At 38.0% G+C, this 72,089-nt stretch overlaps 1 protein-coding gene across 2 annotated transcripts; it reads left to right on the forward strand.

Moving 5' to 3' along the window:
• Positions 1-6,989: 6,989 nt before the first annotated feature.
• RNPC3 (RNA binding region (RNP1, RRM) containing 3) lies at positions 6,990-35,240 on the forward strand. Of its 2 annotated transcripts, none has more exons than XM_075558831.1 (15): positions 6,990-7,393; positions 9,105-9,152; positions 12,066-12,181; positions 13,760-13,843; positions 14,891-15,002; positions 16,168-16,236; positions 17,090-17,232; positions 21,639-21,764; positions 23,888-24,024; positions 26,840-27,001; positions 27,968-28,062; positions 28,146-28,204; positions 31,468-31,600; positions 32,497-32,568; positions 33,634-35,240. In XM_075558831.1, the coding sequence occupies exons 1-14, from the start codon at positions 7,205-7,207 to the stop codon at positions 32,554-32,556; spliced, it is 1,533 nt and encodes a 510-aa protein (XP_075414946.1). In that variant the 5' UTR covers positions 6,990-7,204; the 3' UTR covers positions 32,557-32,568; positions 33,634-35,240. The 2 variants fall into 2 exon arrangements, with proteins under 2 accessions (XP_075414946.1, XP_075414945.1); XM_075558830.1 differs by having other exon boundaries at positions 6,991-7,393; positions 35,045-35,240.
• The last annotated feature ends 36,849 nt before the right edge of the window (positions 35,241-72,089 follow it).

Here is a 72,089-nt window from a genome sequence, read left to right on the forward strand (position 1 = left end):
TGAGCAGAGCACATCTATCTATATTCAAAGACGGGAGTGATGCAAGCACATTGTATCTCCCTCTTATCTCTTAAGTCAAGTTGGATATGAGAGGTAAGTCAGAGGTAAGAACTTATTGAAGTTTAAAGTTGACAGTTCAAATGCACGTGGATTGTGGGTAACTGAAAATGACCCCCAAATTATGGAATCAACCTGAGCTGTTGTCGAGGGAAGGATGAGAGCGGGTTAATTGAGCACAGCTGGAAGCAATTAAGTGAAGAGAAAATAAAATTCTGTTATGTTGCTATCCCAATGAGTTGTGATATCTCAATTGCAGTAGATAAGGTCCATTAAACCCATCTTGATAGCCCATGTGGCAATTCTTGACTGATAGTAGGCAGTTGGTAGATAATAAAGTGAATTGATTCATACACTCATTAACTGAACAAATATTTATAGACTGCCTAACTACGTACTACGCCTTTAATTAGCCACAGGGGACACAGTGAAAAGCCTGCAAATGAAACTTTGTAACAACAGGCTTACTCCAATCCTAGTTTATTCAACTACTCTTCCCTGTCCAAGTCCTTAATTTCCAAAAGGAAGATATCTATTTGCATGTTTTAGTCCAGTTTATCTTTACTACTAAATTATTAAGGGATAAAGACCAAAGATTAGCTTGTCCTTCGTTTCTTACTTTCTAAACATGGGCATGGCCCAGAGATCTACATTAAGCCCTCTCCTCTTAATCTCTCATCTTTTGTATTTTAAATGCTATTTATGTTGATGCCACATATATATCCAGTGCCGATCTTTCCCAGAGTGTCATTTTCCACATCCAATTGCCCCCTTGACACTTGGATACTGTGTGTTGCTGTTGTTTTCAGTTGCCATTGAGTCTTTTCCAAATTGTGGTGATGCATGCGTGCAAAAGGGAAAGCTCATTTTCCAGGCTGTGATATTTCAGAAACCGATAGCCAGGCCTCTATTCAAAGAATCTCTGAGTAGCTCTGAACAGAGAATCTTCTGTCTTATAGTCAAGTGCCTAATTGTCTGCACCATCGTGGAACTTCTTGACTACCAAATTACCCCAGGATGCTGAATTGTGTACAACCAAATATATTGTAAATCCTAAACCCATTCTAACCCTAACCTACAGAAAGGAGCCTTAATAGTACAATTGGGAAGCATCGGGCTGCTACCTACATCATTGGCATTTAAAATCTGCCAGCTGCTCTTTGGGAGAAGGATACGGCTATCTTTCCTATAAAGATTTACAGTCAGTCCCAGAAACCCTGAAATAAGGTTCTACTCTGTCCTGCAGGGTCTCTATGGATCTAAATGGGTTGATACTGGTGGATGTGGTTTGGGTCTTATAGACATAACCCTATGTTGGAATAGAGATTTTGTTACAATGTAAATCAGACTATAGTGTAGGATGAGTCTTTAAACGGATTGCTTTTATGATCTAAAAGGCACAGAGGGAAGGTCTCAGATAGGCTGAGATAGACGCCACTGCCTGTGAAGAAAAAGCTGAGAAACAAAAGCTGAAAATAGACACCAAAGACTTGGTGACCTGTATTCTGATTTTAAGTCTCACAGACTATGGGAAAATAAATTTCCGTTCATTGAGGCAATCCATTTGTATGTCTGTTATATTAGCACTCCTCATTGCTATCAAGTTGATTTCAACTTGACCCTACAGGTCAGCGCAGCCCCGTGTTTCTGAGATGGCGACTCCTTATGGAAATTGAAAGCCTTGCCTTTCTCCTGAGGAGCGGCTGGTGGTTTCCAACTGCTGACCTTGAAGTTAGAAGCCTAACAGGTAAACCCGACATCACTAGGCTCCTAATATCCACACTAAGAAACAACAGCAACAAAATTGTATCTCGAATCTAATATGCGCTCCCCCCACCATCCCTAATCCAGCTCTCCTTTAGTAAGGATTCTTGTGCTTATTAAATGATGCCATTACACCCCCTAGATGGTGGATAGTTTTCAGTTTAAGCCAAAATTTGGCTTGATTTCTCTTCTACTACTTCTCTGTGGTACAATGGATTAAATATAATCAAAGCTCTTCTAGGAATAGCCTTTGTATCTCCTACTGGACAACTGAGTGGAGCATACAAAAATGGTGTACAGTACTTATGTTAGACAGGGGTCTCTAGAGAGACAAAACCAGATAGCTAATAATTTTATATATATGTATGTATGTATGCATATACAGATAGATATATAACACAAGAAATGAACAGTTAAATTGTATACAGATAGATATGTACATAACACAAGAAATGAACAATTAAATTAATAAGCAGTACAAACGGCTCAGTGCAACTCACTCACGTGAGAGATGTGTGAGACACTGGCAGTCCTTCAAGTCTTGAGGGCCACAAGGTAGTCCTCTGTAGGGAGATTCAGGCTATCCCAGCACAGGTAGCAAACAGCAAGGCAGGTCACCAACTGTCAGTCCCCAGCCCAAGAGATGTAAATTCCAATTGTGTGGCAAAGTAAGTCTTGAAGGAACCTCAAATTACAGTGACACAGTCCACAGGTTAGGTGTCCCACAGGTAGTGTAGCTTGCAAACTGAGGCACAGAACAAGCAAGGCAGCCGCACACTAATCCGATGATCAAAGAGCGAGAAACAAGAATCTCTCCGCCCTTCAATTAATCCCACATGTGTTTGTAGGTCAGGCTGACACAATAAACTAACTACCTCAGTATTAGAGCTTTAACTCTGAATACCTGGTTTGCAGAAGACTACACATGACAGTGAAAGTCCAAAATTCATTAGCAGGGTTCCCACATGGAATCAGCCTCAGGCGAATCCACTCTGACCATTTAAGAAGGTTGTGAACCACCTTGCTATCAGATAGAGGAGACGGGAAAGTGGACTAACATAGATGTAGTTAGGTTAAAATGTAACACCCTTTCATTATTTCTCCCCATTTACCCATCTCAATTTTGTTTTGGTTTTTATTATTTTCTGTTATCTCTTCACCTGAGGATTCTCTATGTCTTCTTATTGGTTTTGTTTGTTAGTTTTTATTTTTCTTTTTTAGAGTTTTTCCCTATATCAACAGTTTTCAAAGTGTGGGTCGCAACCCCTTTGGAGGTAGAATGACCCTTTTACAGGGGTCGCTTGATTCATGACAGTAGCAACATTACTGTTATGAAGTAGCAACGAAAACAATTTTATAGTTGGGCGGTCACCACAACTTGAGGAACTGTATTAAAGGGTGGCGGCATTACGCAGGTTGAGAACCACTGCTCTATATGATATCAAAGGTAGGTAAATCTATAGAGACAGGAACTGGATTACGAGTTTCTTGGGGTTATGGCGGAATTGGGGGCACAGAAATGTGGCGCTAATGAGAACAAGGAAAAATAAATGTTCTAAAATGGAAAAATATTCTAAAATGGATTGTGGAGATGACAGCCACAGTTTAATATGTTTAAACTGTTGAACAGTATGATATGTGAATTAAATGTCAATAAAATTGCTAAACCAAGGCATTAAAGATGTTACTAGCCAATCAATGGGGTTATTCCATAAATCCATGGCCCTAAGCTTCTAAATGCATAAATAAAGTCCCATGACATTTTTTAAGTGTATGGGACTCTCACAAGGGCATTGGTCAGATTTGCCATTCCACTGGTTATAGCGTGAGTCATCGCCAAAGAGAGTGGAGGATTTCACAGTCTTCAACAAAGAGGAGCCACAAGTGGAGTGAGTCCATTCGGACCCCAATACCTCTTTGCAGAAAATGGTGGAGGCAAGGGGAGTGAGCACAAGGCTGTGAAGCTGAGAGCCTTCAGGCACGGGATTGGCTTGGAAATTAGGATTCCCTCTGGGCAAATATTATGAGGAAGAAAGCATTTGTAACACTTGTAGAGACAAAGGGACCAAGTGACTGAGGAAAAAAATCCTGACCTAAGAACTGCTGTATCCTTGCCATTTCTAACTCTGATGTGTAACCTGTTAGCTTCCCTAAAAAGCTCTTACATGTGAGTATCAAGGAAGTGGAAAGTGGAATGGATGGGTCTCATTTTTCTATCCAGCTCTTAGCAAACAGAGTCCTCATGATTAGACTTTGCATAGTTTCTATTTTTCTGTTTGTTTTGCCCCATGGCCTTCCCTAGTCCCCTTGAAAAGTGTTTCATGAAACTAAAACTGTATTGTTTACTGCTATATCTCTAATCTCTAGCTCAGCAGCAAATATAAAGTATGGGAGAGATCCCCTGGGCCTTCCAACAATTGATTATGAATAATCTCAAATTTGTGAGAACCTCACAGTACAAGGTGAGATGGACATTTCCAATCCTCTTTTCTGGATGAACTTGACTTGTTACACACAGAAATTCAGCAAAATAATGGCTGTGTTTCTAACATAAAAGCTTATAAGGATCTCTCCCTAGAATCTGCTCAATTTGTAACAATGAAAATACATCCTGCTTATAAGGTGACCAGTCATCCCACTTTTGGCAGGGCAGTCCCAATTTTTAACAATTTGTCCCGCGGGGTTTTAAAAAAAGTCCTGAATTTTGGAAAGAATGCCCAACAAGCTAGGGAAAAGCGGGAGAACGGAAAGGGAATATACATAATACATAACACCATTCAAACAGCTGCTGATTTGTTGCCCGTAGATGTGGAAAATACTGTTATTAAAATATATTCTTATTTATATATATACACTGTGCGTGTTGAAATGCTTAAAGAATTTTGTGAAACTGCAGAAGTCGAATATCAGAAAATATTTGGTTACAGTCAAAAGAATTTTGAAAATACATGATCCTTTGAAATCCTACTCTCTATCACAGAATAAATGTCCTAGAATTTTAGAAGACTTTTTTGAAAAAGAATCTTCAAAAATTTGACTAGAGTTTGTACACAATCAAGCAGCTCCTTTTCAAAATGCTATCAAACTTATTGAAGGTGACAAATTTTCGGTAATCAAAGTAGCAAATGAAGTTAGTAATTTAAAATTTCAGTGCCAAGAGCGATTAGAAAATAATTTACTTCCATTAACTATCTGTAATAGTATAAGGCAACTAGAAGAACAAGGTGCAAAAAATCGTGAAGATATGAATCATGTTAAAAAGTTCTATAGTAACTGCATAGATTATTTAGAAGAGTGGACAGTGCATTACAATGATATTGAACATTTTCATTGGGTTACATTAAAACAAAAACTTAATTGGAATGATGTGCAAAATTCATTCGATCATATTACTCAAAATTTGCCATATAGTAATATTTCCAAAAATGATCTTTTTAATGAGATATCATTAAATATATATATATTGATAAGGAAAAGGTTAAATCTTGGGCATCAGCAAAAATCACAATAGAGAACAAATGGTTAGAAATATTTCATCATTTTGAAATAAACCATGTTCCATACAATAATGCACTAAAAATTGTGGAATACGCACTGTCCTTACCAGGAACTAAGGCTGCGACTGAACACGTTTTTTCTACGGTAAATAAAGTGTGGACATCAGAAAAATCAGTTAAGTGTTGATACTGAAAGCCATTTTATGTGTGAAATATAATTGAATAAATTCTTTTTTTTAATAAATCTTTTTATTGGGGATCATACAACTTATCACAATACATACATACATCAATTGAGTAAAGCACTCTTATACATTCGTTGTCCTCGTCATTCTCAAAATTCGCCTTCCACTTGGGTTCCTGGAATCAGCTCATTTTCCTTTTTTTCCCCTCCCCCTCCCTACTCCCTCCCACTCCCTCACAAACCCTTAATAGTTTATAAATTATTATCTTATCTTACACTGCCCGGCATCTCCCCTCACCCATCTTCCCGTTACCCATCCCCCAGAGAGGAGGTTACACGTAGATCCCTGAGATGGGTTCTCCCTTTCTACAACCCCTTCCCTCCCGGTGTCGCCACTCCCACTGCTGGTATTGAGGGGTTCATCCGTCCTAGATTCCCTGTGTTTCCAGATCCCTATTGCACTGATGTGCATCCTCTGGTCTAACCAGGTCCGCAAGGCAGAATTGGGATCATGGTAATTGGGGGAGAGGAAGCGTTCAAGAACAAGAGGGGGTTCTGAGTTTCATTGTTGCTACACTGAAATCTGAGTGATTCATCTCCTCCCCACTACCCCTCTGCAAGGGATGTCCAGCTGTCTACAGATGGGCACTGGGTCCCCATCACGCGCTCCTCCTCATTCACGGTGATGTGACTTACCCCCACCCCCTTGCCTTTGTGATTTGAAACCTGGTCCCCTCTGCCCATGTTGGTGTGCTGCTTCCATGCGGGCTTTGTTGCTTCTGGGCTAGATGGCCGCTTGTTTACTTTCAAGCCTTTAAGTCCCTGGACCCTATATCTCTCAATAGCCGGGCACCATCAGCCTTCTTCACCACACGTGCTAATGCACACATTCGTCTTCAGCGTTTATGTGAGAAAGGTGATCATGACCTTTTAAACGACAGCAATCTACTAAAAAAATTCACTCAAATGAGAAATATGGCAAAGAATAAAATAATACTATATATTTTAATGTATTATATTTGTACATTATACTTATGTCGAAATTAAAATATATATATTACAAGACTATTTTTGCGTTCTATGAAAATTTTTGTTGCTCTCTATAGACCAAATTTTTAATCAAGCCTCGCTGGTCAATGGTGTCCCGCTTTACCAATGTTAAAAGCTGGTCACCTTATGCTTATCAGATGTTTACATTTCGATTCATAACAGTACAAAATGACAGTGATGAAGTAGCAATGGGAATAACTTTGTGGTTGGGCGTCACCACAACAGGAGGAACTGGATGGGAGGGTCGCGGCAGAGGGAAGGGTGACAACCAGGTCGCAGCTGCCCCAGCCCGGCCCTGGCGTGCACTTGCGCAGCAGCGCGCGTTCCTCTCCTCGGACACCTTCACCCTTCCTCTCACACGGCTGACGCCCTAGAGCGCGTCTTTGATTGGCCCGTTGGTTAATCCTCACGCCTCTCACAGGCAATTTGAACCTGAACCTGCACCCACGTTGCTCTCCCCAGTAGAGTAACGCCGCACCCTTTCGCCGGCAGGAGCGCGCCCCGCGGCTCAGTTCTCGCGAGAACGCGGCCTTGCCTCGCTTCCGGAGTCCTCAGCGTCCAGTCGGAAGCCCGCCGCAGCCGGCAGCCCGGCGGCCGTTCCCACCGCCGTCGCCGCCGCTCTCCCCGCGGTTTCCCGGCTGCGGGTCGGAAGATGGCGGCTCCCGAGCAGCCGCTGCCGAAGTTGAGAGGGTGCCATTCCCCCTCGCTGGCCTCGCCGCGGGGCGACCGGACGCTTCTGGTGCGGCACCTCCCCGCCGAGCTGAGCGCCGAGGAGAAGGAGGACTTGCTGAAGTACTTCGGGGCGCAGTCGGTCCGCGTCCTGTCAGACAAGGGGCGACTGGTAAGGGCGCGCCCGCAGGGCCCGCGGCCAGGGTGCGGGCCGCCGCGCGCGCGGGCCGAGGGGCGGGCCCGATGGAGGCCGCCCCAGGGTGCCGGGCCGGGCCGCCTTCGCGGGTCGCTTTGGCCGCCTGGGTCCTCCACCTGCCGCCGCGCCGCGGGGAAGGCGAGCGAAGAGCGCCGGGCACGAGAAGGGACGGAAAGGAACAGTTCGTTGTGTTCTTTCTTGGGGGCCTGCCTTGAGACGCTCACAACTCTCTTGAGTTTGGGGATATTTCTTAGACCCCGGAGCTATTAGATTGATGAAACACTTTTGCTTGAAATCCTTGGACAAGTGTTACGTATTTCTCCGGAAGGGACAAATCGCAATAGTACGGTTACGTGAATAAACTGGCGACAGGATTTCTGCCACATTTTTTTAATGGAAATTTCCTAATGGAATCCCTTGGGGGAGCAAAATACGATTATTTGAAGTTTCCTATACAGCAGTTTACACAATGATTTTTCTTTTATGTCAGAAATACATTCGATTGACTTCGTAATGGCCTCTTGTTTTTTCCCTGCAAGATGGTCTGAAAGGGCAAGATGTCAATATTTTTAGTCTCAACTGCGTAGAATCGGTTAGACTTGGACTACTAACTGCATACTCAGCAGTTCAAAATCAGCTGCTTGGCAGAGAAAGCTGAAGCTTTTCACTACCATAGAGTTAGAGTCGCAGAGACACACAGGATCAGTTCTGCTTTGCCCTGTTTGGGTCACTGGAATTGAATGAGGACAGTAAGTGAGGTGACCCTAATTAATGTGCAATCAGATTCGAGAACCACTGAGTTAGGCTAGTTTTTATCAGCGTTAGTCTTGATGCACACAAATACAAATATTCTAGGGAGCTATATTTAAGCAAACCATCCTGCATCAAATTAGATGAAATTAGAATGTGTGCTGTCACTACCCTGGCAAGTATTAGCAAGCCTCACAACTCTAAACAGCGTCACGATTTACTTTTGACATATGCTCCTTTTCTTGTGCTTTTAGAAAAATTTAAAGTTTATATTTAAATATAGATGTCTTCCCTTGGACTTTATTCCAGGACTTTAAAAAAAAGAAACGTACCTGGAGAAATAGTTTCTCTGTTGGTCAGCATTTTTTAAGTGTAAGGAATCATAGGGAAAATTTAGATCTATAGGAATATTATAAATAGAAGATATTGTATGATTTTTAATAAAGATGGTCTTCATTTTATAGTAGAAGTTCTTAAACTTAGCATCTACAAACTATATGAAAACTAAAACAAAATCAACTGAAACCAAACCTTTTTAATCATTAAGTCAATTTTAACTAGTAATGACACTGACACTACAGAACAGAGTAGAATTGCCGCTTTGGGTTTCTGAGATTTTGAATCTTGAAGGGAGTACACGCCTCATCGGGTGGGTTCAAACTGCTGATCTTTGATCAGCAGCTCAATGTGTAGCTCACCGGCCCTTCTCGAGCTGTATGAAAGTGTATATGTGTGTCTACATAGATAAAACTGCATGATGAAATCGGGCCCCAAAAGGTTCTAAACCTTTATGTAATGACGCCGATAACAGGCAAAATAACCTCAGTTTGCTATACTTTCCCCTGATCTCTGCATCAAATCTGTGTCTACTGGTAAAATGTCAGTCTTTTTATTATAATCAGATTAGGTTGGGATTAATTTCTACCTTCTCTTTCAGAAACATACAGCTTTTGCTACTTTCCCTAATGAAAAAGCAGCTATAAAGGTAGGTATGATTTTTTCTTAATTGCTAAGGCAATTAATAATAGATCTAATAATAGATTTGTATTATCTAATACTTTGTTGAAAATTGGGAGATAATGTGAAGTTTTTAAAAGCAAAAAAGGTTTTATTCCAAGAGTTTGCCCTATGGACTATATTTGGTTTTCCATATTGAAAAATTTGTTAGTGCTTGCCTAAGTCTTAGATAATTGGACATAAGAATGGTGTAAATACAAACGAATTACAATGGACTTGTTAGAATGTCTAAAGTATTAAAAGAAAAAAATATTTTTAATCATTTTATTAGGGGCTCATACAAATCTTATCACAATCCATACATACATCAGTTGTATAAAGAACATTTGTACATTTGTTACCCTCATCGTTCCCAAAACATTTGCTATCCACATAAGCCCCTGGCATCAGCTCCTCATTTTCCCTCTCCCTCCCCGCCCCCACCTAAAAAATATATATTTTTAAACCTTAAGATAGGAACAACAAAGATGTTTGTTGAACCAGACCTTTAATAATTATTTGGATTTTAAGAAGAGAGGTGAGTCTTCCAGGTTTAGGGACACAAATGTGAGGCTTGCAGAAGTTTGGAGAATACTGAATGGTTGGGATGGAAATAGGACTTGAGAAATTGATTGAATGCAAATCTTGGTGGGAACAAATGATTGAACTTTGTTTTGTAGGTATTCTAAAGGCATTTTATGCTTTTAAACTCAATAATATATTGCTAGAGCTTTCCAGCAGGGAGAAAGCCAAAGAATGGCCAAGGGAAGAGACACCTTCTAAAAGAGGCTAAAAGAAGATACAAGAAAGAGTAGCTACTAGACACGAGGTGGAGTCTAAGTGTGTAGGGATTGTGTCTCCTATAGATGTTGAGCCCCTTGCATACATTGTTGGATAGTTGGATTTCAGATTGGCATTTCAAATAGATTTTATATTATATAAATGTCAACAATTAAGGGTATTTTACCCGGGGTGAGACAGCGAGTTCTTAACGTGGCAGGAAAATTTTAAGTAATGCATTTTTATGGGATCAGGATTAACCTGGAGCAAAGGAGTGAAATAATGTGATCTATGCAGAAAAGGATCATTTTGGCAGTTGTTTTGAGAGTCGACTGTAGGATGGACAGTAAGGAGAGGAAAAGGGAGGTCTGGTGAAAGGTTATTATGGCAATTCAGGCCAGAAGTGGTGGTTGCTTGGAGCATGGTGACAGCGGTGGAGGTGGCAAGAAGTTGTTAGGTGCTGGATACAATTTGAAGGTGAAAGTAAAAAGTGGCGTGGATCTAGAAGATGAGAAATAGGGGTTTAGGCAGATTCCAGTGCTTTTTGCCTGAGAAACTGGAAGAGTGGAATTACTGTCGACTAAAATGGGAAGGCTCCAAGTGGATCACATTTTGGGAGAAAGGATCAGTGGTTTTAGTTCTGAATTATTGAAATGCATAATAGACATCTGATGAGAGCTATCCACTAGTAGTTTAGATACACGTCTTAGATTTTAGGTTTGGGTTGAAGTTACAGGTTGGTGAGTCATCGGCATCTGATATTTATAAGTTAATTCCAACTTGTAGTGGCTCTAGGACAGTGTACAACTGCTGCTGTGGGTTTCTGAGGCTGTACATCTTATGGGAGCAGACAGTCTCATTTTTCTTTCAGTGAGAGGCTGGTTTCAAATTGCTAGCTTTGTAATAAGCTCAACATGTAACCTACTGTACTGCAGGGGCTCCCATTTAAACATAGTAGACTGTATTAAAAGAGAATGTGTGTAGAAAGAATGAAAAACAGCTTAGGCGCATTCTAACATCAATAGTTTGAGAAGGCAGAAACAAGAGATTAAAAATAGAAACCAATGAAGTATGACATAAATTAAGGAAATATGGCATCTTGAAACCAAGTGAAGAAAATGTATCAAAGAGGAATTGAATCAGGTTAGATGCAGTAAGATGAAGACTGAGAGTTGACCATTGACTTGGCCATGCACAAGCAGTATCAATACAGTGGGGTGTTAGCTTAATTGAAATGGGAAGGAGAATTATGCATAGAAAGTTTAGATAACTCTTAGTCATTTTTTTAATGATGGAAGCATGCTGATATTGTTAAGAATATTCTAGAGAATTACTAGAATCAATTTCTACAATATTTGAGAGAGGTAAGTTTTCATATAGACAAGTCAAGCAATTGGCTTGAGAGAAGCAGGATAAGTAGAAGATGAATATGTGGATATAAATTCAGGTACAAGGGAAATTGAAAATTTGAAATTATCATCTAGTTGCTTCGGTTTTCAAAAAACAAGGGAACAAAGTCTTGTGCTAAAAGAATAACACCCGCCTCTGTCCAAGAATAAATGTCATACATCAGTTCTAACTTTAGCAACCTTTGATAGAGTATCTAAGACTGAATTTTTATGGAAGCAGACAGCCTTATCTTCTTTCTTCCATGGCGCATCTGGTGGGTTTGAACTGCCAGCTTTGAGGTTAACAGTTAAACACAGAGCCTATTGCACGCTTAGGACTAAAAGAATGAGAGTAATGTGGCTTCAAGAAAGTACTTAGAGATTGATGAAGAAAATGGACTGAGAATGTAATATATCATGTGGTATCATTAGAGACTTGCTTTCAGATTTTGGCATGGTTAGGAAGTTCAGGGAAACTAGATAGTTTTGTTATCTTTGGTCGTGTAACTACGATGGATTAGAAAATTGAGGTAGGTGTTGGTTTTGCTGAGTGTTAGAAATCAATCCTTTAATGCATAATAAAAAATTACCTCTCTAGAAGTATCGGTAAGTAAGAAATAGCCAAAGAAGACTGTTAACAATCAAATGTATCAACTACTTTGCATATGGTCTGTAACAAGTGATTTTTATTAGATCATCAAAACCTTTTTTATTCTCTCATTTTCTTTTTGAAGGCACTGACAAGACTCCATCAACTGAAACTTTTAGGTCATACTTTAATTGTTGAATTTGCGAAAGAGCAAGATCAAGTTCACTCTCTATCTCCTTCAAACACGGAAAAAAAGAAAAGGTATTTAGGTAGATTTTCCTAACATTTTAACATCAGTTATATTGTTACTGGATTGTTTTTATATTAAAAAGTAGAGAATTTGAAACAGTCCACGATACAAGTTTCTTTGAATCTAATGTATTTAGAAAGATGCTTTTGATATTGCTTGCAGGTTGCTTCTGACATGTGGTGACTCCATGTACACAGAGTAGACTACTTCATTGGGTGTTCGAGACTGACCTTTCAGAAGCGTAGGCACCTCTGGGTGTGCTGGCACTGTAAACCTTTCCAGACTGTAGCCAAGTACTCAACCAATTGTGCTACCCAGGGACTCCTAATAGGAGCGCTAGTGGTGGAGTGGGTACTTGGCTCGTTAACAGCAGGGTCATCAGTTTTAAACCGCACGCAGCTCCACAGGAGAAAGATGAGACAGTCTACTCTTGTAAATGGTTACCGTCTCAGAAATCCTGCAGGGACTGCCTAACCCTTACCTATGCTATAGAGTCACTATGAGTCAGAACCCACTCAGTGTCAGTGAATGCGAGATTACTAATTGTGCTTTAATTTTAGAAACCTAAGTGCTAGTTTAGTATTGTTATTACTGTATTCTTGGGTTCTGAAGTCAAATATGACTTGTAGTGGCCCTATATGACAAAAGAGAACTATCTCATAGGGAAGCAGTTCTCAACCTGTGGGTCTTGACTCCTTTGGGGGTCGAATGACCCTTTCACGGGGGTCACCTGATTCATAATAGTAACAAAATTACAGTTATGAAGTAGCAATGAAAATAATTTTATGGTTAGGTGGGTCACTATAACATGAGGAACTGTATGACAGGGCTGCGGCCTTAGGAAGGTTGAGAAGCACTGTCATAGGGTTTTTGTGGCTGTAATCCTTAAGAATCAAAATCACCAGGTCATTTGTCCCATTGAACCCTGAAGGGTTCAAGCTATCGACTTTAGCAGTCTAGTGCTTAACTGTTATGCCACCAGGGTTCCTAGACTTATTAGAATTTGATGTGAAGGCCGTCGGGTGAAAAGCATTCATCTGTGCACTGGACTCCCTTTACGTTCAAGTGGAGGGAAGGTGGCTAGAATTGGTTAAACATAGCAGGTTGTCCTGTTTAGTCATGTCCATTAAAATCAAAGATTGATGTTTCAGGGCCAGCTGCCTAGCTTTGACTCTTTGTTAATTGTATTACATTCACAAATTTGCTAACTGGGGTCCAGGGCCATCTACATCATGTGTGAAATGCAAATTTTGGAGCCCTCAGGTTTAGTGAATCAGAAACTTGGAACTAAGGGTAGGAAAGGCCCGAGCAGTCTGCATTTTAACAGACCCTCCAGGTAAATATTTATTTTTTTTGGTTAATAAGAAGTATACTGTCTTCAGAGGATTGTTGTCAATTGTTAATGAAAATGTGGAGTACCTAGTATAGTGTCCAAAAAAGAAGTGTTCCATAGAAGCTCTCTCTTACTTCCCTTGTTCTTTGGTCTTTGCTTGAGAAATGCTTGAGTTTTTTTTATTAGGAGACTTTTTATAATGCCATGTTTGACAAATAAGATCCTGTTTGATCAACTTTGATTTTCTATTTTCTAGATCTGAGGAGTCTGTAGATGATGATAAAGAAAAGAAAGAGCATGATTGTGTAACAATAGAAAACGGAATTGCGCCAAACCATGGGTTAGTGTGTGGGCATGCGCGCATTTGCTTTTGGTTTTGCTCTTCTGTGTGTATATGATGCAAATAAGATACTTGAAGTTACATTTTACCATGTGTCATGTTTAGTTATGGTATTGATTATACCTTTTGAGCTATGAGAACTTAATTGTCACTGTTTGTTGGTCAAAGAAGCATCTACTAAGATGTTCATGATTATAATCTCTGATAAGAACAATTATATTAAATATTTTTCTTTAAGCAACTTATATTTTTGCATTTTCTTAAATAAAAATGTTTCTTTTTGAATGCTTGTATTTGAGTATTTTAAGAACAAAATATATCAAGAGTACTGCATCAGGTAATTTTATGTTAGATATGGATTATCTGAAATGAATTTTTGATGTGAAACAAGTTTTAAAACATTAGAGACTTTAGGGCATATCCTCAATGTATGTCTTTATTATTTGTACATTCTGTAGCTATGAATTCACTTACTTCCTAATATTTGTTTGAAACTCTACAATCAGTATGTGGCAACTCTTTTCATGACTACAGATATGTGCAGAGTGATTGAAGTGAATGAGATGAATTGACACCATGGCTGTAACAGTGGGGTCAAGTACAGGAACAATTGTGAGGATAACGCGGGACAGAGCAGTGTTTCCTTCTGTTTTGCGTAAGGTCACTATGAGTTGGAACTGACCCTGGCACTAACAACAAAAACGACATCGCAAATATCACAGCCTGTGCCTAAGATGAGGGAGAACACGTTCAACCCAGAATTCCATAGAACGTATTCTCTGCCTGTAGACAGACAAGGTCTGCAGGGAATTCCTAGCTGACCAGGTTGAGACCTGGAGGACTGCAAACAAGCATGCAGGTGCTCTGACCAGTAGTTACTGTTTGTCCTAGGAGGAGGAGACCAAGAAATACAACTTCCATCATGTCTGTTCAGAGTATCTTTGGCAATTATATAGATTGGTTATTCAGTACAACAAACCCTTTTCTGTTTGGAAAAAAAAGGCAAAAAATATAATAAGCATTTTTAATGTGCTTTTTATTTTTAAGGCTGACCTTTCCTTTAAATTCATGCCTCAAGTATATGTATCCACCACCTTCGAGCACAATCCTAGCAAACATAGTGAATGCATTAGCAAGTGTGCCTAAGTTCTATGTACAGGTAAGTAGAATAAGACTTATTTCCCTAAATGTAAATCCTTGTATAGTTTGATACATTATTTTCCATGGTAATTCTCATATTTATTTATAATAATAGATTCTAGAAAGGTAATATTGTAAACATAATAAAAATGCTATGACTTTCCATTCAATTACTATTATAAGCTATAGTAATGTTCAATTAACTATTATAAGCTGTAGTAATGATACTAATAAACCACAAGCTAATAAGAAAATATAATTTTTGGTAATTGTTACTTTATACCACACTTTTACATAGAGATTCTTAAGGGAAAAGGCAGTGCTCACCATACCAAATGCATGGTAATAAGTCTACAAAGAACCTTTGAATTATGAAACATAATGTTTACTTTCCTTATTGTACTTCACTTTAATAATTTTACGATAGTTGGGGAAATGAGTATAAGTACTGTATAGCAGACTTTACATTGCAAGGCAAGCAGCCCTGTTGGTGCTGTAATCATTGTAACGCTAAACAAAATTTGGTGATTCAAACCCATCAGCCACTCAGCAGGAGAAAGACAAGGTTCTTTGCTCTATGAATCAGAATCAACTTGATAAAGTGGATTTGTATTGCAAGTTTTAATTCTAATAGTGGGAATAACTCTTGGTAGCATAGACAAGCTTTTTAGGAAGGCTCCTCTTAGGAAACCTTGAGAGTGGTTAAGTACTCACGTGGTAAATAAAGAACTAAAAAAACTCATACTTTCATGGAGTCGGTGCTCATTTAAAAGTGACCCTATAGTGTAGAACTGCTTGTCAGTTTCTGAGACGGAAACTCACTCGACAGAAGTAAAAGGAAAGCCCTGTCTTCTGCAGAGAAGCTGGTGGTATCATACTGGGGCCTTGCAGAGTACGGCCAATTTGTAGCCAGCATGCCAAGCCAACCCACCAGCCGCAGTGCCCATGTGGCAATCTGCTATTGTAAAAAGCACATCTTGGCAATCCTGTGGGGGCAGTTCTCTGTCCATTGTGTCAGAATTGACTTGTCAGCTGTGGGTTTGATAATATTCCGAAATGTCCTGTTTTTAGTTCTGTAGTAAATTACCAATGGTGTTACTGTAGTAAAAAATTCAGTACATGTAAGATATAGATTGAATCTTCAGTTTATACTACATGATTTGAAATATCTTTTTTACTTTAAGGTTCTTCATCTTATGAATAAAATGAATTTGCCCACACCATTTGGACCAATTACTGCACGACCTCCATTGGTAAGAAAGCTCCAAAATAAAGCTTTATTGGGATTCTTGAGGCCAAAATGACAGTTGATTTTCTAGACGTCTATAATAGATGCTGAAAATAGAAACAACCATAAGCTTAATGTGATAATAGTGTAGTAGACAACTGTGAAATGGGAACATCAGAAGATGAAAATGATACTTTTGGCAGTAGAGACCATCATCACTTCTGCCAGTTTTATTGTGCTGTACTTTAATTGAAAACATCTTGCCGTTACATTTAACTATTATCTAGAATTTTCTTGTTTTGGTTTTCTTATAGAGTTTCATTTGAGGGAACAAATAAGGTAATTAATATTTTATTAGAATGTGATATATGAATATAACAATGTATATATAGACTGCTGAACCTATTCTTGATTAATTTTATTATGTAATTATTTTGCTATAATACACTTGAGCCCTGGTGGTGTAGTGGTTACATGATGGGCTGCGATCTGCATGGTCAGCAATTCAACACCACCAGGAGCTCTACAGGAGAAAGACTGTACTTTCCACTCCCATAAGCAATTACAGTCTTGGAAACCTACAGGGGCTCGCTATGAGTCAGCATTGACTAGATAGGGAGTTTGGTTTTTCTTTTTAATAGTAAATAATAGCAATGAGAAATTATTTGGAATGCTTACATTTAAATGAAAGAAAAATTTAAGAGTTTGGCTACTTTTCTAATGTAGATCTTAGTGACTTTATAAATCTTCTTAGTAACTTCTCAAAACTTCCCCAATGCCTACCATGAAAACTTAGTTGGATGCCTTAATAGAAATAGTTTGTGTTTTTATAAAAATTATAAATTGCCATGGTACTTTTGTTTTCTTCTTTGATTTAGTATGAAGACTATATGCCATTACATGCACCTCTTCCACCTACATCTCCTCAGCCACCTGAGGACCCTCCGCTGCCAGATGAGGATGAGGAATTATCTAGTAAAGAATCAGAATATGAAAGCAGTGATGATGAGGACCGTCAGAGGTTTGTAAGATCACATCATGTTGTTGACCTTTGTTAAGTGATTTGTTTAGATTCCTAAAAATATAGGAAATGGACTCTATTGTTCCTTTTAAATAGGGCGTATCCTCAATGTATATCTTTATTATTTGTACATTCTGTATCTATGAATTCGCTTACTCCCTAATATTTGTTTGAAACTCTACAATTGGTATGTGGCAACTCTTTTCATGACTACATATATGTGCAGAGTAATTGAAGTGAATGTGATTAAACAAATTTGGTTTGTATACTCTGATTCAGTGTTCCCGGTAACTCTAGAACAAAACAGTAAATAATGAAAATCAAGTATTATTCCTCATAGTTTGGGATAATGAGAATTTATCCTTTGTTATTAGCATACCACAAAGGTGTTTACCTGTGCTTTATTGACTGTGAAAAGGCATTTATTTGACTGTGGTTCAAAACAAATGACAGAGAATATTGTGAAGATTGAGAATTCCAGAATACGAAATTATGCACTTGTACATAGACCCCAAGAGGTAGCATTTTGGCAGAAAAAGTAATTATTGCATGATTCACAATAAGGAAAGGTATGTGTCAGAGGTTTAGCCTCCTACCATAGTTACTTAATTTGTGTGCTATGCAAATCTGAGAAGCTGGGCTCTGTAAAGGAGAACATGCATCAGGATTAAAGGAAGACGTGTTAATGTGCAGCTGACACAACCTTGCTTGCTGAAAGAGAGGCAGACTTGAAGACTTCTGATGAAGTCTGTAGTTTTCAATATGGATTACACTTCAACATGATAGAAAAATATCATAATTGGACCAACATGCAACGTCATGGTAAATGGAAAAAATGTTGATATTGTCAAGGATTTCATTTTATGTCCACAAACAACATCCATAGTAGCAGCATTCAACAACAACGTATTGGATTGGCAACTCTATTGAAAAAAATCTCTGGACACTGAAAAAGCAAAAATGTTACTTTAAAGACTAAGATATGCCTGACTCAAGCCCCATAGTATTCTCAGTCTCATCAAATTCCTATGAGAACTGGACAATAACGAAGATTGAAAAAGAATTGATTGTTTTGAATTACAGTTCTAAAAAGGACACTGAATATATATCATGACTACCAGAAGAGTAAACAAATCTGTGTGGGAGGGGGGGAAGTACAGCCAGAATGTTTCTTAGATGCAACACTGTCTGTGATAGAATACACACACATACACAAGGGGGTACCACCCCCCAATTAAAAAAAAAGAACAGAAAAAAAACAGTATAAAGCTGCACTGGAAAGAACTTTTTCGTAGCATGCCTTTTTTTCTGGTAGGTGACCATTGAAAACTCACTCGAAGTAAACCCAGTGCCATTGCCTGGGAAGGTTCTCTCTGGTCACAGTGGATTTTTTCATAAAAGATGTTTTTCTCGAGCCTGTTTTGTGATGGCCAATTCAAGAGAACAGAGTGCAGCTGTGAAATTGTATTTCCTGTTCGGGAAAAATGCAGAAACTGTTGTGATGTTGAACACGGCTTATGAGGACAGAGCAACGGGGAAAATTTAAGTGGACCAGTGGTTTTCTCATTTCAAAAAAGAAAATGTCAATTGATGACAAACCTCGTTCTGGATGTCTGTCAACTTCTCAAATGAACAAAAATGTTCACTTGTAGTACATTTGGAATTTTTTCCCGTAGGTCAGACTGTTAATTAACATTTCTCTTCAAAGGTTCTGAAAAGATAGTGTAACAGTGTGCACCAAAAAAGTCCTGACTTGTGGCAGACTGTTTTTGCCACCATGGCAGTGCACCTGCTCATCCAGCCATCTTAGTGTGCCAGTTTGGGACAGCAAGCTGCCTGACTCTCTTGCCCCATGTACCTTACTCACCTGAGCTCACTCCAGGCAACTTCTTTTTGTTTCCATGAATGAAGTGGGACATGAAAGAATAGCAGGAGGCAAAGAAAAAAAATAAGGGAAGGTTTGTAGGAGGCAAAGAAAAAAAAATAAGGGAAGGTCTGTCAGCCCTGCAAATAGCTGAGTTTAAAAAATGTTTCCAGATTGGAATTGCAGATTTGATGTATGTAGTAAGTGTGATAGAGAGTACTTTGAAGGTAGAGGGTAGTTTTGTAAAGAAATTTAAATACATTGCTTTGAAGGAGAAAAAATAAATTCCAGCTTATTTTGGGTACCCCAATACACACACAGGCATGCGTGCGCGCACACTCAGACACATTACAGGAAATCCAATCAACACAACTATTTAAATTTATGTACCAAACACTAAAGCTAGGGATGAGGAAGTTGAAAAATTCTATCAGTGCCTTCAATCAGGAATGAACTACACATGCAATCAAGATACATTGATAATGCTATTGGAATTCAAAAGTGGAAACAGGAAGGAATAGTAGTTGGAATTAGGGTTTTGGTCATGGAAAGGAATCTGGAGATCTCATGGTAGATTTTTACAAGACTAAGACTTGTTCATAGCAAATACCTTTTTTTCAACAACAGAATGGTGAATTTATGCATGGCCGCATTCAGGTAGAACCCACAGAAATCAAATTGATTACCTCTGTGGAAAGAGGCAATGAATAGCATTCAATATCAACAGTTAAACACTTGGCATTTGAAATACCAGTGACATGCCTTCAGCATCACAGCAACACACAAAACACCACAGTACAACAAGCAGACAGAAAAGTGGTTCATCCAGTAACAAATCTGTACATCTCATGATAGAATTTTGTAAGCCCAAGGACTTGTACCAAAGACTTTTTTTTTTCAGTTACACAAAAGGCAATGGACTTCTCCAGATGTAAACCTAATTGACTATATCTGTGGGAAGAGGCTATAGAGAAGCTCAATGTCAGCTAAAACTAGGTAAGGACTGTCTGTGGAAAAGACCATCAAGTATTTGTGTATATGTGAATACAGGTTGAAGCTGAGGAAAATGAAAACTAGTTCACAAAAGCCAAAATATGACCTTGAATCTACCACACCTGATTTTAAGATGTCAAGACAGACTTGCTTCATTGAGCACTAATGACAGAACTGATAAGCTATGGGAGGACATGAAGAACAACATTCATGAAGAAAGCAAAAAGTTATTAAAAAGGACAGGAACGAAAGAAAAGATCAGCAAAGATAGCAGAAGATGCTCTGAAACATTCTTTTTTGGCATTAGTGATTTGATTTTATTTTTTAACAGTTTTATTTGCATGTAGAGAATGGTTTAACACGAGGAAACTATGTCGGGGTTGTATCTTACTTAGCTTGTATATTGAGCAAATAATGAGAGAAGCTGCATTATATGAAGAATAATGTGTCAGAACTAGAGGAAGACTTAATCTGTGATATACGGACAGTTCAACTTTACTGAAAGTGGGGAGGACTTGAAGCACTTGCTAATGAAGATCAAGGATTGTAGTCTTCAGTATGGATGACAATACAATGTAAAGAAGACCAGAATCCTCGCAACTTGGACCAATAAAATGTTATCAAGAAAAGGTAGAAGTTATCGAGGATTTGATCCTATTTGGATCCACAGTCAGTGTTCATGGAAGCAGCAATCAGATCAAAAGATGCATTGCATTGGGTAAATGCCTATATAATGAAGTATAAGCCAACCCGAATATCAGCCAGGACACCTAATTATACCATAAAAACTGTATTAAAAATGTGCTGAAAAACTTGCTTCATACACGAGTATATACTGTAATCTGCACAAAACCTCTTGAAAACACACGTGCACCTTACCCATGCCATGGAATTTTCAGTTACTTCATGTACATGAGAAAATTGGACATTGAATACGGAAGACTGAAGAATTGATCAGTTTGAATTATAGTGCTGCCAAAGAATATTGAAAGTACCAGACTCCAAAAGAACAAACAAATTTGAGCTAACTGATAGTAACATATTTTAAAACTGTGTTTTGAACTAGTTCAAATTACTTTGCTTATAGCAACCATGATGCACAAAAATGCTCTTAAATAAAAAATTTTCAGTCTAGACTCATTATATTATTGGAATATGAATCAGAATAATTTAGTTGTGTACAGTCTTTAGAATAACAATCAGAGAAAACACAACTTTAGATAGCTTTGTTACTGTATCCTCTTCACCCATTTAGCATAAAGTTCAGGTATTTTATATAGGAAACCAATAATTTTATAATAAGATATGTTTATTAAATTGCATAATTGTCATTAAGTAAATTCCTAAATTTTTCAAATAAAGAAGAAACTTTAATGAAGAGATTTAAAACTTGAACATTCATCAAGTGATTACATCTTAATTGATGGCTTAGAAGTTATGCTTTGGCAAACATTTTATAAGCCTAAATACTAATTTAATCTCAATAATATTCATGGTAAATAATATGCTACTAGGTAAGCAGTTTTTTCCCCTTCCCTCCTCAATATAGGATGAACAAATTAATGGAACTAGCAAATCTTCAGCCCAAAAGACCGAAAGCAATAAAGCAGCGCCATGTGAGGAAAAGGCGAAAAATAAAGGATATGTTCAGTAAACCTGCATCTGTTCCACACAGGTAACTTTGTTGTAAATTCTGAAATAAATGCTGTGTCTGAGTACTTTGTCTATTTGTGTAACTCATCATCCCTCTGGGATTTTACTTCATATCCCTCTCCTTGGTTGTCCAAATGCTTCCTGTTTCCAAATTTATAAGCACTTGTAATTCTTTCACTATTGACCAGATTCTAATGAAATCAGTAATCCCAACTTTCCAAATGTTTAGCCCTAGTTTTAAATGACCTTTTCCTTTGTGTTTCCCATCTTTACTTCCTGCTTGTCTCTTTCAGTTCTACAGTCTTTTCCCTACCTTCCCTAAGACACTTGGCTTTATCAGTTCAAACAACAAGCTGGCTTTGCATGCCTGCTTCAGTGATGCGCTGCTGATGGATGGATGCCGCCTTTCTTATTGGGGTCATTCCTTTTTATGATTTCAACTATTGTAGCTGCTCTATATTGCCAGAATTAACCTTTTTCTTGTGAGACACACAGCCACCATTCTCAGCTTTCTGTTTACATATTACAAGTGTCTTGTAGACCTTTTAAATACTCTCTGAAAAAAACTCATTTCATTTCCTCTGTTTCTTCTTCCTCCAGTTTTGATAATGGCATCACCAATGTGCTTATGTGAAATTATATTCATTCCTCCTAACTCCACTTACTGAATGTCAAACATTTTTGTACTTTGAATTCTTATGAAATATAAATTCCTAATTCTTATATTTCACACAGAGCCCACCAGAATACATTTTAAAATATGCATCTCAATATAAGTTGAAATATTTAATAATTATTGGATAACATTTCCTGTGTAATTTGGTATATGCATCCAATCCTTAATGCCATATTAACAGTGGGGAATCAGTAGTCTTATGAATAAGAAACCAAATGCTCAGGTGATTATTACAATAACAATATATTGGCATAAGAAAAAGAAATAAACCATATGAGAAATCTAGGAAGGCTTACGGATTAAAAGATGTGGGAGCTGCCCCTTGAAGGATAAAAGCAAAAACATTAGATAGTAAATGGATTGAATGGATATCCAATATGAAAGGAAAACTATAGAGAAAGTTTTAAAGGTAGAGAAAAGTTTGATAAATAGAAGTATAAATGATGAAAGGTAAAGCTAGATGGATGTAGAGCGATCTGCTTTAGATGTAATGCTGCTATTAGGTGCCATGGTGTCAGTTATTACTCTGAATAACCTTGTGTAATACAGTGATCCACACTGGCCGGTCGAATGTTCCATCTCTTAATCTGTGCTCTGTACAATCGGTGTTGTGTTTGAGACACAAATTCATCTCATTGAGGGCCTTCCTCTTTTCACTCACGCTCTGCTCTCCCAAACATGACGTTGTTCTCCAGTCACTGGTCCTGTCGGCTGACTTATCCAGAGTACAAAAGGCAAATTCTCTGCATCCTGACTTTGAATGGACCATTTGATTATACTTCTGATTATACAATGGAGCATTTGATTATACAATCCTTAGTATTTAATATTTTTCACCAATATCCTAATTCAGAGGCATCAATTCTGCTTCAGTGTTTATTGTTCATTTTCCACTTTTAACGTGCATATGAGATAGTTCCCAAAGTGACATCTTTGCCTCTTCACACATTTAAGAGATTTTCGGAAACAATTAAAAATCTAGACTTGAATTAAATCAGGACTGGGTTTCACTGGAATAGCTACTCATTTAAGTATTCATTAGCAATGTGGAACTATTTCCCACTCTGTTTCACAGCACAGCTGTGTCGTATATAAAGAACATTGCATAAACATGACAAGTTGGCATAAATAAAATGAACTCTTGTACATACTGTTAAATATTCGTGCGGTTTAGAATGAATAGTCCTCAAGGCCTGTTGCCCTTTTCTGAGTGATTTTATGCAAATTAAATCTAACATTTGTGAACCTCATCTCTTTATCTGAAAACTAGAAATTTAATAGTACCCATATTAGTGCTTCGATTAGGACTTACTGAAGTGTTCAGTGTCAATTACTTTTATGTGTTTCATGTAGTACAGTGAGTGCTTTATCATTGTTAGCTTTTTAAATATAAAGTAAACTTAGACTAATATTTTACTCAGAATTTTGTTGTTTGCGATTACAAACCAGTGCTGTTTGTTTTTAAATAGTAATTTGCATCCAGTGCTATTACCCTCAGATGTATTTGACCAACCACAACCTGTAGGTAATAAAAAAATTGAATTCCATATATCTACTGGCCTGCCAGCAACATCTAAGAAAGATTTAGAAATGGAACATAATTATGGTAAGTCTATTCTATTGTTTTTATTATTATTATGTTAACATTGTTTTCCATTAGTTTTTTGTGTTTTTCCCCATTAGAATTTGTTTGGAACATGTTTGTGGATCTTCATTTAAAACATAGAGTACATTCTTTCTCAATATCATTAATTAAGAAACTAAGATAGAGACTAGGTAACAAGATTTTCAAGGAGCCATGGAGGTAGAGTAGATTTAATTATTGGGCTGCTAATAGCTTAACCATGTTCAGTGGTTCAAAACCATCAGCTGCTCCTTGGGAGAAAGATGAGACTTTGTATTCTTGTTAAAGAAATAGTCATGGAAAACCCACATGGGCACTTGTGCCCTGTGTTATTGAGTCACTATGAGTCAGCATCAACTCAATAGGAGTGAGTTTGGTTTGAATTAGCAAGATTGTCATTGTTACTTTTTGCTAGTAATGAACTCCAGGGTGAAATTTACTGTTATTTCTTTTCCCTGATGTTTACAATAAAATATATAATGGAAGAGTTTTTTATATTGGCTTAGTTTGACATTGCTTGTTTTAGGTGTTTTCTGGTGGTTTAATTAGTACAGTTGTCTGGGTTAGGAAGTAACCAAGGTGACTAATGAGTTGTGGATCTCATGTAAATATTTGTTTTTTAATCTAAAAAAGCATGGAAGATTGTTTACCAAAGATAATATATTGAAATTAATAGGATTTTATTTTTCTACTTATCCTAAGACATTGATTTGATATTAGCATTCATTTATTCTTTAAGTCTTTATTTTTAATATCAAAAATGGTAAATAATATACCGTATATACTGGAATATAAGCCGCCTGGAGTATAAGCCGAGGTACCTAATTATTACCTGGAAAACCAGAAAAACTGATTGACTCGAGTATAAGCCTAGGGTGGGAAATGCAGGATGTGAATTAACACAGAGACCAGAGGGGAGAGACAGAGCACAGACACATCCTTACCATTTCAGCTGCCACCTTAAGTGACTACGGGTGCTTCTGCGAATTGGAGCCGTCCATGTCATAGGATGGCTCTGATCGGTTAGATTTGAGTAAACAAACATTCAAAACCCTGCAGTGTCAGCGGGCCTTTGAATGAACAGTGGAGGAACGGCAATCACCCGCGAGATGTTACACCTCGCTGGGGTACTACTGACCCGTGTATAAGCCAAACAAAATATGTGCTGAAAATCTCGACTGATAAATGAGTTATATATATGTGGTACATTAAAAAATAATACTCCAAACACCATTCTTCCCCCCATTATACTACTTAGAGGTTTTCTGTTAATTTTTTGTTATATGTGAATATATATTCTCCCTGACCTTATTATATACATATATAAGCACATTCTATTTTTCTTATTTTTTAACAGTCTTTATTTATCATCTAGTCAGTAACTACTATTGAAAGTAAATTATTATATATAACGTCTTTAGGCTAGCCCACCATAGGTAATCTCAACATAGCCTCTGCTCTTGTCAAGATTAAAGTATGGTCAAGATAGCTTACTAAGTTTGAGCACTTCATAATACCCAACATTCAGTTAAACCAATTTCTGTATAATCATGCTTTAGAAGTTGAGGTTATTTTGATTTTTTTCACAGAAAAAATACTAGAGTATATATCTTGGTACATATATCTTTGAGCACTAGTGTGAATATACAATAGACTTTTAGTAAGTATTGCAGGTGTAGTGAGTGAAGAACTATAAGTGGTTTTAATTCCTGTGTCTGATGGTCAACGAGAGTGCATAGCCTTTTGGAAAGCTTCTGTTCATTTCAAAATATTTTATTTGGAAGTTTTTCTTCATCTTGTAGCTAGTCACCGTTTGACAAAGTTTTTATTTTTTGAAACAGAGTTTATTCAAAGGCTTATTACCTATAAGAAAGGTGGGCATTTTATGTCAATGTCCAGTTCTAAGGTTGAAGTAAAAGTAGTAGATTTATGTTTTATTGACGCCTCATACCCTGGGAGTGCAGTTTGTGTAATAGTTTTTCTACAGTATGAAGAGGTTACTGTAATAATAAGTATAACATATTAGTTACATTTTTTCATAGCCTTTTGCCATCCCAGGATCCCTATTTTGGTAATATAACTAGACTAGTTCTAGTAAATGTTTACTGTATTTTTATACAAAAAGCAAGTATGTTGTACATATTTTGCAAGCTTTGTTACCTCATATGTTAGATTCTTAAGGACGTTATATTCAAGTACATGTACTCTTCCCAATCCTCTCTCAAAACCCAATGTAAAGTCTTGCTGACAATGAAATTTGTGGTTTATGCTGCTATATTAATTTGAATATTTCATTTTTTTAAAATTCTTCTCAATAAAATACTTTTACAATACACAAATAGCTGCTTTTCTCTTTTTCTTGAAAGATCGGTATTGGGGTTGACCTTTTTTCTTTTTTAATGAGTTATTTGTATTCATTCCTGCTAGAAGCGTGTTGTTTTATGATGTGTATACTTTCCAAATATTCTGCGTATCACAGCAACTGGAGTCACTTTACTGTGTAGGCTTGAAGTGATACCTCAAAGCAACCATTGAGCTTTCTAGGTATCATCTGAGTTACGTTTATTCTACAGTGACAGATAAGAATAGTCATGACAAACCATATGGTCTGAAAACCTCAAATACTATTATTGTGGCCTTCACAGAAAAATGCTACAACTATTCTGTAGCATTGAGAAAAACAGCAAAAATTTTAGTACCAGAGATATCTTTAACAATAAAATTATGATTAAAAAAAGTGAAACGCTGTTTTCATTAGGGAGATTTTTAATGGTTAATGTTACTGTTGAATTGATAGATTTACCGGATATTGAGGGCAGTGCATCTAATGTAGGATTTGGGAAAATCTTTCCAACACCTAATATGAACATCACAGAGGAGACTAAAGAAGATTCTGATGATATGCCATCTGAATTTATTTCTAGAAAAGATTTGAAAAAGGGCAAACTTTCAAGAGAAGGTAATTTCATGAACTAATTCAGCATTTACTCTGTTTTAAATTTCTTTAGATAAAAGCACAACACATTCTTTCATGTTATCTTAATTTAAGGTGCATACTGCACGTCTCCAGGTAATATTTTTAATCACCTCGGTAGAACACAGTTACTTTCACTATGCTGTTTCACTTTTTATTTTTATGGGAAATTTTTTTATTTTAATTCCCCAAACTTACATATATATTTTAAATAGATGAAATAGTTGATAGACCATCACAATATTGTGTCTTAAGATGTACATGAAACATTAAATTTTTATTTAATATTTTTAAAGAATGATTTCATGATTAATCATGTCTGCCTCAAGATTTTTTATCTAACATTTTTTTTCAATATTCAAATTTTGCTATATTAATACATTTTAGGAAATTATTTCAGATTTTGGCTGTACGTATATCTAATGGGAAATACACTCCAAGCTAATATTTTTTCAGAGAACATCTAATTGTCAGGAAAATTAGGACATTAAGTGGAAGATTTTATTGGAGGCAGGGATGCTCAGGCTACACTTTAACTGAAATGCTTAATTACTATATATTTTAATACTCCATTCTTTATGATTATAACAGAGGCTGGTAGTTTGAGGCTTTTATTTCCATAAAAGCAATTTACAAATGATTGCTAAATATTAATTTACTCCAATCTCTTTAATATAGTAATCCATTTCAAAGGATTTTTAAAATCAGACAAATTTCATTGTTTTAGATGCCTAAAGATTTTTTTTTAAGTTACACCCCACCCCCTGCGCGCACACACACCCAGTCTCAAACCACACATAATTCACATTTTTACAGGACATTTTTGGTAGGGGGCATAACATCATTGCTAACTTTTATTATTTTAACATTTTAATAATGCTTAATTTGTCTTAATAGTTTTTTAAACATCTTAATTTTATAATCATTTTATGTTTTATTTTCTTAAATAAGAGATGGAAACACATTCGATTTTCAGAAGTTATGAACCTGGTGAACCCAACTGTAGAATTTATGTAAAGAATTTAGCTAAACATGTTCAGGAAAAGGTAAGTTGAAATGTATAAATTGATTTATTGTTTTACTTTTTCTTTTCCTGGTTTTCTTCTTATTATTTTTCTTAATTTTCTAGGACCTTAAATATATTTTTGGAAGATATGTTGACTTTTCATCAGAAACAGAACGCATAATGTAAGTGGTAGTAATAACATCACATTGTGTTTTACTTGTGCATACTACAAATTTACCCTTTAGTTCCTTCCCCCATCCTCCACTATCAGCCACTAACATTTTCCATCAGCCGAGGCACCTAATTTTACCACAAAAAAACTGCATTAAAAATGTGTTGAAAAACTCAGCTTATACGTGAGTATATACGCTAATTAATTTTTAGGACATCCATAACACTAGTTGCCAAACTTTTTGTGTAAATGACCAAAGAATAAAAATTTGATATTTTTCTTTAGGGGGGCCAGCTATGTGATGTCTGTTTTTTTTTTTCATTTTGTTTTTTTTAATAAATCATTTTATTGGGAGCTCTTACAGCTCTTATAAAAATTCATACATCAGTTGTATCAAGCAAATTTGCATATATGTTACCATCCTCATTTTCAAAACATTTTCTTTCTACTTGAGCCCTTGGTATCATTTCCTCTCTTTACCCCCTCCCTTTCCCCGTCCCATTCTCCCACCCTTGTGAACCCTTAATAAATGATAAATTAATAGTATTTTCATGTCTTACATGTGGTGTCCATTTTAATATTAACTCATGTCATTATAATATAGAAGTAACCATAAACAATATGTAGTTGAATAGTAAATTTTATTTCTAGAAATAGACCTGGTGCTCACTTTGGCCCAATATCTACTTTTGAGCAATTGTTCCTGCATCTGTCTACCCCTTCATTTTACTTTTTGTGTTTGAGGGAACCAAATAAAATAAACTGCCAAGTAAATTCCAGCTTAAGTGACCCAGTAGGACAGAGTAGAACTGCCCCATAAAGTTTCCAAGATGGTAAATCTTTACAGAATAGAAAGCCTCCTCTTTTACCCATAGGGTGATTGGTGGGTTCAAACTGCTCACCTTCGGTTAGCAGCCCACCTTGTATCAACTACATTACTAGGACTCGTATGTGTATACACTTATAGACAAGAGGGGTTCAAAAATTTTGTGAAAAAGTTCCTTTATCTTTTTAATTCATTTCCTCACAAAGTTTTTGAAGAACCCTCATGAGTATATGCATTCTTTCCCTTAATTTCCTGTTTTTTCTGTAATTAGAAAATGAGGGAATCATTCAATATCCACTAAATTATGGAAATTAAAATATTAAATTGTTTCCCATAGGACTTTCATGTAATTTTCTTAGAAAGCATCTTTGTATATTTTTGATACTTCTTTTCAATATAATTCTAAGCAAAAGTTTGCATACTAGTGATAAAAACTTTTAGTTATTGGCAGGAACATAGCTTTCTCCCAAAAATCTTGAAAAATGAATACATATGGATTATAAAAACCTGCCAAGGATTCAAATGATTTGTCTCTGTCTCTGACTTTATTCTCTGGTGTGATCTTGAAAAAGTAACTCAGTCACTGTAAGCATTTCCTGTAAAGTGATAATTGTGACAAGATGAACAGTAAGGTCCCTTCCTCCTCTGAAATTCTATACTTGCTTTCTCTGATTCTTGCCAGACCTTTAATTTTTAGTTATGTAGTTATTTTTTTTAAATCATTTTATTGGGGCCTCTTACATCTTTCATACCATTCCATACATCAGTTGTATGAAGGACATATGTTGCCATCATTTTCTAAACATTTATTTTCTGTTTGAGCCCCTGGTATCAGCCCCTCTTTTTTCCTCCTCCCCCTTCCATGTTCATGACCCCTTCATAAATTGTAAATTATCGTTATTTTCATATCTTACACTGACCACTTTCTCCCTTCACCCATGTTTCTATTGTTCATCCCCTTCAGGGGTGGTGGGGTTATGTGTTGATCATTGTGATCACTTCTCCCTTCTTCCCCTCCGCCCCCGACCTTCCCCCAACCTTCCTTGTATCGCTACTCCCATTTCTGTACCTGAAGAGTTTATCTGACCTGGATTCTGCATGTCCTGAGCTCTTACACCTGTGTACATGTTCTGGTCTTGCCAGATCTGAAAAGGCAGGACTGGGTCAGGATACTAGGGGGTGAGGAAGCCTCAAAGAACCAGAGGAATACTGTGTGTTTTATTGGTGCTCTAATGCATCCTGGTTAACTCCTCTCTTCCTTGTGATCCTTCTGTACTGTGATGTTCTCTTGTTTTCAGATGGGTCTGGGGTCTCTGCTCCAACCCCTCTCATTTTCAGCAATACATTTTTTTGTTTGTTTGGGGTCTTCTGGTGCCCATTACCTCATTCCATCAATGCTTCATGATTACACAGGCTGGTGTATTTCTTGTTGGTTCTCTATTAAATGGCCACCTGTTTAACTTCAAGCCTTTAAGACCCCGCCAGAGACTATATCCTTTGGTAGCCGGGCATCATCAGCTTTCTTCACCATATTTGCTTATGCACCAGTTTTGTCTTTGATGTGTGGGGAAGGTGAGCATCACAGAATTCTGGGTTGTTAAAACAAAACACTCTTGCGTTGAGGGAGGCCTGAGCAGAGGCCCAAAGTTTGTCTACTTTCTCAATGTATTGCCTTATAAATATATGTGCATATGCCAGTACCTCTTTTATGAATGAATAAATTTACATAAGTACACACCTATGTTTATACCTCTATCTATAGCTTTGCTTCCTAGATCTTTCCTCTGTTTCCTTTTGCTTTCCTCCTTTCCAACCATCACTCTCTCCCCTCTTCCTCTTAGTAATTCCTCTCAGCTAGATTGCTGTTACTTTATCACCACGGTGATCTTTAATCTGTACACCCTCCTCATTGTTGCTTTAAATTCCCTAGTTGTTCCCCTGCCTATAGCATTGTTTGTTCACCATTCCTTTTCCTCACCTCATCCTCCCCCCAGGTCCCTCTGGAACTATCGGTACCATTGCTTTCTCCTTGGGCTTGCTCTTCATGTCTGTTTTTTTGTTGTTGTTCATGTTTTCAAATAGTATTGAATTTACTGTGAATACTTCAGAAAATTTTTTAAATAGAGCTATAAAACAATAACCTAATAAAATTGTTTTTAGGCTTAGCAGCATTGTAATTTTTAAATTACATAAATGCAAATATAATTCTAAATGATACAAGTAAGCAAATAAATCATTATATTCATACTACCTACCTGTAGAATTGATTTTAGGACCTACCTATTTTATCATAAGATTTTATGAATGCTGACTAATTAATGTTTAGGCAGGATAGTCATTATTAGTCCTTGCAATAACAAAGTTTAAAATTGGTCAACACGCTTCAGTTCGCGTCATCAAAATTATTTGACCGTCTTTGATTTAAATCCCCTCTTTGATGTTTCTAGGTTTGATATCCGCTTAATGAAAGAAGGTCGCATGAAAGGACAAGCTTTCGTTGGACTTCCAAATGAAAAGGCAGCAGCAAAAGCATTGAAAGAAGCTAATGGATACGTTCTTCTTGGAAAACCAATGGTGGTTGTATCCTTTAAAGTCATCAGTTTTAGTCTGCGATTTTAGAATAAGGATAGAACTAAATTCAATATACATTATCACTTAGAAATTTGAACAAATGTCATTCTAACTTGTGATACTGTGGAGCTCACCACATCTGTAGATCCTTAATCTGTGGATTCAACCAACTTCAGGTCAAAAATATGTTTTTAAAAACAATTAAGTTGTCGAAGCAATCTCTCGGAGGTTAAAGAGACCGGGAAGTACTATTAATACAGCATCTGTGTGTTTAGGTTATAGGCAAATAAGAAAATTTTATATGAAGGATATCGAGACATTTCAGTCCCTTGATAGGGACATCCCAAGACATGGAGTATTTCAGTTACATTTAAACACGTACCTAAGCTCAGTCAGGTGGCTGTTAAATTTTTGTTGGAAAGAAAAGGAACTTCAGCAGCATGAAGTTATAGTAAACTTTCAATTTTTGAGCTTCAGGAGATTGTCAGCGTCCAGGGATATGTTTGGAGACATTCCAAAGGAAAGTAATTCATTGTATTTTGTCTTGTATCGTATGATGCTTGCCTTATTTGAGAGTTTTTGCTAAAATATCATTTGTCAACTATCCTGGTTTTTGTTAATATAATTTTCAATGCAGAGAACAGTAGGATAGATGTAAGACTAAGAGATTGAAGATAATGACTTTGCAGGAAACATTATTTATGTTCTTTTAAGGAACTGGAAAAATGACGGAGAGCAGATTGAAAGCACTCATTTTTCAATGAGTGCTTGAGAATAGGAAGCGAAATATAAAAGACTGAGATGAAATTATATTTCTACCCTACGTTAAAAAGTTCTTGGTGTGTTATTTAGGAAAGACTACTTTCATTATTATGAAGGAAACCTTAATTTAAAACACAATCTAGCAGTTTGCTCGATCTGCCAGACCAAAACAAGATTCTAAAGAAAGAAGAAGAAAATGTTAAAAATTAGTAAAGGTAAGTGTGGCTGTAACAATAGAAGGATAAGGCTACTTCTTAAAATAAAATTAAGGGCAGAATGCTAATAAATTGGTAATTCAGCATTGTCCTAAGATCTTTCAAGAATTTCTTTATCCTTATGTGATTAATCACCTTTAAACTTTAGAAATTTTAACTATAGAATTAAGCACCTTTGTATGTAAAAATTATATTCTGGAAATAATTTTTTTAATGATAATGTTACCTTGTCTTTATTCACCCTTTTTTTTAACTTATATTGAAGCGGTAGCTGTGAACTCTGTCATATCCTCGAATCACATGATGAGCTTTGTAGAATCCAACTCTCAGGGCTCCACGCCCAGATCTGAGGTGGGGGCCTAGGACCCCCAAACGTCTAGCTGTATTGTGACTAAGGAGATTCCTCGTGCACTGGACTGTTACTGCTGAAGTTAGACAAGTTGATCACCCCAGCTGGAGCCTGAGAATTTGCATTACTAATGAGTCCCCCCTAATAGTAAGAAATCTTGGCTTAGGGACCACACTTTGAAAACTCCTGATGTACATACTTAAAATTTAACATTTCTATAATTCAGAGTATATCAAGTTAATGATATTAACACATTGTATTAGAAAGTGTACATTTTAGGTTCTGAAATATTTTTTCCTTCAAACAAAATAATTGCAATGCATTCCTAAGTTTGAGAATTAAAAGTGTTGAATTTAAGCATTTAAAATATTAAGCTTTGTGTTACAGTGTTTGATTTGAGTAGCATTGTGAGTGGCTATGTATTCCTTTTGTTTATTTTATTTAAAGTGTGTTCATTGGAAGATCATGATAGAAACGCATCAAAATTATTGGTGTTTTGTTGAAAAAATCATGACTAAGAAAAGATTGCTTAATGTTTATTCCTTCTGAAATTTCCTGAATATTTGAATTTTCTTATAAAGTATTTATACCAATTTCATCAGAAGTTCTATCTTAAGGAATTAAACAATAATTTTGAGTGTGATAAAAATTTTACTTGTAAATCTAATGCTAAAAGTAAGAAAACAATTAAACTGCATTCTGCTGTTCTTCTTTAGAAGCATTCCTGCGTAAATACTGCTGTAATACTGTCATGCAAAGTGTATCCTTTCTTGTTGTATCCTTTTGGGGGCAGTACTTTTTTAGTTTTTCCTAGAAATGTTTTCCTCAGACTTCACCCATGGATCCAGATTGAGCGAGCTTTTATACTTTATTCAAATGAAATATTTCTAAAATTTTACTTCATTTGTGGGTTTTTTTTATTTGTTGGATTTTCTATATGTCCTTGAAGTTACATTATTTTTCCAGAGAAAGTTAGTGAATCAGGTCACCTTATTTACTTGGAGAATGTATGCATTTAGTTTAACACAGAATGTTGTCTCCCTTGTATTTGTTTATCCCCTAAACCTAATAATAATCTTTTCTGTTTTATGACTCAACTGGTTTAGGTATTCTATATGACATGTAAAATTTGATTGGGATTTTTTTCCTTTTTAAATGTATATAATTTTAAAATTTAAACTGATTGTAATTCCAAATCAGAGTAGCTGACCACATACTTGAAGTCTTACTAAAATCTTCTTTTTTACCCTAAAAAGAAAAGATGGAACACAACAAAAGTAGCAAAGGGTAGAAGACATTTTATTGACTCAGGGTAGCTCTTTAAGTGAAAGGAAATAATCCTGTTCTGGTAGGTATATTAATTAGAATAATGATTTCCAGACTGGTTAACTTCCATAATCACATGAAAACCATGGCTCTCAATCTTTTTTGTACAATAATGATCTAGGAAACTCTTTTTAAATACTGATTTTTTTTTTAAGTTTAAAAAATAATATTACAGTTTTTTAGTTAATCTGCTATCCAACCCAAATATTGGAATTTTTGAAACCTCAACATGTGTGTAATTAATGTGCAACCAAGGTTGGCAAAACAGCAGGGAAGAATTTTTATGCATAAAGAAACCTGGAGTCTGGCCTCCAGTCAATAACGTAGAATCCTTGGGGATATCTACAAGTTTACAATTAGAAAAGATTTCTCTCATAATTCATATTATGGTCTAAATACAATTTTGTTATAGTATAAAATGGTGAGATACCCAGTATCAGAGTAGCTTTCTACCTTAAATGGAAAAGCAAGATTTGGAGTCTCTAAATGTTTTTTTTGGTGGGATTCATTCTACTAATTAGAAATTAGCATTGCGCTAATATGAAAACAATTCAAAATTCTCTTATCACCACCTTACGTGTACATAATAGATGTAGACATTGCAGATGTTTGTCTATGAGGGCAGTTAATGTTTTATATTTTAATGTTAATCATAGTTTGACGTATTCAGCTGTTTACTTAATTAAAATTTGTTTTGCTGACATGATTCACTAATTTTCTAGATATGAATGTTTTAGTTTTTAGTTATTTTTAAACAATGAATGGTTTTTTTACTCCTGATGGTCTTTTATGATGTTTTAGGTTTCTTTGAATACCGTGCCTTTCAAGTGCTTTCCAATTTGGAAGAGAAGAAATGGGCTGCCTGAAGGATGGAACTGTGCGTAACAGCTTGTAAAATGTATCTTAAATGTAAATCTATATGTATTTAAATGAGTTGATTGGAGATCAATTAAGTGTATTTTAATCATTCCCCTCATATATAATAAATTATTTTCTTTCCAGCAAACTGGTGTTATTTTTTAATACGTGTATATACATATGCTTCAAATAGATCTTTATAATTACATACATTTCTTAAAGATAACTTTACAATGCTAAACCCAATTTTTCTTTTATAGTTATAAATATGACCATTTCTAACTGCAATTACACATATTTTAAATAGCAACCTTAATTTTAAATAATATTTTTCAAATATTTTCTAGATTAGGCTTCTGTTGTTATTTTAGGTTGTTTTTTGTTTTGTTTTTTGCTCTTGGGAGTTTTCTTTATAGTGAATTTATATCCTTAATTTAGTGTCCTATATCTGTCCCTCTAAATATATCAGAATATCACTCTGAGGTGAATATGTTAGCCATACAACATTATTATTCTATTTGTAAAAAGAGTTTCAACTATATGTAAGTGGAAAAACCTGGTATTTTAAATATTATCTAACTATTAATAGCCTTCTAGGAGTATGTGGTGACAATGGAGCGTGACTGTATTTTAAATATTATCTATTAACAGCCTTCTATGAGTATGTGGTAACAATGGAGAGTGACTGCATTTTAAATATTATCTATTAATAGCCTTCTAGGAGTATGTGGTGACAATGGAGTGTGACTTTGTTTTAAATATTATCTATTAACAGCCTTCTAGGAGTTTGTGGTGACAATGAAGAGTGACTGTATTTTAAATATTATCTGGCTATTAATAGCCTTCTAGAAGTATGTGGTGACAATGGGGAGTGACTGTATTTTAAATATTATCTGACTATCAATAGCCTTGGAGTATGTGGTGACCGTGGAGCGTGACTGTGCCAAGATTCAGATGATCTATAGATTGAGATTTTTAAACCTTCCAAAAGTTATTCTAATATCTAACCACACTTGCAAAACCCAGAGGAAGTGTTTTTATGATTAATGACTCCTAGATTACCCTAGAGCGAATAAATAAGAATTTCTGGGGGTAGGGTCCAGGAATGGAAATGGAAAAATCCCCTCATAATGATAAGGATTACAAGTTTATATATTACCTTGTTGGCATAAAATGGTCAGGTGCCTAGCTGACCATTCTGTCTTCTCTTTTATTCAAAGCATAGGCATGTGTGAGCTTTGAAGATAGGAATTAGACATATGGAGAAGTGAACTCTCAGAGTATGCAAATGTTTAGAAGACATTTCTAAGGAAGAACAGGAACTGCATGAAAGTATTTCAAGCAGAAAGTATAGATGCAGTATATGAAACCGTATGATACAAGTAAAGTACATTTTGGGAATTGAGCATTAAGTTTAATAACATTTGTGACTTTGACCTTGCAAGGTTGATAACTTATGAGAGAAGGGACCGGCTATATTCAAGACAAAGAGAAATCATTGAAGACAACTCTTGAGTTTTGCTCTAAAGGGAAATAGGTTGGTGGTCCTTATCAGAATAGAATTGTAATAGGAGAATTCTTTTAAGGTCAGTTTTATAAAGATAAAGCAAGTTTTTGTGCTAAGGAAGCTGATTAAGAAACATGACTTTTGAAAGAGAAGCAAATTGCGCTAATCATTGATTATGTTAGCTGTGTAAACAGTGGGTTTATCGCTTAAGTGGAGAGCAAATGTTTTGAGAATGATGAGGGCAATGAATGTACTTATGTGCTTTGCACAATTGATGTATGTATGGATTGTGATAAGAGTTGTATGAGCCCCAATAAAATGTTTTTTTTTAAATAAAAAGGAACATAGGGCTTATATGATTATAGTTTTGGAGATAGAGTAGGCGCTTGAGTTCTTTTTTTATTCCCTCTGAAATGAATGGGGAAGAAAGCAATAATTGAGGAAAGAAAAGGAAGTATAAATTTAAGTAGTAAAGAAAATGGGAGAGTGAGCCCTCTTGTAAGGATTGCCAGTTAGTTGTCAAGTGCCCATGTTGAGTTTATGGTTCGTGTTTTTGATGTGGTGTAAACGGAGCCCTGGTGGTGCACTGGGTTATATATTGGGTAGCCACCTGCAAGATGGACAGTTTCAACCCTCGTGCAGCTCAGCGGGCGAGAGATGAAGCTGTCAGCTCTCAGAAATATTTAGTCTTGGACACCCTATGAATCAGCGCCACTGTTACAGGATCACTATGGGTAGAAATCAGCTCAATAGCGGTGGGTTTGGGCTTTGTTTTGTTTTTTAATTTTTAAAGGTGAAAATACATACCAAACTAAAAACAAGCCCATTCTTAATAATTCTCTTCTGACTCATTGTGACTGTAGGGCAGATTAGGACTGCGAGCAAGGATTTTCAAAGCTATAAATCTTTACAGTAGTTGACAGTCTTCATTTCTTTCTTGCTGAGCTGCAGATAGCTTTGAACAGCCAGTCTTTCCTTTAGCTGCCCAACTCATAGCCCAGTGTGCCACCAGATCTCCATAAAAATATACAAGGGTAAGTCAGGAGTGATCAGTCCCTGGAGAAAGATACAATGCTTGCTGAAATTGGGCAGAAAAGAAAAGGAAGGTCATTGACAAGATGTCTTGACACAGTGCTGCATTGATGAGTTCATAAATAACATTGGGCAGTGTTCTATTTTGTTATATATAGGGGCTCTATGAGTCATAACTACCTGCATGGCAAATAACAGCACAACTGACAATGACAGTGATATTGCTTCATGCTTGCTGGCCCTTTCAATGCTGAGTGAAATACCTGCTCAAATTTTTAACTGGGCTTAATTTTTGTTTTTAGTATTGTAGCTTTTAAACTTTTACCCATCTATTGGTGATTCATCTGTTCAAGGAAAGATTAAGCCTAAGAAACCCTTGGGGCAATTCTTCACATACAGTATCACTCTCAACTGTAGTATACAAGAGTATACGTGATTTAACGCCATTTGCTCATTTGTTGGTACTTTGGTCCACTTAGCAGTACTGCTGGAGTTGGGATGGGAGGTATGCTTCCGTTAAGATTACACCAAGAAAACAAAACAAATATTGCTACAGAATCAAACAAATTTTTAAAATGTGAAACTGTTTCTCAACATAGTCTGTCCTACATAAGTATACTTCTGAAGGCCTGTTTGTACCTTGCAGGAGTCCTCAAACTATGGCCCGCGGGCCACCTGCAACCTGCCGAGGACATTTATTTGGCCTGCCGGGTGTTTTTGCCTGTTTGGTTGTTTTTTTTTTTAACTTCAAAATAAGATATGTGCAGTATGCATAGGAATTTGTTCATAGTTGGCCCTCCAACAGGGGCCTGGGGGACAGCGAACTGGTCCCCTGTTTAAAAAGGTTTGAGGACCCCTGAATCTAACCCTTCCTGAAGAATTCTTCACTCTTTGATTTATACCACATTTAAAAAAAAACAGCATGTTTCTCACATTGAAGACTCATTTTGTTTCTTTGAAATATTCAAATATTCTTTGAATTTTGGGCAAAAATGTGATAGGGCAAAGAATGGATGGGGTTTCCTACCACACTTCTTGTAGGACAACTCGTCGTTGCTACCTTTAGAGAATGAGCGGGTCTGATGGGTTGGGGTGAGCTGGGGGTGGAATATCCCTTGGTGTAACTTTCCTGGCCTTTTTTTCTCACCTGTGTAATTCTCCATTTTCTTAAAACTTTCTAGTAAGCCTTGATCATCCTATTTCCTTCCAAGAAAATATAACAAGATTACCCTGTGAGGTTAAAAAAAATAATAATGCCGTAAGTTTCTGAGTTAACTCTGCTTTAAATGTAATTGGTCCACATCCAGGTCAAAGTCACTATATTTTGGTTGGGCCTGATTTCTGAAGGTGCCCTAACATGCCAGACAAGGGTATACTGAGTGTGTGTTTGCAGCCATTACTTATCCAGAAACACGTTTTGTTTAGAATAAACCTTTATGTATATGTTATGGGGCCCTAGTAGCAACATATTTTTACATATATTTGTATACAACAAAGTATACTTTAATTCATCCATTGCTACATGTGTAATTCAGTGACAGTGTTTACATTCTTCAAGTTGTATGACTATTCGTATTTCCCCAAACTCTCTCACTACTATTAAGTAAAAATTCAATGGTTTTCTTTGTTCCTATTCCAGGTAACCACTAGTAATCTTTAGTTTTTGTCTATTTTCTTATTCCATGCTACTAAGATCATTTAAGATTTGCCTTACTGCAGCTGACTTACTCCACTCAGCACTATGCATCAGGACCTCAGCTATGGTTTTATGGGTCTTCTATTAGTTCACTGTTGTGCAAGTGTTCAAAGGGTTCAAAAACAATCCCATTATATTTTAAGTCTGTTTTTCCGCAGCTCAGTGAAGCCTTATGCATACCATATTTTTGTTCATGGAAATTTCAGTTTCCACTTTTTAGTTACTGCGAAAAGTGCTATATTGAACATGGCCTTCGAAGTTTCTGTTTGCATTCCTCCTTTCACTTCTACTTTTATCATGTGGTTCTGATGAAATAAACTCAACTAGATAGCACCTAATAGCACATAACAATAGCTAAAAATCAAAGATGCATTTTATTGTGTAAATCTGCTATACAACATCTCTTTAGAATTGTTCAAGAGTAAGGATGTCACCTGGAGGTCTAAGGCAACTTGACTCAAACTATGGTATTTTCGGTTGCCTCCTATGCATGTGAAAATTGGAAATTGAATAAGGGTTATTGAAGAATTGATTTGAATTCTGGTGCTGGCAGAGATTATTGAAAGTACCTCAGACTGCCAAAAGAAAAAAAAAATCTGTCTTCAAAGAAATATAGGCGAAATGCTCCTTAGAACCAAGGACAGCCAGCCTTTGTCTCACATAACTTGTTATCCAGGAGAGACTATTCCCTGGGAAAGGAAGTCATGCTTGGTAAGTAATGAGGGCGTTGAAAAAGAAGAAGACCACTGTGAGTTGACACAGTGGCTGCAACAATGTACTACTCATGCAGAAGAACAATTGTGAGGATGGCTCAGGACCAGGCAGTGTTTTGCTCTGTGTCCCTGTGAGTCAGAACTGACTGCAGGGAACCTAACAACACAACTAACAATGGCAGTGGCATTGGAAATTGCTTCATGCTTGCTGACCATTTGATGAGTGAAATTTCTGCTCAAATTTTTAACTGGTCTTGGTTTTTGTTGTTAATTAGTAGTTTTTAATTTTAATTCTTTTTAATAATCTTTTGATATTAGACCTTACTTGGATCTATGAGATATGTTGGTGATGATGCATCTATTCCCGTAAAGACTACAGCCTGAGAAAACCTGTGAGACAATTCTCTATTTCAGTGTCGCTTTCAACAGAGTAGCATGCAATGCATGATTAATGCTCACTTAATGGTTGGTGGTTCCAACCCACCTAGCAGTACTGCAGGAGTCAGGACTGGTGGTATGATTCTGATTCGATAACAATATAGAACATTCTATAACATGAACTAACCATAAGTTACCAAAATCCTGTTTGAAAACAACAATATTGCATATATGGTTCTTAGATAATTCTTTAAATTTTGTTTTCACTTTTTTTGGTAGTCCTTTGATAAAAGTACTAAATCTTTCTGAGACCCCCATCTTTTGCAAGGAAAAAGATGAGACTTTCTACTCCCTCAAAGATTTCCTGCCTTGGAAACCTACTTGGGGGAATTCTACTGCCCTCTAGAGTCAATATGGGTCAGAATCGACTTGATGGTAATGAGCTTTTGAGATCTTTTGCCACTTGTGTGTATTGTCATAGCTATTGATCCACCAAAGATAAGCCTCCCTCATTCACATCCCTATATTTTTATCAATGGCTTTAATTTTCATATACAGATTCTTAATCCACTTTGAATTGTTTTTGTTTTGATTTGACCATCAATTCTATTTTATTTACTCATGCCACTAGTAAGATGATACGGCCCCACCCGCACCTAATTGCTCTAGCTAGATTTCCAGAACAATTTTGAAAAGTGGGCATCCGTGTATTCATTGCTCCCGATCTAGTTTTGTTTTGTTTTGTTAATCATTTTATTAGGGGCTTATACAGCTCTTATCATAATCCATACATACATCAATTGTGTAAAGCACATTTGTACGTTCGTTGCCCTCATCATTCTCAAAATATTTGCTCTCCACCCAAGCCCCTGGCATTCCCTCCCTCCCCATTACCCCCTCCCTCATGAACCCCTAATAACTTATGAATTATTATTTAGTCATATCTTGCACTGTCCCACGTCTCCCTTCCCCCACTTTTCTGTTGTATGTCCCCCAGGGAGGAGGTCACATGCAGATCCTTGAAATAGGTTCTCCCTTTCCAATCCACCCTCCCTATGCCCTCCCAGTATCACCACTCACACCACTGGTCCTGAGGGGATCATCCGCCCTGGCTTCTCTGTGTTTCCAGTTCCCATATGTACCAGTATACCTCCTCTGGTCTAGTCAGGCTTGCAAGCTAGGATTCGGATCATGACAGTGGGGGTGGGGGGAAGGAAACATTTAGGACCTAGAAGAAAGTTGTATTTTTGATCGTTGCTACGTCGCACCCTGACTGTCTCGTCTCCTCCAAGACCCTTTTGTAAGGGATGTTCAGAGGCCTACAAATGGGCTTTGGGTCTCCACTCTGTACTCCCCCGCTCATTCGCTATGGTAAGATTTTTGTTCTGATGATGCCTGATACCTGATCCCTTGACACCTTGTGATCGCACAGGCTGGTGTGCTTCTTCCATGTGGGCTTTGTTGCTTCTGAGCCAGATGGCTACTTGTTTACCTTCAAGCCTTTAAGACCCCAGACACTATCTCTTTTGATAGCCAGGCACCATCAGCTTTCTTCACCACATTTAGTTGTTTACCTACTTTGTTTTCAGCGGTTGTGTCGGGAAGGTGAGCATCATAGAATACCAATTTAATAGAAGAAAGTATTCTTGCATTGAGGGAGTACTTGAGTGGAGGTCCAATGTCCCTCTGTTACCTTAATACTAACCTTATAAATATATGCACATAGATCTATTTCCCCATCCTCATGTAAAAATATATTTGTATATGTACATGTCTTTATCTAGACCTCTGTAAATGCCCTCTGCCTCCCAGCTCTTTCCTCTCACCTGTCCCACTATCATGCTTAGTCCCCACCAGGGTTTCAGCAATTCCTCTGTTACATTACATTTGATCATGCCCAACCAGGCCTCCCACACCTTTCTTACCACTGATTTGGACTGCTTGTTGTTGCCTTGTCTCCCTGGGTTTATTAAAACCACTACCTTTCCCCCCACCTCCCTATCTCCCATGTCCCCATGGAACTATTGGTCCTGTTGTTTTCTCCTCTAATTGTTCATCCAGCCTATCTTATTTAGATAGACCTGAGGAGATAGTAACATGCACAAAAACAAGACAGAGCACAACCAAACAACAATATACAACAAACCAATGGCAAAAACAAAACAACAAGAAAGAAAAGCTTGTAGTTAGTTCAAGGATTGTTTGTTGGCTTTTAGGAGTGTTTTCCAGTCCAGTCTGTTGGGGTACCATGCCCTGGCCCTGAAGTCCACCTTCAGCTTTCCATGGGGACCTCACCGCTCCAGTCCCTTGCTGTTCTGTTGCTCCCCTTAATGTTTTGCCTCGGTGTGGTGGTTCCGATCGGATACAATTCCCTCACTGTGTCTCCTGTGTTGTCACCTGTAGGGCTATGGGTCAGTGAGGGACGTCGTGTCTTATAGTGGGGCCGGCCATGTGGTCCTCTCTGTTGACTGGCTTTTCTAATTGGGAACGTGGACCTCCTGGCCTGGTGGGCCATGATGTGCTCCACTCTTTCCTCCTCCCCGTTCCTCTTCTCCCGTGTGCGCCAATCAGATATGTCCCTCTTCCAGAGCTGTAGTTTCAGTGCCGTCCTTTGATATGAATTCTTCTGTGGGGATGGGCAGGTGTCCCCATAGTAGTTGGGGTTAGGGCCGGCCCCCAGCTCCTGATCTTAATGCTACTTTCTATTACATATGATATTAACTATGAAATTTTATAACTTCTTTATCAAAGTACTTTTCTATTGCTAGTTTGTGTAGTGTTTTTATTATGAAAGGATGTTGATAGTGCCATGCTTTTTCTGCATTAATTGCAAGATAATCGTGTGACCTTTTCCTTTTGTTCTATCAGTATGGTACTTTACATTAATAGTTCTTACCTTGAACCTCTTTTCTGTTCTTGGGATAAGTCTCATTGATGGTGATATATAATCCATTTAATGGTTTTTTTTTCTTTTTTTAAATTTGGCTTTACTAGTATGTTTACATTAAATTCATTGGAGATCCTGGCCTCTAATTTCCTTATAGCGCCTTTCTTTGGCTGGCTTTGGTATCAGAATTATATTAACCTAGTAGACTGCATTAGGAAGTATTCCTGTCACCTTTTTAAAATCTTTTTCTTTTTTTCTGTTTTCAAAGTTTAAGTGGCATTGGAGTTACTTCTCAGAATTTGATAGAATTCCTCAGTGAAGCCATGTTAGCCAGAATTTTTCTTTGCTGGGAGGTTTTTGTTACACATCTGTAGAGCTCCACTATTTCTTCTTGAGGCAATGTCGGGTATTTCAGTAATTTGTCCATTTCTTCTAAGTTACTTAATTTGTTGACATGTACTTCCTTGTGGTATTCCTGTACACACCTTTATTTATTTCTGTTGGATTAGTTGTAATGTACCTATTTTCATTTCTCATTTTAGATATTTCTCATTTTCCTATTTCATTTCTCATTCTATCTTAGACAAGCCACAGATTTGCTTTTTTTCTTTTTAAATTTCGCAGTCTTTTTGGTATGTAATTCACAATTCCTGCAATTCAGTATTCAGTCATCTGAAGAGTTGTACAGTCAACACCGCAATCAATCTTAACACATGTTCTTCTGTCGTATACTCATTGTTGTTCCCTCACCCGCAAGCCTTCCCTGTCATGCCCCCGAGGAACTATTAAATCTAGTTACTATCTCTAGACCTACGTATCTTACATTACAAATAGAGTAAACCATTAAAAATAAAAATAACAGTAAGAGAAAAATGCAAAACAACATTTTAAAAGCCAAAATTAAAGTGGGTCAAAAGGGAGATCAAATGATAAGCTGCCAAATTGTAACCGCACTTGCGTTTGCAGTCGTACACTTTCCGATGCATTGTGCATGACCGCATGGCTGGTCACGTCCTTGGTCTCGTTCCTTTTTAAGTCTTACTGAGGTGCTGCAGTTTCTGTAGGTTTTAGAGATCAGCCTCAAAACTAGTTATTTTAATTCTATGCTTTCAGTCTCCACTTATTTATTTTTGCTCTGATCGTTATCATTTTCTTTTAGTATCATAGGGAATAATTAACTGTTTTCTAATTTCTCAAAATTAGGATATTGTTTGGGATTTTTCTTCTTTTTCAATATAGACATTTATTGCTTTACATTTTCCCTTAAGCACTGCCTTTCCTGAATCCTATAGGTTTAGGTTCCGCTCAACTGGTGGTGTGTTTTTGTTTATTCATTCTCATCCACTCTAGATATTTTTTAGGTATATATATATATTTTTTTTTAATTCTCGATGTCGTTTGACCCATTGGTTGCTCAGTTGTATGTTACTTTCCACATAGTTATACATTTTCCAGTTTTCTGTTAATTTTGACTTCATTCCATCATATTTGGAAAAGATGCTATATATGATTTCAGCCTTTTTTAATTTATTGAGACATACGTTCTGTTAAGATATGGTCTGAGTAGGTGAATACTTCACATGTACTAGACAAGAGTGTGTGAATGTGGTGTTGGGTGGAGTGTTGTATATGTCTTCTAAATCATGTTGAATAAGCCTGCTCTTTCTTCATTGACCATGTGTATAGTTGTTTGTTTCATTTATTGAAAGTAGTGGATAAAGTTATCTTAATTGTAGAGCTATTATGTTTCTTGATAAAGTGACAGTTTTATCATTACTCAAGAGAACAAATTTTGTGGAAAAGTATTATTAAAGGATGATAGAATTCCTGAGCTTTTGGAAACCCCCTTGTGTAATAATTGTCTTGGTCTCTTAATAGGTTTAGGTCGAAAGTCTTTGTTGCCTGAGGTTAAAATTACCATACTTAATCAGTTTTTAGGTCCTTGCTCTTATTCATTGGCCTTCCTTTCAGACCTGTTCAGCTCACTAACTCAAAGTCCTCCAGTCGATGCCAACTCATAGCAAACTCTATAGGCCAATCTAGAACTGCCCCTATGAATTTCTGAGCCTGCCCCTCTGAGTTTTCAAGACGACAGCTCTTTAATGGGTACAGAAAGCCCCATTTTCCTCCTGATGAGTGGCTGGTGATTTAGAACTGCAGATCTTGTGGACTGCAGCCCAACACAAATTACGCCACCAGAGATCCTCTTACAGGATTCTCGTTCCTTTTAGTTGATCTTGTGGTGAAGGGCCTGAATCTTCCCAGATGTCCTAAGACTTATAGGACATGCTTGTAGCATGTTCATACAACTGTGGAGAAGGTAATGCTTCCATAATGTTTTACACACTCACACACACACAAACACCAATGGGAGGTGGTTGTCAAGGAAAATTTACAACAATATACACTGAGAACATCAATCACAAGTTTCCCAGGAAAAATACATATCTTAATGCAGCATCTAGGGCATTGATGCAGGCTCATGTTTGTCCACCCACTAATAGTTCAACATGCTTGGTACATCTGATTCCCGCTTCCTCAAACATAAGCCCTCTGGTTCCAGTTCACCCAGTGTGATTTCCACATGGGACCTGGCTATAGCATGCCAATAGTCCCAAATATCCAAGATGCAGTGCTCCAGCTTTCTATGGCTGCAACTTACCATCCCAGGATGTGCCCAGAAACCTGACCTATTTGGTGCACACCACCAGGGACACTCCATCTCTAGGATCCCCAAAAGCATTTTCAGTCATTCTTCGCTCCACCTAGAGGTAGATTCTCCCACATTTCCTACCAACGGCCATGGACTGCACTCCCCAAGACGTGTCTGCTCCCATTCCCTTCTTCGGACTTGACTTTCACATCACTATCCCTATTCCCTCTGATAAGGCTGTCTACCTGTGTGGGGCTACCTCGTCATAATTTTGCATGGCAGCCACTCAATATTCTTAATGCCATTTCCTGCTTTCCTGCTTTTTTCTATCACATATAAAAAATGAATGTTACTTAGCTGCACAATTTAGAATAATTAAAGTAAATGACCTTAATAATAACTGAATTGTTGAGATTATTCATTTATTTAACTATATACTTATTTATAAAATAAATATTGCATATGCCCTACTTTGGGCCAAAGCATATCTTTTACAGCAATGGGTAATAATAAATGTAATTATAACTCTATAATTTATATTTTAATATAATTATATAATTTTAATATAATTATTCACTTACTGCAACCCTATGAAGGAATCATTATTATATACACTTTGTAAAGAATATAAGGCTTAGATTTTAAGCCACAATTTTAATGTCACCCAATTAACTAGCAAATGGTGAATCAAGGATTCAAACCAGAGGTCCTCAAACTTTAAACGGGGCCAGTTCACTGTCCCTCAGACCCAATGCAGGGCCAGACTATAGATAAAAAAAAAACAACAAAAAGCTATGAACAAATTCCCATGCTCACTTGTACATACCTTATTTTGAGGTAAAAAACCAAAATGAGGCAAAAACACCTGGGAGGCCGGATAAGTGTCTTTGGTGGGCCACATGTGACCTACGGGCCATAGTTTGAGGACACTTGATTTCAACTCATGTCTATCTGATTCTATACCACTTTATAATTACATCCTCCCATATTCAGTCCCTAGCCTTTGTCCACCTTTTCCACTTGATCTTTGTATTGGTTACTTTTAAGTGTCACGTTTACAGAAATAACTTAAGTCACTATCTGCTTAAAAAGGGTTTTGAGTGAGTAAAGTTGCTGCCTTGAAGCTAGCCTGCTCTCTGAAAGTGCTGTGTGACAGGGCTAGATGCGGCCCACTGGGAAAGAGCTGTGAGAGGGACTGCCCACAAGCGTTCTCCATTAGTATGCCACTGCACGAGAAGGTTTACAGGGTAACCAGAGTGGAGCGGGAAATGTCACACACAAGACTGAAATGCCTCCAGTAAGTTCAAAAAAGCATTTCATTAGAAAAGTATAATTACATATCAATGACAAACAATATGCCACAACAAGCTAAGGGGCAATAAATTATCTTACCTTTCGTGCTTCGCCCCTCCTATTGACTGTGGGAAGTCAGAAATATACCTAGTCAGCAAGGGAGGTGGCTTGAGAGGAGAAGACAAATGACAACCACCCTCATTTTATCAATGCAAGCAACAACAGACCTCGGTTTAGTAAAGAGATCTTAATTTGCGGTAACTGGAAGCACTGATTAATAACTTGAATTGTACATAAAATGGAAATGGACTCATCACTCACTCACGACCATCGACTTGGTACCAGCTCATAACAACCCTATAGGATGGGGTAGGGCTATCCCTGTGTGAGTTTAGGAGAGTAGCTGGTGGTTTCAAACTGCCGACCTTGCAGGTCGCATGCCACATTACACCACCAAGGCTCCCAACGGACTTAGAGGACTGCCTATAACCTGCAGCTGTTGTGGAAAGTAATGATATCTATCCACTATCATTCATTAACAGGACAAATTACCTATAGTGAATAAACTTTAGAGAGGTAATGAAAATAACAGTTGTGATTTTCAGATGTCTTAAATGCTTGTATTCAATATATTAATTTCATCTCATACACAAGTGCTATCGTAGCTAAAAGCTAGACTACTCTAACTGAATCAAGAAGTGTGCATTTAGTATAGTATAATTATCACTGGATAAGGAGGCGCAGGAACTGATTTATTCTTAGCTTCAACCTCTTTTCTATTGTAATAATCCAGCGTACCTTGGGGAACTCCATTTTATTTTAAACTGTTTTCAACCGCCCTGCTTGTAGCTAGTAGCTGCTTACCCTACTTCCTTCCTCTCCTGGATCTCATGACAGACCTTGAATCTAGATGCCTACAGACTCTTCCTGGTACCCAACCTGCCTAAAAAATAAAGATGTAACTGCCGGCATGTTCCCCCCCCAACCCTCCCCCTTAATCCAGCCATCTACCTGAACTATAATGACCCCATCGTTTCTTTGTTCAGGGTCCAAAGTGTTTTCAGGGCGATAGCCCCCTCTCCAGCCAACTGTTTAATAAAGGCTTTAATTTTTAATAAAGTGGTGTGGTTGATCTTGCCTGATACAACACCTCTGGGTCACAATGTTTTACAATGTTTCTTAACTTTTACCACCTTGGTCTATAAGATTACAGCCAGAATTGTGTAGAATGCCTTTTGCCTCAAATTGCAAAATGTAAATCAAATGAGGTATTGTAACAAAATATATTTTGAATATTAAATGCAATGTATGAAGGGTACCTGAAAAATCCTGAATTTTTTTTCAAAGCTATGTATTTAAATTTGTTTATTAAACAACCTTTTCACCTTCAAAGGACACAATACATTTCTCAAATCTGTGATTCCATTCTTGGAAACATTTTTCAAACTCATCTGTTTAGGTGACTGACAGCACCTCTCATGTTTTTTTATTCACCTCTTGCTGCCCTTTCTTGCCCTTCTTCATTCAAGGAAACAAAAAGAAGGCCCCGTCTGGCACAAGTTGGGCCTTTATTTTTTCTTTTGTCACATGCTATTATGCAATCTTTTCATCACCTCACATCTGTTTTCTATGCTGAGCCCACTGTTGCAGCCTTGGCACAAATCCATCTCCTCGGGGGCTTTCCTCGTTTCCCTTTTACAGAGACTAGTCTCTCCTGACAACAGCTCCAAAATACGCAGGGTGAAATCTCACCATTCTAAGGAGCCATATGACTTCCACAACTGATCAGCTTGTTATTTTAGCAGTACGTGGTATTTTTAATAGTCTCTCCAGCACAAATCAAATGCATCAATTTTTTATTCACTATATAACTTTCATATGCATATGAGGGGATGGAGAATACCATGACTTGGGTCAGGCCCACTTAAGTCCCCAAAGTCCTTGCTTTTCAATAATCTAAAGAGGCTGTGTTAGGGTTCTCTAGAGAGAGAAAACCTGATTGCTGATAATTATATATATATATTTATAAAGATAGATATATAATACAAGAAATGAACAGTTAAGTTATAAACAGATGGATAGATAATACAAGAAATGAACAGTTAAATTATAAAGCAGTACAAATGGCTCAGTGCGACTCACTCCCGTGAGAGAGTTGTGAGACACTAGCAGTCCTTCAAGTCTTGAGGGCCGTTAGGTAGTCCTCTGTAGAGAGAGCTAGGTTATCCCGGCACAGGCAGCAAACAGCAACGCAGGTCACCAACTGTCAGTCCCCAACTCCAGAGATGTACATTCCAATGTTCTGGTGAGGCACGTCTTAAAGGGGCCTCACATTACAGCGACATTGTCCACAGGTTAGGTGTCCCACAGGTAGTGTGCGCTTTAAATTGAGGCACCGAACAAGCAAGGCAGCCGCACACTGGTCCGATTAAAGAGTGAGAGACATGAAAAGCGAGGCTCACTGAGCCACTTATCTGTCCGCCCTTCAATTAATCCCACTATGTTTATTGGCCAGCATGGCACAATAAACTCTCAGAGGCCTTGTGCAGCAGATTTACGTAATGCAACTCAAATTTTGACCTCTTGACTGTTGCTTCTGTGAACATTAATTGTGGAGCCAAGTAAGACAAAAGTATTTGACAACTTCAACCTTTTTTTACGTTTAGCACGGTAGTTGGTACCTATTGGTCCAGTTGTGATGATCTTGGTCTTATTGACATTTTGTTTTAATCCATACTGATGACTGATTGTTGATCAGCAGCAGCAAGTGCTTCGAGTCTTGCTCATTTTAAGCAAGCAAGGTCGTGTCATCTGCATATTGAAGGTTGTTAGTAAGCCTTCCTCCAAACTTGATGCCATAATTTTCTTCAGATAAGGCAACTTCAATTTGCTCAGCATACAAATTGAAGAAGTAATGTGAGCGTATACAACCATCTTACATACCTTTCCAGATTTTAAACCATGCAATAGTCCCTTGTTCCAGTCACACAATTGCCCTTTTGTTCCATGTATAATTTCCCCAGAAGCACAATTAAGTGTTCTGAATTTTCCATTCTTCTCAAAGTTATCCATAGTTTTCTATGAGCCACACATTGACTGGCTGGACATAGTCAAACAAGTAGGCATCTTTCTGCTATTCTCTGATTTCAGCCAAATGCATCTGACAACAATATCCCTTGTTCCATGTTCTCTTCTGAATCTGCTGCAGCAGCTATGGTTGGATGACCTTCAGCAAAATTTTACTTTTATGCAAGTTCTATAATTTCCACATTCTGTTTGGAATTGGTAAAAAATATGCATCTCTTTCAGTCAGTTAGCCAAAACTGTCTTCGAAACAGACTAGAAAAGTGTGTGCTTACAATACTTTTCTTTCAGCACCATTAGCTTTTGATCAGATAAACATCCTGAAATGGTGGAATGTCAAGTAGTTCTCTTTGGTACTGTAACTCTGTTTTCTTTCCATATTCTTTTGATGTTTCCTGCATCATTCAATATTTTGTCCATAGAATCTTTTAATATCTTAACTTGAGGCTTGATTTTTTTTTTTTTTTAGTTCTTTCCATTTAAGATGTGCTGAGCTTATTCTTACCCTCTGGTTCTAAGTGTAGGTCTTACACATTTCCTTATACTATTTGTCTTTGTCCTCTCAAGCTGCCCTTTGAAATTTTCTATTCAGTTCTTTGACTTCATCCTTTCTAAAATATGCTTTGGTACTCTGTGATTAAGAGTAGGTTTTAGTGTCTCCTCACATCCTCTTTGTTCTTTTCTTTCCTGCTTGTCTTTTAAATTAACTTTTGCTTTCATCATGAATGACAGTCTTATTGGTCTTGTACATCAGGTCTTCTGCTCTGGAGATGTTTTTGAAATTCAGGTGAGAAAGACTCAAGATGATATTTTGGCTCTCTTGGTCTTGTATCAATTTTCTTCAGCTTTATCCTGAACTATCATATGAACAATTGGTGGTCTGTTTCATAGTCATCCCAGGTCTGGTTTTAGCTGCTGATACTGTGCTCTCTATTGCCTCTTTCCACAGATTAGTCCGTTTCATTTCTGTGTATTCCATCTGGAGAAGTCCATTTATATAGTGATGTGGATAAAAGGTATTTGTCATGAAAAAATCATGGGTTTTGCATAATTCTATCATAAGGTTTCCAGATTCATTTCTATCACCAAGTCCATATTTTCCAACTACTGTTCCTTCATCTTTTTCCCAACCTCTGCATTCCAATCACCAATAATTATGAATGTATCTAGATTGCATGTTTTGTAGCACTCCAACGAGCTGAAAGCCACTTGAGATGCATGGAATGAGTCGTGAGGGAAAGAGATATTTAAGAGACAGAAGGCCCCCGACCTTTTTCTCTTGCCAATTTTTGTGACACTGCCAAAGGAGGAAGTTTACAGAGTTTCAAATGTGGGAGCTCTACTGGGGCCCAACAACTTAAGTCCCAAGATGTTCTCAAATGATCAAAACATCTTCCAGGTAAACACACTCTGACCTACTTGGGGGTACCTGTTGTTTGCAACAAGGAACCTCCTTTGCACTCAGCATTGATATCAAATTGCTGGCACGTCCAGTCACCCACTGAACGTTTAGTCAAAGTCTGTGGCCATCTACCGCTTCTAGGAGGAACTATAGGGCAATGTTTCTCTGTAGCTCCCCATGCTTTTTTATTCACAGCAGGTGATAACGTTGCTGCGGCATCATATAGGACACTCATCTTTTTCAGCACAAGAGCTTCTTAAAGAATTAAGACTATGAGGAAAAAACATTATTATTACAAAAACTGAAATTCTCCAAGTTTTCTTATGCATTCCATGAAACTAAGTTTTAGAATTTAACCATTGGAAATTGCAAAAATTTTTAAGGGAAGAAATTTGAGTTTCTTGCTGATTAGTAATAAGTTATTTTCTGAGGACAGCTTTTAAGTAATTAACTTGTGACCTGAAGTTAGTAGAAAAAAGCTCCAATTAAATAGCCTTTTACTAATTCCCAAGGGTGTAAAGTTGCATTATAAGGCCCAGCAGTAACACAAATATATTGGTATTCCTAATCACATTTTAATGTTTGTCCTAAAGCTTGTGTTGCTTGTTGGTGTCTTACCCATAATAAAAGCTGCTTCAAGAGCTTGCAATCAAGATAAAATTATTTTATCTGCTCTATTAACTGGTTAGTAATGTTAGTCTTAATCTTATCTACAATAGAAGCAATAGGAATTGATTCAGTAAGGGAAACTACAGCTATTTAGCTGTGGCTGAAATGACTGTGGCTGATATAAGACATGTGCTCAAATAAGGAGCAGGTGGGGCACTGTTCTGCTAAGTGGTTTGTAATGACTGATAAGTGGAAAAATCCACCCAGGGTCTTATACAATTAATAGGATCCCACGCCTGGGCAAGCCTTCTTAAAGGAATAATATAAGTACTATTCAACTCTATAACATTTTGATGTCTTTGCAAGAAGCATACTGACCACTCAGGGCTGTTATACGATAACATAGGCAGTAGCTTTCCTACCTGTTGACTGTTTTGAGGGATCACACTAAGGTGGGTCAAAGAGTTGCTTGGGGAGGTGGATATGGCCTGGCATTTTTACCATTGCCTCAGCTCGTTGCTCTAGCTTTTCCAATTTCCCCACGTGTTCCTTGTTGCTTGTTGAGTTCAGGGTAAGGGGCCTCATTTACTCAGGCTCAAATTCTGCATCCTCAGTATCAAGTTGGGGTCCATGATGAAGCTTAACTCATTTTATTGGCCCCCATTCAGCTCCTGAGGGAAGAGAAACAGAAATGAACCCTTGAGTCTGGATTAGCACTGGAAAGGGCTCATCCCAGGGATGGCTCCCTTCCTTTTATATATACTTGCTGGACACGTGCTTATGTTAGGTGGGATTTGGCAATGTCTTTGATAAGCAGCTATTAAATTATGGTCTAGATTTTTAAAATTCAAAGGACAAAGTACTCTAGCAATTCTATCTCTTGGTGAGTCCAGCGGGTCTAAGGGAGCCTTTCTTTTTTGTTTTTAAGCTAACTTTTCATTGTTCTGTGCACTTGTTTGGCACACGCTGTCTTGCAGGATTGTCTGGTGTGCCGGTAATAGGTTGAATAGGGAAAGTTTGAAGGGTAAGCTGCAAAGATTCATTGTCGGTGTTTATTTGCTTTGGACACCCTAAAATGCAATACATTCGAGAAGGTGGGAAATTGCACTGAAATGTTTTCTTTATTAACTGTAATAGCATGGATCGTGACAGAAGTTTTTGATGGTGACATTTAGGAACTTTAGTCAGCCAAATGAAAGTTCATGGGTAAATCCTGTTTGCCAAATATGGTTTGTGGTGAGGCCACATGGGTCAACACCATGGCTGAGAGAAAATTCAGAATATAATTGACAAGTAGGCCAAGTGAGTACAATTGATTGTGCTTGCTGATAAGTTAAATGACCAACCTGTTTCAAAGTGTGAGCATCTTGATGGTGTAACTGATGTCTAGCTTGGGCAGGCTCAGACGCCAGCATGATGGCTACCACAGCTTTATCAGCTTGGGTATTTTCCTTAGTTAAGGGCCAGAAAGATCAGTGTGAGAGCAAGTATGCGTAATGAAAACTGGCTCTCGCCATTGGTCAAGCAGTGATTGAATTGTTAAAAATTTCTGTAAAGTTTTTGATAATGTATATCCTTTATGTCAGCATGTTCTAGATGAAACATTGTGTGCACCACATAATGTGAATCAGAGAATGTTTTCTAGAAGAATCAGGGAAGATTTGTAAGGCTGAAATAAGTGTGCCAAGCTGGGCTTGCTGAGTTATGGCAAAACCTACATGGCTTAGAGATTTCCAAATTGTAGCGACCTTCAAAAAAATGGTGGCCTTCTCTGATTTTCCTGATCCATCTGTAACATAGTTACAGCATGTGGGATGGGTGTTTGTGACACATTAGTGACTTGTGGGCAGGGCAACTTGAGAAATAAAGTTGGAAAGTTTGGACAAAGGGTGATGAAATTGGATGTCATGTATAAAGTTTGATAGCACAGCTTGCCAATGCTATTTTATAATAATGTACAAAAGTCTTCTTTAGAAAGTAGAAGATAATTTTGTTGGGTGTTGAATCCAAACAGTTGAATTCACTTTTGCCTACCCTTGATCAATATTGCAATTAAACCAACAATTTAGGATAAGAACTAAGAAATAACCACTCCAAAAAGTGAAGTTTGGGAGTGAATTTACCCAATAACCCAGTGGCATTCTGTGATACATTAAAGATTGTTAGGATAACAGTATGACTTATAGAGCCTCAGTGAAATTGGAAAATCTCTAAAGATCTTTTGGCTCATTGCAATTTTTGTAGGGTCAGGGGAGCTCACTTTCAAGGAGACGATGGCTCTGTGTCCCCTTCTAACTAACGTTAACAGACTAGACACTTACCCAATAGTCCAAGTGAAGGACGAGCCCAATTTTTATGGCACAACAATTTTTTGTAGGGAATTTACAAAGTAAGAATATCTGGTACATCAGTTTTTATTTTCAGGGGTGGGAGGTGAGGGTGAGGTGGGTAAATTGAGCAAGCTCCAAGGATATAATCCAAAGAAGACCATAGATTTTGTACTTTATACTTTGCAGGGCTACTTTCAAACTGCATAGAAATGTACATCTTAGACCATGCTGGTACACCAAAAACGCTGGCTCTCTTCCTGAGCTGCAATAAGAATGTCGTCCATGTAGAGAAATATGGTAGCATGTGGAAGAGCCTTACAAGAAGACAATACAGCCTGATACACCTGATGTTGACACACAGCAGGGCTCTTTATCACTCTCTGAAGCAAAACTTCCTTCAATACCTCTAAACAGGTTCGCTGGTTTTTTAGTACAGGTAAAGAAAAAGCAAAGTGTTCTTCATCTTGTGGATGTAATGGAATGGTGAAAAACAAAACAAAACAGTCTTTAAGTCTATTACTGAAGGGGCCAATCTGTGTGTTTAGCTGCAGGACTGGGGAGACCTGGTTGTAGCGGTCCCATTGGTTGAATGACAGCAATAATAGCTTGAAGATCATGAAGAAGTTGGCATCTCCCAGAGTTTCTAGGTATAGTAAAAATAGGAGTAAAAATGGGACCAGTTGACAGCTCTATAGATGTCTTAACAGGAATTGTTGTTGGACCAAGTGATGAATTTGTACTGGCTTCTCCGCTTTAGAGGTCACTGCTTGACCAAGATTGGAATATTGTAATCCAGGTGAGTTTAAGCAGAGATACTCGAGAATTAGCCCAGCCCCCAAATGTGGAACATTACGAGGAAATCTCCATTGCTGTAACAGATTTTCCCCTCATAAGGAAACAGGGAAAGGTAATATAAAAGGCTGGCACATATTTTCTGTTCTGGTCAAATGCATATTAATGTTGTACTACTGTAGTGAGGTCCCTGAATTGAGACCTGGGCTGTCCTTGGAGGCCAGTGAGGAGGCCACTAAGATGTGGCAATAAGAAAATCAGTTCCAGTGTCAAGTCCTATGACAGGATTGCCTTGAATTATGACCATGAATTGTGGGGACTGATGAGTGATTGAAGCTGCCCAAACACCATTAACCCAGTGGATACAAAACCTTGATCTTCCTAAGTCCCTAGAGGGTTTTGGAGCAGCCTAATAAAAGCCCCAAAGGAGCTTGAAGTAAAGGACCATAAACGACCATATTTAGCAAATATACTTTATGTTTTTAACAATGGCTTCTGGTTGTGCGGGAAGACAGATCGACGTTTGTTCCCATTGTGGTTTGAGAGCACTGCGGGTGGTGCCTGCTCTAAGTTTCCCTGAAGGGTGGCCCCCTTTGTTAAACTTGGACTTCCACTGGTTTCCCCAGTGGTTTCCTTTCCCACAACAGGGCGATCTGGGACTGTTAGCTGCTTTAGGAACAACGGAGTGCTTGCCCCTCCCGTGCCTGCTAAAGACCATCTATTGGGGTTGGGGAGGGAAACCAGGTACCCTACTAGACATCTAGGGGAGAAACCCAGAACTGCGCATGCTCAGACACAAGCCCCCCAGGCTCCGGTAGGACCAATACCTTTGGCACACCCACCTTAGGTACATCACACAGGTGGGCCCAAATTCAGATAATGGAATCGACCAATATCTTCAACCACACCTCCCCCAGCCAGGGGCGAGATAAAATAAAGGCAGGAACCATGCTAGGTACACTCTCTTACTCACTTGGTCCCTTGTTCTCCAGGATTCCCAACTTCTGCACATGTGGGTGTTCTTTTTCACATGGTTGTTTGAGCCCAGGTGTGCACCCCAGCATGGCTTCCATGCAGCTTGGCACACTGTACAGAAATAGTGTGTATCCTTTCCGACTAAACCCTGGAACTTTTCCTGTGCTTCATAGAAACTCACGTGGATTACAAAACGTGCTTCGCTGTGAATTCTTGCAGTGTGTAAAGCAAAGAACTGAAGTACAACCTACTCCAGAAACCGAACGGAACCATCTCCTTTTCTGTTATCGCTCGTTCTCCTTTTCCACTTCTTTTACGACATTCCCTTGCCATATGTCCTGACTTCCCACAATTTTAACAAGCAGCTCCTGCCAGCATGGCATCAGAGCCTGCGTGCTGACCGGCCTTGATGTCGGCCCCACATCCTGGATGGTAGCTCTGATTCCTGCTTAACTGCCTGACAGTCCTTACGTGCATATTCATTGGTCAACTTGTTGACTAGAGAAGCAAATTCATAGATACTTATATGTGTGTAATCGAGAATTTTATATACAAGAGCAATTGAATGTTGAGAAAACATCCCAGCCCAGTTCAGATCAAGTCCATAAGTCTGATATGTCATACTAGTCCATAAATTTTTCTTTAGACTCAGGCAGCCATGCAATGATGCTGAATGCAGGAAGATCACAGGTCAGTGAATGGAAATTTTATGGATCCAGGGGTGGTAGAACCATCTCAGCACTGGCAAGGGACTCTACGTGGCTCCTTGAGCTCCAAAGCTCTGGCTGCATCTGAATACCTCCATCAGGCTTGTCATCAGTAATGTCTCCCATTGTCTTGCATGGAGTGACCATGGATCCCGCCTCCAGCAAGCTATTTATCTCCAGGACTTCCAAATGAGGTCATCAATCTGTGACCTGATTAACAGGCTAAACTCCACCCCTTCACTCTTCAAATTGACAGCATGATGTAATTACCACAAACTATAACGGTCCCATATCCTGGGATTCTTTACTAGTTACTTGTCTCTCTAATGCCATTTGAAGGCAATTTATAAAAAATTAACATAGGATTCAGAAGGGCCTTGCTGAATGGAGGAAAAGGACCCTCGTGTACTTCCTCTGGTTGGAAGCACACTAAGAAAAATGGTGTCTCCAAGAAAATTGACAAGGTGGGAACACTGAGCAAATGGCTGTCTGTCCAGAGGATGTACACTGGTACAGATAGGAACTGGAAACACAGGGAATCCAGGACAGATGATCCCTTCAGGACCAGTGCTGCGAGTGGCAATACTGAGAGGGTGGAGGGAGAGTGGATGGAAAGGAGGAACTGATTAATTACAAGGATCTACATATAACCTCCTCCCTGGGAGATGGACAGCAGAGAAGTGGGTGAAGGGAGATGTGGGACAGTGTAAGATATGACAATATTAATTTATAAATTATCAAGGGTTCATGGAGGAGGGGAGCAGGGAGGGAGAGGTACCAAGGGCTCAAGCAGAAAGCAAATGTTTTGAGAATGATGATGGCAACAAATGTATAAATGTGCTTGATACGATGGATGAATGGATTGTGATACGAGTTGTATGAGCCCTCAATAAAATGAGTTTTTTAAAAGGCTGTCTGCTTCTGCTTGAGTGGCAGGAACTGGAAAGTTACTGACTCCTTACAACATATCTGTTAGATTTCTCAAGTGGGAAATATGTCAGCTCTAGGGTTTGCACGAGGAAGAATCCTGGCTTCTGATCCAAATGGGGTTATAAAGGACGAAAGAAGTTTCAGGTTTCACAGTCCCTGAACACGAGCAGCTTCATGGGACCACACATCCACACACCGTAGCCTGAGGACAGAGAGACCGTGAAGGCCTTGCAGGCACAGGACAGGAGCAGAAGGGCGAAGGAAAAGGGGTCCTCGGTCTCATGGTTGAAGTATTTGAGGCCTCTGGCTGGGAGGCGTGGTTGAAAGTTTTGGTGGATCCCATTGGCTGAATTAAGCCCACCTGGCTCTGGGAACCTGAACTTGGAGCATGCCCAGTTAGCCTTTGGGGCTGGCCTGATTCTCTTCTCTTCCAACCTCCAACGGGGCCTTCAGGCATGTAGAGGGACCACGCCCTTGTCACTGCGGTGTTACCTAGCATATCCGAAGTCACAGGAACTCCACAGTCTAAATTATGAGTAGACTGAGTGGCACTCGGATCCTGGAATGCCATATGCCAGACAGTATACTTAGCAGGGTTAACGAAGGTCTTTACCAGTATTTTCCAATCATGTGAAGGCCCTTCAAAACTATTTCCTAAGGTTTTGATTATGCATGTAGTAAAGAGACTATGCATTCCATTTCTTGAATACTCTTAAAACTTATTTGAAAACAGAAAAGGGAAGGGGCTCATGGACTTGCTGGACTTGAACGACTGCAAGAAGGCAAAGGTTACAACATCAAGATCTGATTTTCAGCCTTCTGAGAGACTTGAACTAAAGCGGGTTGTGGAGTCTAGCTGACTGAGGATAGAGGTGGAGGGGGTTGGGAGGTGGAATTAAAGGAGCGGTGGGTTCATTATTCTCTGAAGGAGGAAGGAAAGGCAAGTCCCCTTCTATGGTTCAATTTTCATAAAGGGTGTTTTCTCAGGAAACTTTCCTTTTTGATCTATAATTTCTAAAGAATCAGGACTATGTAGGGTTAATTAAAGCAGGGCAAAGGAAACTCCGAGTAGTCAGAACTAGCACAGGACTAGGTCGTCCTTGATGAAACTCTGGCTCAAAGACTTCACCAGCTTTCCCCCAGAGTTCAATATTTACTGTGTCTTCATCTGGGAACCAAGGGCAATGCTGCTGAACAGTCAGGAGCAGCTGGTAAAGTGGGTTTTCATCCACTGTGCAGTGGGCAACTTTCAGTCGCTGCTGGAGGGTCTTTAGGTCAGCCTTCTAAGGCTTTGATAATTCTTGCCTTAGGCTAGATATCTCTGAACCTGCTTCCAAAGTGTGAGCGAGGACTGTTCCTTTCTGGAATTCCCAGGACCAATGACCTTTACTTTCGTTTTCTCTGGGCACTCCAATTCCGTGAAACCATGTCAGGTCACTGTTTGCCCCACTCCCGCCTGCTGGGAACTACCTAACATGCACAGAATACATACTCAAGACCGAAGATGGAGTCATGAGGGAGAAAAAAGCACGCAAGAAAGAGGAAAGCTCTCAAGCTTCTCCAGTTGCCTATCTTTTTTTTTTTGAATAATTAAATCACAACTTTAATCACAATCCACACACATTGTGTCAAGCACTTTTATACATTTGTTGCCCTCATCATTCTCAAAGCATTTGCTTTCTACTTGAGCCTTTGATATCAGCTCCTCATTCCCCCCCCCCGCCCCCGGGGCTTCCCTCCCCCATGAACCCTTGATAATTTATAAATTATTATTATTTTGTCATATTTTACACTGTCCAACATCTTCCTTCACCCACTTCTCTGCTGTTCATCTCCAAAGGAGGAGCTTTTATGTAGATCCTTGTAATCAGTTCCCCCTTTCTCCCTCACCATCTTTCCACCCTCCCTGTTTTGCCACTCTCACCACTGGTCCTGAGGGTTCACCTGTCCTGGATTCCCTGTGTTTCCAGTTCCTATCTGTACCAGTGTGCATCTCCGGTCCAGCCAGATTTGTAAGGTAGAATTCGGATCATGATAGTGGGGGAGGAAGCATTCAAGAACAAGAGGAAAAATATATGTTTCATCATTGCTACACTGCACCGTGACTGGCTCTTCTCCTCCCCGCGAAGCTTCTCCAAGACGATGTCCTGTTACCTACAGATATGCTTTGGGTCCCCACTCTGCACTCCCCCTCATTCACAATACTATGATTTTTTTTTTTTTGGTCTTTGATTCCTGATATTTGATCCTTTTAATTCCTCATGATCTCACAGGCCAGTGTGCTTATTCCATGTGGGCTTTGTTGTTTCTCAGTTAGATGGCCACTTGTTTATCTTCAAGCCTTTAGGACCCCAGATGCTATCTCTTTTGATAGTCAGGCACCATCAGCTTTCTTCACCACGTTTGTTTATGCACCTGTTTTCTTCAGCAATTGTGCCAGGAAGGTGAGCATCTCAGACTGCTGAAATGTTAGAACAAAGTGTTCTTGTGTTGAGGAAGTACTTGTGTAGGGGCCCACTGTTCATGTGTTTCCTTAATAGTAAACCTATAAATAAATGTACATAGATCTATTTCCCTCTCTTTGTATAGAAATACATTTACATCTGTATATGCAGATGTATATATTTACAACTGTATATTTACTTCTGTAGAATTCTTCAATTTCTTCCTCACTAGCTTTTGTGGTGGGTGCACACATTTGAATAATAGTTGTACTGATTGATTTCCTTAAAGGTTGGTAGACATAATCCTATTACAGACAGCATTGTACTTCCTGATTGATTTTGCAATGTCCTTTTTGACAATGAATACTATGCCATTCTTCTGATTGTGTTATTCCTGACATAGTAAATCACATGATTTCTGACTGAAAATAGCCAATACCAGTCTATTACACCTCAATGATGCCTAGAATATTTATCTTTGTGTTCTATTTCAGTATTGATGACTTCCAGTTTTCCTCGATAAAGATTTTTGCAACTGTGTCTCTTTACCTTGAGTCATGTCCCCTCAGCAAGTGAAGGTCTGGGAGGTTCCACTTCTGCAGGATCCCCCGGACTCCCGTCAGTATGGTCGACTCCATTCCGAGCATCAGCTCCTCCTCAGTCACATTTCGAGGGCCTGTCCTCCTAGGCCAATATCCAACAATGTTTCAGTACCACTCATTAAGCCCTCGGTCCTTTCAACGCTGGGTCCTGCCCTCGAAATGGAGAACCCTTCTTCTTTTCTGTTCTGAGTCTGGAAGCTCCACTAAAACCTGTTCGTTTTGGGGGAAATACCAATACCCATGACATAGTTTCTAGCATGACAGTCACACCCAACCCATCAAAGTAAGGCAAACTGAAAGACAAGTGGTGGAGAGATTATGCTAAATAATAAAAATATGAATGTCGGGTTTGGGGAGTGGGGACTTGGGAATGGCTGCATAGTCAGATTGAAATAAAAGCCACTAGAATTGAAGAAAAACTGAGAAGCTAGTATTTTGAAAAGCTAATCAGTGATAATTTAAGGAATCACAAATATTGGTGGGAGTTAAAGCAGGAAAAAAAGAAAACTGAAATAAGTGCCAAAGTTATGGCTGCCCTATTTAAAAAATTATTTACTATGAAATGTTTATTTATTTTAATTTGTAAACAGTCATTTCTTGAATGTGTGTGTTATTTATCGCATCACTGGATTTTGTTAACCACACCATAAAACAAAGTGGTCGGATTAAGATTCCAGATGTTTAAAAAAAAACCCTGGATAATCCACTCAAGGGAGACTTTGTATCAAGTAAAATTTCTGAAAATAGTATTAAAAAGTATTTTAATGTAAAGTTTTAATTACCATATACATTAAAATATCTTTTAATACAGTTTTTAGAAAATTTACTTCTTATTTAGAACTCAAAGTCTGAAAAGTAGTGGGTCAGTTTATTCTTAAAGTCTTCTTAAATGTTACGATTTTCTGATCCTAGACTTTATTCTTCCCTCGTCTTTTCTATACCCCCAGAGAAAGATAATGTCATATCAAATGTCCTATAAATCAAAGAGGTTTAGGAAATTTAGTGGTTGTGCAAATCAGAACAAAGTAGGTTATGGCTGCAATCGCTAAACAAAACTAAAGTTCAGTGGTTTAAATAACCAAGTTTATTGCTCACGTTTATCCCAAGTCAAAGATTCTTAATATCAGTCCTTTTGCAATCTGTCACAGAAGTTTTGTGATTTGTTAATAAAGATACATACCATATATACTCATGTATAAGCCAAGTTTTTCAGCACAAAAAATGTGCTGAAAAACTGGGGTTCAGCTTATACACGGGTCAGTGGTACCCCAGTGAGGACAACGTCTATGATGACCTCACGCCAGCTGAAGCTCTGCATTGGGATACGGATGATAATGAGGAATCCAGTTTTGAAGGATTTTAACTCTTTACATTTTAGCTTGGTTGCTGATTGGGCTCAGGGAATAGTACTCTTAAGGTATCATTGTTGATACCTTATTGTTTTTGTTGAACCTATTTTCTACTTACTGTGCTAGTTTACTAATGTTAAAAGACTTGTCCTTTTATTTATGTTTTTATTTAAAATAAATATTTAAATACATTAACCCACTGATGTCTCAATTTTTAGTAATTTTATTTTCATTTGTTTTGATTATTGAAACTCACCAATAGCTTCTGCATTTTCCACCCTAGGTTTATATTTGAGTCAATCAGTTTTTCTGGTTTCCCAGGTAATAATTAGGTACCTCAGCTTATACTCGGGTCAGCTTATATTTGAGTATATACGGTATTTTAAAATCAGAGAGGCTCTAAGGTAAAGCATATTACTTTTGCTTGCATTTATTAGGTTGCCAATACAAGTTACATGAGATTGCTGAATTCAACCTAATAGAAGTGTACAATTCATCTTCATGAAGGAACATCAAGAGTTTACGCTCAATAATATTTTATGGGTAAATATGGGATCAACAATAGAAACAATAACCCCCCAAAAGTAAGAGTTTCCTTTGGGGCAAGGTTTGAACAATCAGAAAAATAAGTTTTAATTCTTCTGCAACTATCTAAACTTCTTAATACTAGGCAAACAACTTTCCAGAATATTTCATAGACAATATGAATATTATTTTATTTTCATAATAGTCCTGTAAAGTAGATAGATAGGGCTGTATAATGGAGACAGACATTTGGTTTTGAATTTCAGTCTCAACATTCTTAGCTCTCTGACCGTGGACAAGGTTGTTTAATGATTTAATGTCTCAATCATGATTCCATCTTGCAAGATGTGCATGTGTGTATATGAGGAATGCATGTGATTAGGATGGAAATGGCACATGGTGACATTCATATGTGTAGTGATTGTTTTGAGCTGGTTCCCATTTCTTTTCCTTCTTTTGTGCCTTCTGACGCGTCTAGATCTGAGGGGAAGGGCACGAGGGCTCTCAGAGCTCGGGCCTCTCTTTTTTGGTTTTCTTTATGCCTTTTTCTTGAGGAGGGTAACCCACACAAGGAGAAACATGATGGCACAGTTTCACAGCCCAGCTCCTGCGAGCAGTGACACACGCATCCCCAGGACAGGGAGTCCCCTTTCTTTACCCCTTCCTCCGTCCCTTCTTCCCTGTTGTCCCACCGACCACCCGTACCCAGCCCTGGGCCCTCACCTGGCCACAGCCTTCAAAATCTGTTTCTTTTGGTATGAAACCATTTTCTTGCGCTTGTTTGCTTTTTTTTCTCTCTCATTTTACAATAATGGCGTCATGTAGTGTTTGTCTTTATGTGATTGACTAACATTTCTAAGCACAATGCCTTCCAAACTCATCCACATCTTGAGGTGTTTGACAGTTTCATTATTGTTTTTCAGGGATGCAGAGTATTCCATTGAAATGAATAATATTCCATTGTGTGTCTGTACCAGAGTTTATTTATCCATTCATGCACAGATGGGATTTTTGGTTGTCTCTATATTTTGTTATGATAGAAAAAGCTGTGATAAACATATGCATATATCTGTTTATATTTTTTCTTTACATCTTTGGGGTTTATACTGGGTAGAGAGATTGCACGGTCACATGGTATTTCTATCCACATTTATGTAAGGAACTGCCATATTCTCTCCATCCTATTCCATTCTGTGACCCCACTATCAATGTGAGTCTTCCAATCTTTCCATATATTTTCCAACATTAAAAAAAAGAAATGAAATTGCTATCACTATGGTATGAGGTCATATCTAATAAATTAAAAATTTTGTATGTGTCTGATACCTAATAAATGTGAACATCTCTTCATATGATTGTTGGCTGCCTAGATGTCATATTTTGTGAATTTTCTGCCCATGTCTTCTGCTCACTTTTTTTTTATTAGACTCGTTCTGGTTTTCTTATTATTAAAGTGTTACTATTACTTTATAGATTTTTTGTATCACATATATTATTGCCAAAATTTTGGTCCTAATCTGTGGGTCTCTTTTTACTCTTTTGATAAAGCCTTTTGATGTACATATTAATTGCTATTTTTATCAATAATGTCATATTATTGTTTTCTGAATGAGTAAATCCGTTTACATAATAAATGGCCAACTTGTTATTCTAGGTTTCCTTTTGCTGTTTTCGAGGTCTTGTTCGTCATTCGGGCTACATTTACCTTATTTGAGTACAAACTAGTATCATCCCATGTTAATCTGTGGATCTGAGGTTGTTTAGCATAAGTGTGTTTTCCTGCATATAGGCATAGTCAAAAGAATTAGTTGAGATAAGAAGAGGAGTTTGTAGAAAGAAAACAAGACAGTGAAAGTAAACAACAAGAGCTAGAGTGGAATTAGAAAAGTTAGCAGGGCAGCAAATTGAGCAGGAGAGAGAAAAAAAATGATTCACTCAGGACATAGGTTGGGTAGTGGCCAATCTGGTGCCACCGTGGAGCTCAGATTAGACTTTTGGACAATCAGATGGGAAGGACTCGGACAAAGCTGTAAGAGCACATATTGAAAGGAAGATTAGAGGAAAAAAACCCTGAACTCCTAAGCCCAGGATTTCCCTCTCCAGCTGACGAGGAAGAAATATCACACAGTAAGTTTGTTTTTTTTTGAGTAATTCAAAGACACAGAACTGCGTGTTTGAGAGATTGCTTATCTAAGCAGGTCAATGTAGTAGGCTATTTCAATGTTTTTTTTAGTATCATATGACTTCTCTCCTTTCAAAAACATGTGTCATATGACTTGCTACAGTTCTAAGTTTCACAGTCTATTTTAGGTTTGTTGATTACTCAAATGTCAGTGCCTAGCAGCACAAAATGTACTTGGATGCTGTAAAAGTGCTTGCGTGTTGCCTTAAAATGTTTCTAAGCATTTAGAAACGGGGCAGGAGACCTTGATTCTCTATGCCTTCTTTCCTCTAAGCTGCACATGCAGATTCTTATACACAACTCAGGCTCTTTCTTTTTCATATTTTTTTGGTGGTGAGGGGTACGGGTTGATAGAGGGTGAGGAAATACTATTTTAAGAAAATGTTATCCAATACAGTGTAAATTCAGAGAAAGTATCATATTTTTCAGAGAAAGAAACCACCAATTTGGCATAGCCTGTCGTTCTGGTGCCACAGTTGGCTCCGTGCTGCATTGCTATTCGCTTGGAAATTTAAAACAAGCAGGCTCTCCTCGGGAGACAGGTGAGGCTCTCCCCTCTTTTAGACTCACAAGGGCGGCTACACTCTGCCCTACCGGGGGCTTATACGATGGCATCCGCTTCAGGGTAGCGAGTGTGGTTTGAATTGTATAGTAATAATGTGACCTAACACTCTAGAAAATGATAAATGGAAAAAATTGGAAGTCATAAAAGTTAAACTACTTGGAGATAAAGATAAATGGCAAAATAACATGCATTTACATGGCATTAAGTTCTTTTCATTAATAATTTTAATTATATCTCTATTTATGTATTCATAGCTTTAAGGAATATTTCTTTGTGGATAAGATATTGTGAAATATTCTATTTGGTATTTTTAAGAATATCCAACACAACTGTTTTGTATCCAACAGTAACCATTAGAACTTTACAATAAAAGAAAATTTCCTCTCTATAGGGCCATCCAGGAAACGTAATGTTAGCAACAAAGTATTAATATTAATCTTCATAACTGAGTAGCTTCTATTAGGAGAAGCATTATAGGAACTAGACATAAAACAGCATTTCAAATCCTTACTTTTTCTTTTTGATGCCAGAAATGCCAGGATTTCGTAGATTTTAGTGTATAAGATATGAATATATTTTGCTATTTACTACATCTTCTATGGGGCTTAGAGCTGTATTTATTACGTCTTCATTTAGCTCCACGTATGCTGGAATTCCTAATTAAAATTTTCAAATTATACATGCAAGTATTTCCTACTTTAAAAATATTTTATGATCCACTGTGAAAAAAATGGATTTTGAAAAGTGTTATTAAAAGAGTAGTTCAAGATTTCACTAGCTTGAAATAGCATACCAGCAACATTACAGGAGCCAAATAGATTAAGTTATTTACTCTGCCCATGCACTGAGATGACACCTTTATTTGCATTATTTCACTTATTCACGATAACAGCTCTGTGAAATAAATACTACTTTTCAACCTCTGAATAAATAATTTTAGAGAAGTCACTTTATTTGCCAAGGCTATAAAACTGATAAATGGCAAGGTCAGAATTTAAAATATGGTTTGTTTAACTTATTGGATCATGTCCTTAGCCCCTACATTTTAGTATTGATGCAAATCCTTTACCAGCATCTACCCTTTCCATTCACTATGGAAGATGTGCCACCCCTTGTGTGTCAGTTTGCCACACTGTCCCGGCTTGTGCATAGATGCGATGCTGGAAGCTGTGTCACTGGTATTTCAAATATGAGATGGGTCACCCCGAATGAACAGGTTTCAGCAGAGCTTCCAGGCTGTCTCCGTAGAGGATCTACTCACTGCAAACCCTATGGATAGCATTGAGACCTTGTCAGCACTGAAAGCCTAATGCATAGAAGTAGAAGCTTGTCAGAAATAGTGACAGAAAAGGAACCCCTGAGGTCAGAAGGCTCTCAAAGTACAACTGAGGAAAAGCTGCCCTCTCAAAGCCGAGTCAATCGTATGACTGACCTTGCACAGGTAGATCCCGCAGAACGAAGTAAAGCCTTCAGGGCCTTCCTGTGCCGAGAGAGCAAACTGAAAAGGAGAAGAAACATCTGTAAGTATATTCGTAATCGGATGTTGGAATGTATGAAGACCGAAGTCATCAAAATGAAATGGAACACATAAAGATGGGTGTTCTGGCTTTAGTGAGCTGAAATGAACTGGCACTGGCCATTTTGAAGCAGAGAACCATACAGTTACTTCGCTGGTAATGACACACTCAAGAAGAATGCATTTGTCATCAGATTGTACCTTGATGAGGTACAACGCACTCTGTGAAGGGTAATATCCGTCCGCATATAAAGAAATCCAATCGGGGCGGGGAGGGAGGCAAAATGAGCTGAGACCAAGGGCTTAAGTAGAAAGAAGATGTTTTGAGAATGATGATGGCGACAAATGTACAAATGTGCTTGGCACAATGGATGGATGGATGGATTGTGATAAGAGTTGTACAAGCCCCCAATAAAATGATTTTAAAAATCTTCATAGGAGTAGAAAGCCTCATCTGTGTCCTGCAGGAGTGGCAGGTAGTTTTGAACTGCTGACCTTGAGGTTAGCAATACACACACACATATACACATAAGAAAAAAAAGACTTGAAAGAAATATGCTATCATGCCCTAGAGGTTATCTCTAGGTTACGATTATGATTTTTTGTGTGTTTTCCACATCTTTAACAATATCCACTTATTTTGTTAAATAAGCACAAGAGCCCTGGTAGTCACACATTGGGCTGCTAAGAGAAAGGTCAGCATTTCAAAGCCTCCAGTTCAGGGAGAAAGATGAGGTTTTCTAGTCCTGTAATGGGTTGCAGTCTCTGAAACACTGAAACCATGAGCAGATTCGTGCAGTCTTTGGCTTTGTTTTATGTTTAGAAAACAATGACAAAGAGATTTGCTCAATTTTCTAAGATCATAGCACTCTTGAGTGACAGGAAAGCAGAACCTAAGCCCCATGACATAGTCTCGTGTGTTCCCGTACATTTAACCTTACCTTGGCTAGTGGCAGAATGGAACTCTGCACAGAAAGAAGTAATCCCTTAAGGCAACACCAGTGGGAACAGAGATCTAAAATTGATCATGAGGAGGGTGTAAAACACCTGGTGGGGTTTGATCAAGTGTAATGTAGCAGAGAGGAATTGCTGAGAGGTGAATGAAGGTTGAAAATGATAGTAGGACAGGAGGAAAATAAAAGGAAATAAAGGAAAGAACTAGGAGGGAAAAGACATCTATAGAGGAATAAATATAGGCATGTATATATGTAATATTAATATATAACCACAGGAATATAGATCTATGTACATATATTTATAGGTTAAGTATCAAGGTAGCAGATGCACATTGGGCCTCTACTCAAGTCCTCCCTCAATGCAAGAACACTTTGTTCTAATAACTTGGTATTCAGTAACGCTCACCTTCCCAACAGGATCACTGAAGACAAAATGGGTGTATAAGCATATGTGGTAAAGAAAGCTGATGTCGCCCAGCTATTAGAATATATAGTGTCCTGGGTTTAAGGCTTGAAGTCAAACAAGTAGCCATCTAGAAGGGAAGCAACAAAACCCACATGGAAGAAGCACACCAGCCTGTGTGATCACTAGGTGGAGAATCAGGTATCAGGCATATGGATAGAAATGAGGGGGGGTCAGAGTGGAGACTCAAAGCCCATCTGTAGACAATTGGAAATCCCCTCACAGAATGGTCACAAGGAAGAGATGAGCCAGCCAGGGTGCAGTATAGCAAGAGCAAAACAGAAAACATTCCCCTAGTTCTTTAATGCTTCCTCCCTCCTCACCCTCTCTCCCACTATCATGACTCCAGTTCTACTTCACAAATTCAGCTAGACCTGAGCATGTACACTGATACAGATAAGAGCTCTTGACATATGAAATCCAGGATAAACCCCTCAGGAACAATAGTGGGAGTAGGGAATACCATGAGGTAGAGGGAAGTGGGGGTGGGGAGAAGAGAGAGAAAGGGAACGGATCCCAGTGATTGACCTATAACCTCCCTCCCCCAGAGGACTAACAATAGAAACATGGATAAAGGGAGACAACAGATTGTATAAGATATGAAAATAATTTATAAATTATCAAGGGTTCACAAGGGTAAGGGGGAGGGAGGGAAAAAAGAGGAGCTCATACCAAGGGCTTATGTAGAAAGATGTTTTGAAAATGAGGATGGCAACACATGTACAAATGTGCTTGATACAATTGATGTATGGATTGTTTTAAGAGCTGTAAGAGCCCCAATAAAATGATTAAAAAACAAAAAGAAATCAAATCCACACAACTATATTCAAATTGATGCAGCAACTGCTAGAATTCGTCATGTAGAACTTGAAGAAATCTACCAAAGACTTCAGTCAGAATTTTTCAAACATACAATTAAGATACATTGATAATTATTGGTGACTGGAATGCAAAATTTGGAAACAAAGAAAAATAAACTGTCTTGAAAAATATGGTCTTAGTGATAGAAATGAACCAGGGGATGATATAATTTTGCAATACTAATGGCTACTTCATTACAAATACCTTTTCAACAACACAAATGGCAACTACACACATGGACTTTCTCAGCAGAAATGTACAGAAATGAAATTGAGTGCATCTGTGGGAAGAGGTAATGCAGAGGTAAAATATCAACAAGTTAAAATATATATATATATATAACAATATATAACAATTTATATATATATATATAAACAAGTAAACCAGGCCAGAGGCTGACTGGATAAAACCAACAACTGCTCTCATGTAAGGTCAAGTTGAAGTTGAAGAAAATTAAAACCTGTCCATTAGAGCCAAAATATGACCTTGCTAATATGCCATGCAAATTTCACAGAAGACCTGATGAAATGTTGGAAGAACATCATATGAAGAAAGCAAAGGCCATGAAAAAACAAGAAAGAGAGAATAGATCAAAGTGAATGTTGGAAAAGAGTCTGAAACTAGTTCTTAATCAAAGTTGCAATGTTCAGAATTATATGGGTAAAATATTGAAAGATGCAGCAAGCATCAAAATCAAAAAGAAGTGGCATTCTATTATTTCAAGAGGTAGCATATGGACAAGAACCATTGGTACTGAAGGAAGGAAGTAGTCCAAGAGGCACTGAAACCAGTAGCCAGACACAGAGCTCCAAGAACTGAAGGGATACCAAGTGAAGTGTTTCCACGGGCGAAGGAATCAGTGGAAGCACTCACTTATTTGCATCAAGAAGTCTGGCGAGACCAGTTCCTCAAGGATGTAAAACTGGGTAAGTGGAAGGGCAGTGGAAGTGGAAGGCCCTCAGTGGGATGCGCATCATGGCAGCTGCAGCACATGCTCAGGTATAATAGTGGTGAGGACTGGCTGGTGGTTCCTTCTCTTGTACTGAGACTCGCCAGGAATTGAAACAGACTGGATGTCACGTAACAACAACAACAACAGAGTGTATGAGCGTGTACTCATCTGGTGGTGTAGTGGGTTAACAATGAGTTAGAATTCATTTGCAGGCTTAGGGGGAAAAGATGAGGCTTTCTGTTCCAGTCAAGATGTACAGCCTGGGAAACCCAAAGGGGCAATTAGTTCTACTCTGCCCTAAGGGGTCACTAAGAATTGGAATTGACTCGATGGCAGTGAGATGGAGGATACGTACAAAGTATTTAAATTTTGTATTTCTAACATTCCTGTAGTAAGAAGACCTGCTGGGACAGTGGTTAAGAGCTTGCCTGTTACCAATACAGTTTGACTTGCCTCTGAAGATTCAAAGCTCGGAAACCTCAAGGAGGCAACTCTGCTCTATCCTATAGGGTTACCATGAGTCCAATTGGACAGCAATAGTTTTGCTTTAATTTATTGACCTATTGAAACAAACATTGTCTCTCTGCTTAATGGCATCTCTTTTACTTCCTCTTGTTCCCTCATTTACATAGACAAACACTGATTGATTCTGCTCAGTGTTGTAATTTCCTATTCAACAGTGCATCCAGTGTATATTGGTCCATAAATACTATTTGCTGATGAATAGCATCTGTTCTGATTAGTCAGTGTCTGTGCTAACTTGGTTGCAAAATATTTTGTGTTCCATTTTGAACTATAGTTATTTGTTGAAAACTTTCAAATGACTCTCTAAATAATATGCGTTTATTGATTGCTTTGCTTCTATTTAGGTTTATAAGTGTGCTTCACACTTAGTCATGTCTCAAAATCAGTCCTTACTTTCCCTAAATCAAGTTTGCTTCTGGATTGCATTGTTAGTGATATTGACATTGTAATACCTTCCCTCAAATTTTAAATTGGGGGGGTCCCCTTAGCATAACAATGATATCCTTTTATAATTGCCATTTTATTTGTATGTATGGGGTGTTTCTTTTATAACAGCACTTCTAGAACAATAGAAATATAATTAGGACTACATAGAACATTTTATTTATTTATTTAATTGTCAACAGTTCATCCTTTATTATTAGAATGCCATCATATCTTCTAATTGATGACTTTTAAAAAGTCATTTTAACAGGGGCTTGTACAGCTCTTATCACAATCCATACATCCATCCATTGGGTCAAGCACATTTGTCCATTTGTTGCCATCATCATTCTCAAAACATTTTCTTTCCACTTGAGCCTTTGGTATCAGCTTCTCATTTTTCCTTCCCTTTTCCACCCTCCCTCTATCATGAACACTTGATAATTTACAAAGTATTATTATGTTTTCATGTCCTAGACTCACCAATGTCTCCCTTCACCCATTTTTCTGTTGTCCATCACTCTGGGAGGGGGTTATAAATAGATCGTTCTGGTTGGTTGTTTTTTCTTAGCTGTATTAAAAGAAGTAAAAAAAGAAATGGAGGAAAATAAATTTTAGTAAGTCAAATGTGCCCCTA

Source organism: Tenrec ecaudatus, chromosome 1, assembly GCF_050624435.1.
Source record: "Tenrec ecaudatus isolate mTenEca1 chromosome 1, mTenEca1.hap1, whole genome shotgun sequence".
Lineage (NCBI taxonomy): Eukaryota > Metazoa > Chordata > Mammalia > Afrosoricida > Tenrecidae > Tenrec > Tenrec ecaudatus.

Coding starts and splice junctions, on each gene's coding strand:
- RNPC3 (XM_075558831.1), top strand. CDS start 7,205: ATGGCGGCTCCCGAGCAGCCGCTGCCGAAGTTGAGAGGGTGCCATTCC. Junction 7,394..9,104: donor TGTCAGACAAGGGGCGACTG/GTAAGGGCGCGC, acceptor CTTCTCTTTCAG/AAACATACAGCTTTTGCTAC. Junction 28,063..28,145: donor CTAAACATGTTCAGGAAAAG/GTAAGTTGAAAT, acceptor TTAATTTTCTAG/GACCTTAAATATATTTTTGG.